Below are 60,921 nucleotides of genomic sequence, written 5' to 3' on the forward strand. Positions count from 1 at the left end.
GATCTCAGACTTCACACACAGTTCTACCCATGAGAGTTAACTTTCTATGTTTCTTTTAAGTCCTCCCCCAAGTTCAATTCTTCCTTTCCCTTTTCTTCTTTACCTTGTCCTTCCCTATCTTTCCCTTCTCTCCTCTTCCCTTCCTCTGCTTTCATCTCCTCCCTTTCCCTTCCCTTCCATTTCTTTTCCTTTCCTTCCCCTTTTTTCCCTCTCCTTCCCTTTCTTTACCATTCCTTTCTACACCTGCTTGTGTCCGTGTCTCTGCCATAGCACCTGAAGTTCTTCCACCTGGTCTACCTACCTCCTACTTATCTGTTGACCAGGGACCAGCTCAGGTCTTCACATCTTGATCCATCCAGTCTTTCACGGTGCCTTCAGGCCTGACCACATTACCTCCTTCTCCTTAGACTGCCCATGACTCTCCAGCATCTAGTCAGCCCCAGTGGTGTTACTAGGATTGTCATCACCCAAGGGGGTAACTCATGGTATCACCCCCCCATGCTAAGTACCACGCTATTTTAGCTAAAACACCAGAAAATTTGACAAAATCGGCAGCAATAAAAACACCGGCAGCAACGAAAACAGTGCATGCTTGTAGGACTTAGAGATGAAACCACGTGATTCAAAGTGTCATTTAATTGAGTGACGATTGATGGCTCTCACCAGAGGGCATTAGAAGGCTCAAAACGTGAATCAGCATAGAGTTTTAGCCTTGTACATATGTTGATACATGTAAGCTAGGCTTATAAAAAAAATTTTTGCTGTTATACCTAACTGCAGGGATATTTTTATTAAAAACAATAAATTTCTCCTGAAGCACCACACAAAAATTTTATAGACTGTCATTTTGGTGTCACTCCCTCTGACAGTGTCACCCGATGTGGTTCGTACCCACTGCATCCCCCTAGTGACACCACCGATCAGCCCCGCTAACTCAAGCCTTTGAATCATTCTCGACTAATTTGTATTCAGCTTCATTTAAAGATTTGTTGTGCACCTACCATGTGCAAGGCCTGCCTCCTCCTCTGCCTGGGGAACCCCTACTCATCCTTCAAAGCTCACCCAGACATTATCTCCTCCTGCCCTAACTCCCCTTTCCCACAGCTGGGCAGGTGCCCCCTCTGCTCCCACGCCTCCTATTCATCATATAGTAATGGTTAAGACATACCTCGTGGATCTGACCGTGCCCTGCCTGCTCTGCACTCACCATTCCCATAGACTCTGCAGGCTTCCAGGCCATAAGTGCTGGGGACCCTAGGGAAAAGCCAAAACCAGTTGCTGTTCAGTCAATTCCGACTCGTGGCAATCCCATGTGTGGGACTGGGTGCAAATGGTTAAGTGTGCAACTACTAACCAAAATGTTGCTGGCTCAAGCCCACCTAGAAGTGCCTCAGAAGAAAGGCCTGGCAATCTGCTTCCAAACGTTCACAGCATTGGAAACCCTGTGGAGCGCAGTTCTACTCTGCAACACCTGGAGTCACCATGAGATTGCCCCAGGGAGCAGCCCTCAATCAATGAGAGATGAAAATTTAGGATTAAATTCTTCAGCTTGGTGGATTACATTCAGGTGGAACAACTACGAAGCATGCTCCACACAGTCTCCCAGGGGGCTCCGGGGAACTGAGCATCCATTGCTCACTGCGGCCACCTTTCATTAACATTCCCTGTATCGGTTTCCTTTTCTTCCCTGTTTTATTTCCTGACTGGTGATTCTTGGAGTCACGTCCCAAACAAACAACTTATAGTTGATTAGACCAATCCAGGATCCTGTTTCAGGATCTGCTTCTGGGGAACTCAAAGAAGACAACCACACAGCACTTCCTCTGTGCCAGGTACTAAGTTCTTGGTATGCATGAACTCACTAATCCACACAGCCACCTTGGGAGGCAGATACCTTTGTGCCTTGTGAGGCAGAAACCGCTATTATTTCCATTTTGCGCATGAGAAAACTGAGGCACTAGACGGGTAAGTTGGGTGAACAATTCTCTTGGTTTTCCCAGGACTAAGAGAGGTCCTTGGATATGGGACTTTCCGTTTTAAAAGTGGGACCTGGGGAACCCGGAATGAATTGGTTGCCCTAAGGTGAAGTAACTTTCCACTGCGAGTGAGTGGAAAGACTAGGATTGAACCCAGACAGGCTGGCTCCAGGGACCACGCTCTGAACCGCTAGCTCCACACATACTAACCACATTGCTCTGTGGGCCTTTTCTACGAACCTGCTTTCCTACGAGAGTGCAGGGATCTTGTTTTGTACATTTTTGTATCTCTCTGTTTGGCACCTAGGAGATGTTTGTTTGTCATTGAGCTGGATGCAGGGGCGTAGTGAGGGAGGGTTAGAGGGGGCTTTTGCCAGGAGGGTGCCAGAGGAGGTTGGCTGGCGAATCACACTCCCTTGTTGACAAGGCGGCAGTGGTGGTGGGGCGTAAACGTAGAGACTGCTCCTGGGCGTTCACGCTCACTATGCCTCTGGCTGGATGTTGGGGATAATAAGAAAAAACTGAGTAAGACACAGTCCCTGCACTCAGGGAGCACCTAGTCAGATGGGGGAGGCATCATTTCTGACGTCATGGAGCTCTCAGTTTGAAGGAGTTCCATGTTGGGGACAAGGGCTGTTCTTTCCTCCTTGACTTCTCTGCAAGGCCTAGACCATGGTTTAGAGGAGTCTCTTTTTTCCTGTAAAGCTGCTGTTCCAAATCAGACATGGTGGGTGGGGTGAGGACGTCAGCCTGGCAACCAGGTCGAGGTCTCCACCCTTGCCATCATCCAGAGCAAGAGCTTGAGCCGCTCCTGGGCCAGGGTGGCTGGTTGATTCCTCCCTGGCTTTCTTTCAGTGCTTTGGGCCTCTGCATCCCAGCCAGCCTGCATGTCGGCTCAGGGAGGGGGTGGAAGATTGAAGAACTGGGCGCTTGCAGGGAGCAGCTGGCACTTTCCAAGGGTGAATTGAGGAGAATGTAATGAAGGGGCTATTCACAGAGCTTGGGCTAAGGGACGTTGCAGCCCAACGGGACAAGCAACAGTAGGAAGTCATTACCACCCCTAGGCCTGAAGAGGCAAGGGGAGGTGCCGTTTCTGGAACACAGCCACACTGCTACCATGGGGAAGGGACTGCCAGGAAGAGAGTTGTGCCCTTAGGCAAGGAACAAAGTTACTACAGAACCAGTGTCTGCAGTGCAGAGTGGGATCAATACCCTGATTCTCTCTCCTCCGGCCCCCTTAGCTCCTTCCATGTCCCCCATTAGCCTAATCAAACTGGAAGACAAAGATCAAGGGAGTCTGGGTGACAAAGTCCATGGGAGTCAGTCCCTTCCCACAGCCCCCCACCCCTGTCTTAGTTACCTAATGTTGCTGTAACGGGAATACCACAAGTAGGTGGCTTTAACAAATAGAAATTTATTTTCTCACAGTTCAGAAGGCTAGAAGCCCTGATTCAGTGTGCCAGCTCTAGGGGGAGGCTCTGTTTGTCTCCTCTTGGGGAAAATCCTCGTCTCAGCTTCTTCTTGGTGTTCCTTGGAGATCTCCACGTGGCACCTATCTTTTCCCATTTGTGCTTTCTTCTGTGCCTAATCTGCTGTTTTTACATCTCAAAAGTGGTTAGGGTTAGGACACACCCTACACTGCTATGACCTCATTAACATAACAAAGAAAACCCTATTCCCAAATGAGTATTAAAAAAAAAATAAGTAAACTTGTTAAGATTTACAACAATTTTCTTTGAACGCAATTCAATCTGTAACATCCCTTGGGGTTCAGGGATTCAGAGAAAGTCAGAGAACGGACAAGAGGAGGGAACCAAGAGAAAATAAAGACCAGAGTGCTCTTTCTGACCCCACTTCCCCCTCCTCCCGCCCCACCCCACAGTCCCCCAGGCAATGAACTGATCCTTGAGGCCCTGGCCAGCAGAGCTGGTGGGAGCTGCCCCTCTTCGACATGCACACTAGCCTTTTGATTTTACAGTCTGTCTCTTCACCTCAGGGAGCCCTGCTAGCACAATAGTTAAGAGCTTGGCTGCTAACTGAGAGGTCAGCTGTTCGAACACACCAGCAGCTCCTCTGGAGAAAAGACTTGGCGATCTACTCCTGTAAAGATTGTTGTTGTTGTTGGGTGACTTGGAGTCGGTTCCGACTCATAGCAACCCCATGAACAACGGACTGAAACGCTGCCTGGTCCTGCACCAGCCTCACAATCCTCGCTAGGTTTGGGCCCATTGTTGCAGCCACTTTGTCAATCTAGTTGAGGGCCCTCCTCTTTTTCGCTGGTCCTCTACTTTACCAAACATGATGTCTTTCTCCAGGAACTGACCCTTCCTCATACCATGTCCAAAGCCCATGGAAACAGCAGCCGAGAAAACAAATGATGCATTGCACTGGGAAAATCTACAGCAAAAGATCTCTTTGAAGTGTTAAAAAGCAAAGATATCACTTTAAGGACTAAGGTGTGCCTAACCTAATCCATGGTGTTTTCAATCGGCTCATATGCATGTGAAAACTGGACAATGATTTGGAAGACAGAAGAATTGATGCCTTTGAATTATGGTGTTGGTGAAGAATATTGACTATATACCACGGACTGCCGGAAGAATGAGCAAATCTGTCTTAGAAGCAGTATAGCCTGAATGCTCCTTAGAAGGGAGGATGGATGGTGAGACCAGTTACAGGTTTTGCTTTCCCACTTCTGGAGAATGCTCGGGGTTGAGGGGGGTGGGGGGGAGCAACCCTGCCCCCACAAGAGCTGTAACCGGGGTGGGGTCATCTGGCTCTGACTGCTGCTGTGGGCTCCTGAGGGGTTAGGAGAAGTTTTGTGATTGGGATAAAGGTGGGGGCTGAGAATGCTGGGCAAAGACACTAAGGATGGCCTGGGAAGGCCTGGGAAGGGGGGAGATTGTGTCCCTGCCCCCAAGAACAATTTTGGCTGCAGATTAGTCTGGTTGGCAGAGGACAAAGGAAGGGCAGGGGACTCAAGATCCAGCACTGTGTATTGGGGGTGTGTGGGGTGCGTAGGGTGTGGAATGGTCCGTGGGGCAGGAGGTCCAAGAAGCAGCGCTGTGTATGTGTGTGTAGGTAGGTGGGTAGGTGTGTGTGTGGAGGACAGTGAGGTGGGAGGTCCTGGGTCCAGCACTATGTGTGAGTAAGGGGGGAGGGAGTCAGTGGGGCCTGAGTTGGGTAGTGGATAGGGATCTCTGGGCCTGGAGCCCAGGGGTGGGGATTGGGTGAGGCAAGGGCTGAGGGGAACTGGGGATGGGGAAGACTCATCTTAGCTGCTGTTCCAGACTGAGTCCTCTTGCTTTCACAGCCAAGTCCTTCTCTGGCGCTGGCTCCTAAAATGAAGAGACACACTTCCCCCAGCCAGACCTTCAGATTGGAGGGGGCATGAGGGAAGGAGCTGAGGGTATGGGGAACTTTACGTAGATCACTTCTCTGTCTCCAGCTCCTGTGTGTGTGTGTGTGTGAGAGAGAGAAGGAAATAGAGAGAGATACCTCCTTGGACCCAAATGCTTAAGACAGCCCCAGAAAGACTGAGGTGGGTGGGGTCTGGAACTGCATTCTCAGAGGTGTTTAACTAGAACGACCTAGACAGACGCAGAGGGAGTAGGAGTGGTAAGGTTCCACGTCGTTGAAGCCAGTCCCCGCTTTTATAGTTGAGGAGATGGGGCACAGAAAAGGGAGTGGTTGGTCAAGATCACACAGGGCTTCAAGGAAGAGTCTCCTTGTTGCCCAGCCTAGGAGCACGGCAACCGGGGCGCCTACCATTAGTCCTAACATCAATCAAAAATCTCATTTTCCTCCTCTTAAGACAGCGTAAAAACAATAATTCCTTTCTCACAGAGTCGATAGGAGAATGAAATGACTTCGCACAAATAAAGAGCTTAGAACAGTGCCTGGCATATAGTAAACACCCAATAAATGTTCGGAAATAATAATAATCATAGAAGGTGTCCCTGTTTTAAAGGGCACTGCCCAGTGATGCTGGGCCTGATCTTGCCTTGATCATGCTAAAGTCTGCAGCAGGCCAGGGGGGAAGGCAGAGACGGTCACTGGTGTTGGAGGTTGGCCACCCCTTGGCATCCTGGGAGCAGCCATGGACTGCTCCCCGGCCCTGCCTTTGCACACTTGGCACGCACTTCCTCCTTTCTTTCCTCTGACTCATGGGTGTCCAGACTCTTCATCTGGGCCAACAACTTGATAGTATCAGCCTGGGAGCCCCCCGAGGGCAGGGCTCAGTCCTTCGTCACGCATGCTCAGTCCAGCCTTGAGAGGGGGTCAGCAGAGGCGCTCCCTGCCACGTGGCTGCCGGCCTGCAGAGCATCTCCCTCTCCTTCTTGCCCACTGGGTGGGCCTGGCTGGGCAACAGGAAATGCACATACTGGAGCTTCGTCCGTGCTGCCGCTCGCCATTCTCAGTATTGTACACACAGTCACTCATTTAATCCTGGGAGGTTTAAATGAGCTCTTAGCTCCATTTTACAGAGGAGGGAACTGAGGTACAGAGATGTTAAGTGATTTGCCCAGAGTCACATAGCTGGTCAATGGTGGAGCCAGGATTTGAACCCAGGCAGGCTGGTACTAAACTCTACACCCCTAACCACCATGCTACACTGCCCAGAGGGAGTCCCCTTTTCCCCTCTTTGGTGACCTGGCCTAGGCTGGTAAATGAACAAATGACTTGGTTTCTTGTCACATTCCTAGCCTGCCCCTGTCATATTATCATCACTCCTATTTCCCTCCCAAAGGGCTATCTTTCCTTCTTGTCTATGCGATAAAGACCTCACTGGCCATTCTATGTTATGATTTCTGTCCTCAGCTCTGATACTCTGTTCTTGTGCCCTTTCAGATCCAGATCTCTCCAGGGAGCTCCCAACACACACATTACTCTCCCCCCTTCACCTACCTCTGCACCCCTCTCTGCTTTTGCCACTTCCTGGGTTGAGACCTCAGAGATCCAGAAACTCTTCACATTGCCTGTGGAGCAGACCTTGTGGGGGACTGGTCAATCAGAATCTTTCCTCTGGCCCACACCCCCAAACAGCACCCCAGGTTGTTTTCCTCTGGGGCAAGCATTTCTGAACATGGGGTAGGGGTGGGCATGGGGGTGGAGGGCCCAATAGGAAAGAGAGAGACTGAGTCCAATGAGGCCAAGGATGAGGGGAAAGGGATCCCAGGCAAAACAGAGTTGGGACCACAGCCACCAACACGGAGCACTCTAGTCTCTCCGTCTTTCCCAGATTTGAACTGCGAGATCATCTTTCCGGAGCTTGTTAAGAAAGCCATCCCAGACCTCCAATAACCCCTTTCTCCCCTACATTCCCCCAGCTCTGTCCTGCGGACATCAGGAAGCAGGCACGGGCCTGTTGCTACTCTCTGGTGCTTGCTTCTGGGTCTGGCCTTGGTCCATGTAGGGCCTGGCCAGATTGCGTCAGGTGGATGGCGCAACAGCCCTCACTTCCTCCTTGGTCAAAGGCTTCCGCTGACACAGTTCCAGGAGGGTGCTGAGGGTGAGGGGTTTGTCCACAAGGAGGGGCCACATGGGCCTCTTTGGGTCCCTGTGATGCTGCCTGTAGGTCAGTGGAGGAGAGTGGAATCACAGGTGCCCACTGAGGCCAGGTGACCCTCGGGTTCTGGCTGGTATTGCCAGGGGCTCCTGACCAGGTATACAATGTGTGTATGATGGGGACCACACCCTTAGGTGCTGCCTTAGCAAGAACCTTGAGTGAAAGGCAGTAGTATGCTCAGGGTGAGAGGCTCTGCAAGCAGAAGTGACTCTGCAAATCCTACCTGGATCTGCAGACGGTGGTTGTAGCCTAAAATTGCACAAGAAGTCTGGGTGCTAAGCAGTGGGACAGGGAGAGGCAGAAAGCTGGGGCCCACTAGTCTGCAGCTGACTCTTCTGGGTGTGAGTAAGCAATAAAGCAAGGATTTGGCAGCTGAACTGGGACCAGCTACCCACTGGCTGTGTCAGCCCTGAGAGTTACCAACAACTCTTTAGTAAGTTTACCTGGAGGGTCCCTGGAGGTGCAGGAGAACAGCACTCCAGCCCTCAATCCATTTCCTCCACTAGTCCTGGTCAAACCCACTTGGGAGTGGAGTAGTTGCTCTCTGGATATGCTCCAGGCTCAGATGCTGCCTTTGTCTCTGGGTGTGTGTGTCAATCAGAATTACATTTGTTTGTGAGTGACAGAAAAACTCAATTAACAACGTATTAAACAAGATTGATGTTTATTTCTCTCTTGTGTAAATAAAGCTGGTGGTATCCAGTCGGGGTTTGTTATGGTGGCTCCATGATCAATCAGGGATCCAGGCTTTTTCTATCTTATTGTGCCACCAATTTCTAACATGGCCTCTACCTCATGGTGTAACATAGCTGCCAGAGCTCCAGCCATCACATCAGCATTGCAGCCAGAAGTCACACAGAACACTTCCTTGTATATCCTATTGGACAGAATTAAATGATATAGCTGCACCTAGCCTGAAGGGTGGATGGAAAATGTAGGCTTTAGTCTGGGTGGTCATGAGGATTATAACTAGCTGTCTTTGCTATAGCACACAGGGTTCTGGATGCTGGATGATTTCCTCAGGTTCCTTTGTGTGGTAGTCCAGAGGTGGGGAGTGGGGCTCTGGCCCCCCATCTGGGCCCTGCCTCCGGCTGGAGGGCTTGAGGTCCTCCTCAGAGCTATGGTGGTAGCAGGAACACACCTCCCCTGGGGTCTCCATCAGGGAGAGAATCAGTTTGATGATCAAGGCCAGCCATGCCATCCCAAAGAGGATCCACAGGGACACTGTGTTCTTGTACCACAGTGGGTACCTCTGGTCGGGGTCCATCCCTGGGAGAAAGGCAAGGCCAGAGGATGGAGGCCCGGACAAGTCGGGACCACATTCCCCAAACAGAAATGGGGCACGTGGCTCAATGTGTATAAGCAAGTCGACGGGTCAACGGGACAGACTATGGCAAGTCCAGAATGGTCTGAGGTTCCTGGCCTTGTGGTTACCTCTCTAGGATTCAGAAAGAATTCCTGGTTGGCATCTTGGGGTTGAAAGCTAAATTTCCTCATTGTCCTTCTGACAGACTCTGTTTATGCTCTATCCCAACTGTTCTCCAGGTGTGGTCCCTGACTGGCAGCATCAGCATCACCTGGAGCTTGTTAGAGATGCACTGCTGGGGTGGGCCCAGCAGTCCATTTTAACACACCCTCCTGGAGATTCTGATGAACACTCTATCGCTCTATTGTTCACTTCTCTCTGGGCTTGGTTTCCTCCTGTCTGAAGGGAGGCAGCTTGCTGGAGCCAGGGGTTTTAGGAACAACGAGAGAACTGCCGGAGTTTGAACCCTGCCTGTTTTTACTAGCTGTGACCCCCATCCGTCAGAACGTCACTCATCTGGGAAATACCCACCCACCCACCCACTGCCGTCAAGTCGATTCTGACTCATAGCGACCATATGGGACAGAGTAGAACTGCCCCATAGAGTTTCCAAGGAACTGCCGACCTCTTGGTTAGCAGCTGTAGCACTTAACTACTATGCCACTAGGGTTTCCATCTGGGAAATGGGGAAAATAATTACTCCACCTTGGCTGTTCGGATGAAGTCCTAAATCCTACCTGAAGGTCCTCTGTCTACTCCTCCAGCGTCAATTTGCTCTTAGGTCCTGTTTTAGCTCCCTGTACAACCCTTCTGTCCACCCTATCCTGTCCTGCCAGCCCCAAAACAGCCTCCCTGTTCTGTCCGCCAAGGTTGGGCCCACTCAGGCCCGTCTTTAGGACCTTAGCCCAAAGATGAGTGCACAGTCCTGGAGCCAACCTTGGCGGCCTGCAGGAACATGATTGGATTAGGCTGATTGGGTTATGAGGCCATGATTCCGCTGGCGGTCCCAAATGAAATCAGCGGTGAGCTAGCTCTCTGCCCCTGCTACACAGCAGCTTGACTTGCTCCAGGTAACGGAGGGGAGGCAGCGTTCTTCTCCAGTTTTATTTCATTTTTTGGCTGAAATCATAAGTGGCAGGAGACCAGGCAGCTGGCAAGGCGCTCAACTGAGCCACAAATGCAATTGGGGGAAGCAAGAGCTATGGGGCCAGGGAGGAGCAGGCGGCTGGGATCTGGGGGCTGCTCCTGCCACAGCCCTCATGTGAAGGACTGGTTGTGAAGATAATACTCCTGTAGCTAGTGACACAGGACAATGGATACCAAGTGTCCAGGTAGTGGACCTCAGCATTCCCATCTAAGAAAAGGGTTCAACCCTGTCCCTGGAGGACAAGAAAAGTTGAGAGACATGGGGAAGAGGTGGAAGTGGGATCAGTTCCCTTCTCAGCTTGCAGGGGATTGTAGAACAAGTATTGTATGAGGAACCTTGGTTTGGGAGTCTGTCCTAGACCTGCCCTTGACTTGCCTGCTCTAAGACCTTAGTCAACTTCCTTTCTGTCTCTGGGCCTCAGTTTCCCCATCTGTATAAGAAAGATCCCTAGCAGTTGAAGTAGTTGAGGGCTCTTCTGTGGTCACTTGCCATGAGGGAATGAAATGGCTGCAGAGTGAGCCAGATCAGGAAGAAAATCTCTGTAGGTATGAGCAAATCTCTGCTGCCCCTGGACTGGCTGGAATGGTCTGCCTTGGCAGCCTCTGAGCTTAAAGGGCTCTTGCTGGTTTTGGACCAGGCCTCCTCTGTCTGGGTGTTTTAGTAGAAGAGGGCTCTGGAAGGCCTGGGTCCCATGTATCAGCCTTCTCCTGTCTTGTTGGTCCCCCAGGGCTGACCAACACAATGGTAGGGACCCTGATCAGCCCTCCTTGTTTCTACAGAGAATGGCTGCGTGGGTCTCAGTGCCCCTTCCTCTGGACCTTTCCTCCCATTTCCAGGGTACACAAGCCTAGAGGGGTCTGCTCCCACCTGTACAGGGGACAGTGGGGCCTCAGGATATCCTCACAGAGAATCTTCCACCAACCGCATATGGGCTTCCCCAGGCCAGCTTCTGGGGGCAGGTTGGTATGTGTGAGCCTATTGTCAGCTATTCTCCACCCAGGACTAAACTTTTGGAGCCCTGGTGTTGGGTGGGTGCCAAGAGACCCTAGTCGGGGGTCCTGCTACCATTGCTCTTCCCTTCTCCTTGCACTGAGTGCCCTTGGAGAACCAGGCCTTTTGATGGTGACCCAGAGAAAATTATGAGTTTCAGCCTCAGGGTGCTGGGGTGGAGGGGGAGGAGAGAGCATTGCTGCAGGAGTGTTATATCACACAGCCTTGGAAAACCTATGGTGCAGTTCTACTCTGTCCTGTAGGGTCTCTATGAGTCGGAATCTCCTGGATGGTAATGGGTTTAGTTTTTTTTTTTTTTTTTTTTTGGTTTTGGGTCAAAGCCACTACAGCCAGTCTCAATGATATTTCATGGTGGCTAGAGTAGAGTCGAGGTGGTGCAGTGGTTAAGAGCTTGGATGTTAACCAAAAGGTCAGTGGCTTGAATCCACCAGCCCCTCCTTGGAAACCCTATGGGGCAGTTCTATTCTGTCCTGTAGGGTCACTATGAATCAGAATTGACTTGACAGCAATGAGTCTCATTTTGGGTTTTTAGAGTGTAGTATAAGGAACCCTGGTAGTGCAACAGTTAAGTGCTTGGCTGCCAACCAAAAGGTTGGTGGCTCAAACCCACTCAGTGGCTCTGCGGGAGAAAGACTTGGTGATCTGCTCCTCTAAAGCATAGGGAACCCAATGGGGCAGTTCTACTCTGTCACAGGGGGTCACCATGAATTGGAATGGACTTGTCAGCATCTATCAACAATAGCATGTAGCACAGGATGAGGAGACCCCAGAGTGGAGAGGGAAGTGGGGGCTAGGTCACAGAGAGGGCCCTTGCAGGCCTAGTTATGGATTTTGAAATCTACCCTGAAACTATGGGAAAACACTGAAGGTTTTCAGAGGGAGCGATCAAGTGGCGTGATGGAACTTGCAATTTTTAAAGGTCATAAGAGGCAAGGGGGGACAAGGGTAGAGTCTGCACTACTCCAGATGTCATCCTTGTTGTGGTCTGCCTGAATGGCACTCTCTAGAGTTGTGCAGTACCCAACCTGTGCAGCTGTATGCAAAGACCATGCCTGGACTAGGGAAAAGACAGTAGGCCTAGAGAGGAGAGGACAGATCAAGAATCAGCCTCTGACATAGAAAAGGATAGAATATTCCCAAACTCATTCTATGAAGCCAGCATATCCCCGATACCAAAACCAGGTAAAAAAAAGACACCACAAAAAAGAAAATTATAGACCTATATCCCTTATATTAGGTTGGCAGTTCAAATCCACCAGGAGCTCCTTGGAAACTCTATGGGGGCAGTTCTACTCTGTCCTATAGAGTCGCTGTGAGTCAGAATCGACTTGATGGCAACAAGTTTGTTTGTTTGTTTTTGTTATATCCTCATGAACTTAGATGCAGAAATTCTCAACAAAATTCTAGCCAATAGAATTCAAAAACATATCAAAAAAATAGTTCTCCATGACCAAGTGGGATTCATACCAGGTATGCAGGGATGGTTCAACATTAGAAAAACAATTAATGTAATCCATCATATGAATAAAACAAAAAATAAAACCACATGATCTTATCAATTTGTACAGAAAAGGCATTTGACAAAGTCCAACATCCATTCGTGATAAAAACTCTCAGAAAAATAGGGACAGAAGGAAAATTCCTCAACATAATAAAGGGCATTTATACAAAGCCAACAGCCAACATAATCCTAAAGGGAGAGAGTCTGAAAGCATTCTCCTTGAGAGTGGGAACAGACAAGGATGCCCTTTATCACCACTCTTATTCAACATTGTGCTGGAGGTCCTAGCCAGAGCAATTAGGCTGGATAAAGAAATAAAGGGCATCCAGACTGGCAAGGAAGAAGTAGAAGTAGCTCTATTTGCAGATGACATGGTCTTATACACAGAATGCCCTAAAGAATCCTCAAGAAAACTACTGAAACTAATAGAAGAGTTCAGCAGAGTATCAGGATACAAGATAAACATACAAAAATCAGTTGGAATACTCTACACCAACAAAGAAAACATTGAAAAGGAAATCACCAAATCAATACCATTTACAGTAGCCCCCAAGAAGATATAATACTTAGGAATAAATCTTACCAGAGTCTAAAAGACCTATACAAAGAAAACTACAAGACACTACTGCAAGAAACCAAAAGAGACCTACATAAGTGGAAAAACATACCTTGCTAATGGAGAGGAAGACTTAACATTGTAAAAATGTCTATTCTATCAAAATTGATCTATAGATACAATGCAATTCAGACCCAGATTCCAATGACATTTTTCAATGAGATGGAGAAACGAATTGCCAACTTCACATGGGAGGGAAAGAGGCCTTGGATAAGTAAAGCATTACTGAAAAAGAAGAACAAAGTGGGAGGCCTCACACTACCTGATTTTAAACCTATTTACTGCCACATTAGTCAAAACAGTCTGGTACTGGTACAACAACAGATACATAGACCAGTGGAACAGAATTAAGAATCCAGACATAAATCCATCCACATAGGAGCAGCTGATAATTCTCATAGGCCCAAAGTCAGTTAAATGGGGAAAAAACAGTCTCTTTGACAAACAGTGCTGGCATAATTGGGTATTCATCTGCAAAAAAATGAAACAAGACCCATAACTCACTCCATGTACAAAAACTAACTCAAAATGGATTAAAAACCTAAATATAAAATCTAAAACAGTAAAAATCATGGAAGAAAAAATAGGGACAATGCTAGGAACCCTAATACATGGCATAAACAGTATACAAAACATTACTAACAGTGTACAAACACCAGAAGAGAAACTAGATAACTGGGAGCTCCTAAAAATCAAATACTTATGCTCATCCAAAGGCTTCACCAAAAGAGTAAAAAGGTTACCTACAGACTGGGAAAAAGTTTTTAGCTATGACAGTTCTGATCAGTGTCTGATCTCTAAAATCTACATGATACTGCAAAAACTCAACTACAAAAAGACAAATAACCCAATCAAAAAATGGCCAAAGGATATGAACAGGTAGTTCACTAAAGATGATATTCAGGCAGCTAATAGATAGATGAGGAAATGTTCATGATCATTAGCCATTAGAGAAATGCAAATCAAAACTACAACGAGATTCCATGTCACTCCAACAAGGCTGGAATTAATCCAAAAAACACAAAATAATAAATATTGGAGAGGTTGTGGAGAGACTGGAACACTTATACACTGCTGGTGGGAATGTAAAATGGTACAACCACTTTGGAAATCCATTTGGCACTTCCTTAAAAAGTTAGAAATAGAACTACCAGATGATCCAGGAATCCCACTCCTTGGAATATATCCTAGAAAAAATAAGAGCCTTTACACTAACAGATATATGCACACCCATGTTCATTGCAGCACTGTTTACAATAGCAAAAAGATGGAAGCAACAAGGTGCCCATTGACAGATGAATGGATAAATAAATTATGGTTATATTCACACAATGGAATACTACACATGGATAAAGAACAATGATGAATCCATGAAACATTGCATAACATGGAGGAATCTGGAAGGCATTATGCTGAGTGAAATTAGTCAGTTGCAAAAGGACAAATATTGTATGAGACCACTATTATAAGAACTCAAGAAATAGTTCAAACAGAGAAGAAAATATTCTTTGATGGTTACAAGAGTGGGGAAGGAGGGAGAGAGGGGGTATTCACTAATTAGATAGTAGACAAGAACTATTTTAGGTGAAGGGAAAGACAACACACAATACAGGGGAGGTCAGCACAACTGGACTAAACCAAAAGGAAAGAAGTTTCCTGAATAAACTGAATGCTTCAAAGGCCAGCATAGCAGGGGTTGGGGTTTGGGGACCATGGTTTCAGGGGACATCTAGGTCAGTTAGCATAATAAAACCTATTAAGAAAACATCCTGCATCCCACTTTGCAGAGTGGCGTCTGGGGTCTTAAACACCAGCAAGCAGCCATCAAAGATGCATCAACTGGTCTCAGCCCACCTGGAGCAAAGGAGAATGAAAAACACTAAAGATACAAGGTAATTATGAGCCCAAGAGACAGAAAGGGCCACATAAATCAGAGAGTAGTACATCAGCCTGAGACCAGAAGAACTAGATGGTACCTGGCTACAACTGGTGACTGCCTTGACAGGGAACACAACAGAGAACTTGCGGGAAAGCAGTGGGATGCAGACCTCAAATTCTCATAAAAAGACCAGAAGGACCCCGGAGGTCATGGTCCCCGGGCCTTCTGTTAGCCCAAGGCAGGAACTGTTCCCAAAGCCAACTCTTTAGACAGGCATTAGACTGGACTATAGGATATAAAATGATACTGGTGAGGAGTGAGCTTCTTGGATCAAGTAGACACGTGAGACTATGTGGGCAGCTCCTGTTTGGAGGGGAGATGAGAAGGCAGAGGGGGACAGAAGTTGGCTGAACAGACACGGAAATACAGGGTGGAGAGAAGGAGTGTGCTGTTTCATTGGGGGAGAGCAACTAGGACTATATAGCAAGGTATATATAAATTTTTGTATGAGAGACTGATTTGATTTGTAAACTTTCATTTAAAGCACAATAAAAATTAAAAAAAAAAAAAGTATCAGTCTCTGAGCTGTGAGGGGGTGGATATGGCCCCTGGGACTAGCAGGCTCTGCTTTCCTGAGACACCTCTTCACTCTGAGGGTAGAAATGGGAACATGACTCATCCCTTCCAGAACAACAGAATGGGGGAGATAGGAAGGGGCAGCATGAGGCCCCCACATGGGACCCCTTTTCTGGGGGAAGAGAGGCCTGCACATGGAGGAGGCACCGAGGGGCTTCTTAGCGATCACTTAGCATCTCCACATTTTACTAACAGGGGCGCTGGGAGTGGGGTGGAGTGGGAGGTGGTTTGAAAATAATGTGAGTTTTGGAGCCGAACAGATAGGAATTCCTGTCTCACTAGCTGTGCAATCTTGGGCAAATGGCTTGGCCTCTTTGAGCTTCAGCTTCCTCCTCAGTAAAATGAGGTGAGGATTAGTCATTTGCCTGGTGAGTCAGTCATTCATTGCTCTCTGATGTTCCTCCCCTCCTATTTTCACTGATCCTTTGGTAAAACCTTCTTTCAATATTCCAGGCTAGGTTCTGTCACTGAAGGCGTGAAGGGCAGGGTTCCTTCCCCATTTTAGGGCACAGAGCCCTTCGAGGCCAGTGTGGTGCTGGTGCCGGTGGCCACTGCCGATATGGTAATAGTAGATGAACCTTCAGGGATGAGGAGGGGAGGGGATGACTGCAGACTGGTTGTCAGTCATTCCAGCAGCCACATCAAGTGTCTCTACCTGCTGGGCATCTGGCCTCAGCTTCTTTATGGGGGAGGGTGAGGGTTGGAGCTAGCAGTTTGCAATTGGCTGCTAAAGTAAAGGCTGGTGGTTTGAACCTACTTAGTGGCTCCACGGAAGAAAAGCCTGGTGGTCTGCTTCCATAAAGATTCCAAAAAACCAAACCTATTGCTGTCAAGTTGATTCTAACTCATAGCAACCCTATAGGACAGAGTAGAACTGCCCCATAGGGTTTTCAAGGCTGTAATCTTTACAAGAGCAGACTGCCAAATCTTCCTGCCTCGGATCGGCTGGTGTGTTCTAACTGCCAACCTTTCGGTTAGTAGCCAAGCACTTAACAACTGTGCCACCAGGGCTCCCATAATACCCCCGGAGATAAGAAAACACTTATTCACAACATTCACAGAAGTAACATTCACAGAATAAGAAATAGCTCTTAGAAATCAAAAGTATGATAGCAATCTATGTAGAGTCCTTGCCAAAAACATTTAATCCGAATCTCCTGATGCCTATAGATCTAACTTGTAGTCTCCAGTAAACGCAGGGGGAAGAGGAACCCATGAAATGGCATCAGGAGGAAACATCTAGATAAACCCAGAATGTCGGATATTCTACCGGACAACTTGCCTAATTAAAATTCAATGTTGTAGGGAAACAAGAAGATACAAAGACCATTGCAGATTTAAAAAAAAAAGACTAAGAAGCCAAGCCGTTAACCACTGCACCACCAGGGCCTCCTTAAAACCCTGTGGAGCAGCTCTACTCTGTCACACGTGGGGTCACCATGAGTTGGAATTGACTCTATGGCAAATTGTTATTTTTTTTGGAGGGGTGAGGGGATAGGGAGTGGGGGTTTCCTTTTGCAAAGCCAGTGGCTCCTGGGGCCCTGTTCTTTTCCACGTTGGGTGGTGACCACTGATGCAACCCCACTTTGTGCCCCCTGGACCGTGCAGCCCTTTCTTTCTGGCACTCAGAATTTGGCTGCCAGTTGTTTACCAACATGGGGGCTGGGGCTGCACGAGTCACCCGTAATCCCCAAGGCCTGTGAAGTGAATACATGGCCCCCAGCCTGGGAGCAGTGGGAAGGCCTGGTGTCTCATTGGGACAGGGTGAGAAGGGTGGGGGTGATGCTGGGACAAGGACAAGGATGGGGCCGAGATTATCCCCTTATCTGCTGAGTCCTAAGAATGACAGTCAGGTCTGTGGGGATGTGAGGACCTCACAGTGCCTGTCAGGGAAGGCAGAAGTCCCACCTCGCAGCCCAAAGTGCTGGGTTCAAATTCCATGGTCACTTTTTACCTGGGTGACCTTAGGCCCTTCACACTCTAAAAAGCAGGTCAGACTTTGGGTTTTAGGCCCTCCCTCCACGCCTGGCACACAGCAGGTGCCCAGCAGATACCCGCCCAGCCTGCCCACCTGCCCAGGGACTCCTCACCAATCATGTAGTCTCCGAAGCCCACGGTGCTGAGGGTGATGAAGGCGAAGTAGAAGCCCTCCATGTAGTTCCAACCCTCCATGTAGGAGAAGAGCAGAGGGGGCAGCAGCAGGAACAGCAGGAGGCCTGAGAAGAGGGCGCCGCAGCCTGCCAGCCAGCGGGCCTTATCCAGGTCCTGTGGGTACACGCAAATCATGCCACCAGCCCCTGTGTGTGCGTGCTGGTGTGGGGGCGGCAGATAGTCTGGGGGGTCCTTAGCTGGCAGCATTTTCCCCCAGTAAGAAAGAGGCAGCCTCCAGGGCCTCCTTCAGCTATTTTGTGTTTTCCAGGTTCTAGGCAGTTATGGATTGAATTGTGTCCCCCCAAAATATGTGTTGGAGACCTGGTGGAGCAGTGGTTAAGAGATCGGCACTAACCAAAAGGTCAGCAGTTCAAATCCCACCAGCTGCTCCTTGGAAACCCTATGGGACAGTGTTCCTCTGTCCCGTAGGGTTGTTGTGAGTGGGAATCGACTTGAGGCAATGGGTTTCGTTTTGCTATACCTGTGGTTATAATCCTGTGGGAGGACAGGGTTTCTTTGTTATGTTAATGAGGCCATATCAGTGTAGGGGGTGTGTCCTAAGCCTAATCACTTCTGAGTTACAAAGAAAGCAGAGTAGACACAGGAGAAACGGCAAATGGGAGGAAGGGGAATGCTGTCTGAGGATCTATCACCAAGGTACCTCAGAATGCCGGGGCTACAGAGGCTGACAGGGACCTTCCCCCAGAGCCCACAGAGGGAAAGCCTTCCTCTAGAGCAGTTGCCCTGAACTCAGGCTTCTAGCCTCCTAAACTCTGAGAAAATGCATTTTTGTCCTTTAAAGCCAGCCTCTTGTGATTACTTCTGTTACAGCAGCGCTAGGAAACTAAGGCACAGGCCAAGGCTCTGTCTTTGCCGCCTGCTGCCCCTCCGGTCTGCCCAGTCCCACCCTTCACCACTGACACCAACTTAAAGGGAAAGCCCTCCATTCTGGGCAGTGACCCCACCCCACTACATCCTCACCAGTGACCTCGATTCCCAGAAGTAACCCCTGCTTACACCAGTAACCCCTCCCCACAAGGACCCCCACCCTTCCACATCAGCTGATTCTAGAAGTAACCCCCTTCTCCCTCGCCAGCACCCCCTCACCTGCAAGGCGCCCCCCAGCCTGAGGGCACAGTGGTGCATGCCCTGTAGCATGTGATGGCCCAGGCGGTTCAGCACCACGAGGTTGAGAGGTATCCCCACCAGAGCGAAGAAGATGCAGAAGACACGGCCAGCCAGCGTCTGGGGGCTCAGGTTGCCGTAGCCTGAGGACAGACGGGGCACTTCAGGAGCTCTTTCCAGACCAGCTCTGCCCACTCCCACCCTACAGTCCCACTCCCATCCCATAGCTCCATTCCTATTCCACAGCGCCAAGACCCTCATTCCTGGTCCACTCAGGGCCTTCCTTTCACGTGCCAGGCATGTTCATTCCCTCATTCCATCCTCACAGCCACCCTTTCTATAGGGGGGAATTCCTATAGGAGATGCCTTCCTACTGGAAGGAATTCTTTGCTGGCACCCTGGGAGAGGTGAGCTTCCTCTTGGTTGCTGACCCATCTTTCTGTCTGCCTCCTCACTAACCTCTTTTCCTTTAGTGTGGGACCTCCTATTATGGGTTGAAGTTGTGTCTTCTATGTTGAAGTCCTAACCTCTGGTACCTGTGAATGTGACCTTATTTGGGAACAGGGTCTTGGCAGATGTAATCAAGCTAAGATGAAGTCATTAGGGTGGACCCTAATCCAATATGACTCTTATAAGAACAGGAGAAGAAACACAGACACAGGAGGAGAATGCCATGGGATGATGGAGGCAGAGACTGAAGTCTACAAGTCAAGGAACACCAAGGATTGCCTGGAAAGTCAGAAGCTAGGAGAAAGGCATGGGACAGATTCTCCCCTGAAGCCTTCAGAGAGAGCATGGCCATGCTCACACCTTGACTACGGGCTTCTAGACTCCAGAACTGTGAGAGAATAAATTTCAGGTGCTTTAAGCCATGGAGTTTGTGGTAATTTGTTACAGCAGCCCTAGAAAATGAATATACTCACCAAGTCCCATTCTCTGTCTTTGGGGTTCTTCTTTCCATTCAGTGTTCCCTGGTGGGATGGTGGTTCTTAGGTTCCAGCCCTGGGAGGATCCCCATGAGGGTCTTCACCTCCCATTGTTCTTGATCCGTCTTCAGGTCAGCAAAATCAGTGCATATCAGTGAAGCCCTCATTTACCTTTTGACTGCCGGGGGGTCAGGACCCCATCCAAGCCACCTCTCACTTTAGAATGTCTTCCATCTGTCACCTCCTTCAGTCCTAGGGCACCCTGTGAGGGTCCTACAAGGCCCTCTGTGATTAGGGTCCCCTGAACCTCTCTGACTTTACCCTTTTTTTCCAACCTTCTCTGGCCACCTGGATCTTCTCACTATTCCCAAACACAGCAATCACACTCCTACCTCAGGGCCTTTGCACTTGCTAGTGAAAATTCTTTCCCTAGATATCTGCGTGGCTTTCTCCCTTATTTTGTCCATATCTCTGCTTCAATGTCATTAGCAAGGCCTTCCTTTTCCATCGCATGTAAAATAGCCTCCCCATCACTATCCAGGAAACCCTGGTGGTGGGTGTAGTGGTTAAGAGCTACAGCTGCTAACCAAAAGATTGGCAGTTCGAATTCATCAGACACTCATTGGAACTCTATGGGGTGGTTTTGCTCTGTTCTATAGGGTCTCTGTGAGTTGGAATTGACTCGACGGCAATGGGTTTGGTTTGGTTTTTATCACTATCGAATCCTACCGCCACCTGAATATTGTCTATGCACTTGTTTTTTTTTATTGTGTGTTCTCTTGCACTAGAATGTCAGCTCCCCAAGGGCAGGGACTTGGTCAGTTTTGCTCACCGTGGTACCCCCAGCACCTAGAACAGAGTCTGGTCCACAGTAGGCATGCAATTTGTTTGTCGAATGTTGGATAGAGGGGTCGATGGGTGAACAAGTGAGCAAACCTGCGATGGAGTTAATAGATAATGAATGATTTCTGAGCTCAAGCCTGGCCCACTGCCCCAGAAGTAGCCATATGCTGCCAAACCCTGTGGTTCATTTTCAGGCTTGGAAAGCCAGTCCTTACAGGGTGCCGATCCCAAGGTAATGGGTGTACCAGGGAGGCAACCTCCCTGTGCTTCTTGGAACACCTCTCCTTTCCCCCATGGAGTGTCCCACACACAACTCACCTCTCCTCCTCCTCTCTCTCTGAGTTCACCCCCTCCCTGTGTGTGTGTGGCCAGAATCACAGAATCACGACCTTCCCTATTGTTCACCCGAGAGTGGCTATTTCCTCCTGTTGCTTAGAATTCCCACCCTATCTTGTAAACTCTCCAAGGGTAACAACTATTGGAAAAAGCAATGCAATTCCCAAGCCCTCAAATCCCAACTCTACCCTTTACTAGCTGTGTGATTTTGGGCAAGTCATACAACCTCTCTGTGCCTCAGTTTCCTCATCTGTGTGAAGATGAGATCTCATGTAAAAGTGCCCAGCACGGTGCCTGGTATGAGGGGACCCTGAGTGTATTCTACGGCAGTGTGCGTGTGAGGTGGGCAGGGTCCCCTTTCCTTTGCCCTCCTCACCATCAGACCTGGCTCAGACAGCTTTAGTGCAGAATTGAGGGCAGAGGAAGAGACAAGGAGATAGTCCAGGCCAAGAAAGGTAGGGCTGGGAAGAGATTGATAGAAAAACTCTGAATTTGATGGGTCAAGGTCACGGGCGCGGGGTAGAGGGTAGGAGAGGTGTGGGGTTCAGAGACCAAAGACCCCCACATATCTGCGAGGCCTGGCCCAACGTGACTCTGCTTCAATTCCCTCTTCCCCCACCTGCCTCCCCCACCCCGCATGCCCTGGAACTCAGTAAATTCTGATTGAATATATAGTTACTGAGTTCTTTAATGTCGTAGCGGTTGTTAAGAGCCCATTGTATGCTGAGCCTTGTACTGGACCCCAGGGATGTAAAGATCAGTTGGCACAGTCTTGGCCAGTTCTTCTAGCAGCCCAGGGTCATGGAGTCTGAGAGTTCTCCAAGCATGCTAGTCTGAAGGCAGAGGACTGCCCAGGCTTCCTTGTGACAGCAAGAGCTGTTTACAAGAAGTATTGGCTGCTGTTAAGAAAACATTCTGCATCCCACTTTGGAGAGTGGCATCTGGGGTCTTAGACGCTAGCAAGCAGCTATCTAAGATGCATCAATTGGTCTCAACCCACTTGGAGCAAAGGAGAATGAAGAACACCAAAGACACAAGGTAATTATGAGCCCAAGAGACAGAAAGGGCCACATAAATCAGAGACTACATTAGCCTGAGACCAGAAGAACTAGACGGTGCCTGGGTACAACCGATGACTGCCGTGACAGGGAACACAACAGAGAATCCCTGATGGAGCAGGAGAGCAGTGGGATGCAGACCTCAAATTCTTGTAAAAAGACCAGATCTAATGGTCTGACTGAGACTAAAAGGACCCTGGAGGTCATGGTCCCCAGACCTTCTGTTAGCCCAAGACAGGAACCATTCCCAAAGCCAACTCTTCAGACACGGATTGGACTGGACTGTAGGGTAGAAAATGATGATGGTGAGAAGTGAGCTTCTTAGATCAAGTAGATACATGAGACGATGTGGGCAGCTCCTGTCTAGAGGGGAAATGAGAAGGCAGAGGGGGTCAAAAGCTGGCTGAATAGGCACAGAAATACACGGCGGAGAGAAGGAGTGTGCTATCTCATTAGGGGGAGAGCAACTAGGAGTATATAAAAAAAAAAAAGGTGTATATAAATTTTTGTATGAGAGGCTGACTTGGTTTGTAAACTTGTACTTACAGCACACACACACACAAAATTTAAACAAAACAAAACTAAAAAAAGAAGTATTGGTTGACTTAAAAACAGATGGAGAGTTCTCTGGGTGCTCTTGCTTCATCAGGCTCTGGGGACGATAAAGGCCACGACACTGGTTTTATCTGAAGGAAATTAGGCCAGGCCAAGAGCTGAGAGGCGGTAGCCCCGAATTACTAGTGGTGCTAGCCTGCCATCTAGTGGTAAGTCCGGTATCATGCAGGGGCTGGCTGAAGCTGGCAGTGAGGCCAGGCACCCAGGGCAGTGGAAACGGCCCCACTGGCACTGTTTTATGGGTTTCAGAGCTGGAGGGATTTAGGTCCCTCCCTTCACAAACCGTCTCATGTGCTCTCCCAGGATAAGTTCCACCTCAGCTGTCCTGCAGGGCAGGCCAGAGAGAAACCAGAGATGCATTTGGTCCAGGTGCCCCCCTACCCGACCCTGTTTGAAGAGGGAAGGGTGTCTGGGGAGGATGGTGTGGGGATGATCAGGAATGTTAGTGAGCTGAGGAGAGGTCCCTGGGAATGGAGCACTCTCATCTGGAGTCCGGGAGACCGGTAGAATGGTGATCACCTCTCCCAAAGGCTGAGAAGAGGAAGTCACTCTTCCTGCCTCCTCCACACCTACCAAGTATTGAGTGGGCTTGGCTGAGAAGACCTAAACACTTCCAGAGCCCAGAGGCATCTTTACTGTTCCTTGGGAGACCTTCTGCCTCTTGAAAGGCTGTGGGAGGTAGAAGCCCCCTAGAGCAGCACTTCTCAAACTTGGAGGTTGCTCAGGAATCCCCTGGCAATCTTGGTAAAACTCAGAGACTGATTCAGTAGGTCTGTGTGAGGCCTGAGATTCTGCTCCTTAGCGTAGCAAGCCCCTAGGTATCCCCTCCAAAAGACAACCAGCCCTACTGCTCCTCAGGTAGAGCCGCCCTCCCCAGTCCTACCCACTCCAGTCAGGCCCGACGCTTACCAATGGTGGTGATGGTGGACACGGAAAAGAAGAAGGAGCCCACCAGCTCCCAGCGCTCCATGCTGGTGGTATTGCCGAGGACGAGGGTCCCGCTTTTGTATGTTTGGACGATGCCCTGGGGGAGAGGCTGCAGTGATCACCGGGCTCTGTGGGGTGACCTCACACCCAACACACACACACACACACACACACACACATACACGTGTGCACACATATGCTCACGGACAGGCCTCTCAACCACTCTTCAATCCCAGCCTAAACTAGGGCAAGGCTGCTCTCCTCCAACCGGGGGCTTCCCAAGGCCAGAGACCATGGGAACAGCTCCTTCCTCTCTCTCTCCCAGAATCCAGGTCAGGATGGGGCCTGTGAGCTTTCTTTGACTGGTAGGCCAACCATTCACTTTTTCCCCTGCTCACTCACTCACCCATTCATTTATTTGTCCTTGCATTCTTGCAACAAGCACTTGGGCCAGGTATGACATGTGGTGTTTCTAGGGGCCCCTAAGATGGAAGAGACGTGACCTCAGCTCTCTTGGGGACAGAGATCAACTTAGTGAACTCTCCAACAGTGTGGTCAATGTTAATCTAGGCAGTGCAGCTGCGTGATCCTGGGCAAGCTACTCAACTTCTCTGCGCCTCAGTTTCCCTATCTGTAAGATGAGACTATTGATAGTACCTTTTTATTCCATAGAGTTGTTGTGAGGTTGCATGAGGTGTTATGTGCAAAGGCTTAGATCAGTACCTAGTACATAGTAAATGCTGACGGTTGCTATCAGCAGCACCATCATTACTATATAGGAGTACAGAGGAGAAAGATGTTCATTTTGATGAGGGTAGGACAGAGGGCTTCATGGAGGAGGTGATGTTTCAGCCGTGCCTTCCTTGAGGGTTGGATAGGATTCCTCCTGGTGGGAGGCATTTAGGTAGATGGGACAGCAGGAGCAAAAGCTGGGAGGTAGAACCGTGCCTGGAATCTAGAATAGGCAGACTGAAAGGTCAGTGTGGACCAGGCCTTATTTGGCTCTGCCACACTAGGTATGGGGTGGTAGGTATCATTCAAGATCACTGACCAAAGGGGAGGAGGGATCATGGGGTGCTGTGTGGCAGCTGGCAGAATAGAAGACGATGGTAGATTGGAAGGGGTGAGTGATGGAGAAGGCCTGACCTGCATCTGGCATGGAGTGGAACAGGAGGAGCAGAGAGGAACTATTTAGAAGTCCAGGCCTCTGGCCTTGTTTGATATGGGCAGTGAGGGAAGTATTTGAAAGGATGCGTGGATAGTGGGGTCAACGGCAGAGGTTTAGAACAGTTGGAAGTGCACGGCTGGGAGAAGGAGGATGGTGTGCTCTTGGTCTTGGGGAATTTGAGGGTCCCTAGGAAGTTGCAGATAGGTCCCTGGGTGGTGCAAATGGTTTGAATTTGGCTACTAACTGAAAGGTCGGTGGTTCAAAACCATCCAGCAGTACCATGGAGGAAAGGCTTGGTGATCTGCTTCCGTAAAGATTACAGCCAAGAAAATCCTATGGAGTCCAATTCTACTCTGTAACACATGGGGTCACCACAAGTCAGAGTTGACTGGACTGCAATGGGGTTTAGGAAGTTGCAGTGCACTGGCGTTGGAGGGCTGGGATTCTGAGCCAGGGACGCAGCTATCTGGGCCCAGGGCCTCGGCTTCCTGGGATTAACCAGTAAGCAAGGTATGTACGGGCTTACATTAGGCAAGGTATGCACAGACTTACTTGTGCTTACTTACTAATCTGTAGTGCACAATTTCACATGGGTTTCACCACATCTTTGATTATTTGGTCTAACTCTGGGGGTAGATCTGGGCTGGGGCTCTCACATCGTTATTCATGGGGATGGTTGAAACCACAGGTGGGTTGAGAAAGCCCAGGGGGAAGGGCTGTATAAGAGAGAAGACCCTAGCTTGGAAGCTTGGGAAACACCCAGGTTACCTAGCCCACACTGAGGCAATAAATTATGGTGGTGAACAGCCCCAGCTCTGTGGTTGTGTAGCTATGTGTTTGTATTTAACTTTCTGAGCCTCAGTTTCTTCATCTCTAAGATGGGGATGATAATAACAGTTTCTACCTCTTATATCCCCCACGTGTCGGTCAGTTTGTCGTACTGTGGGGGCTTGCATGTTGCTGTGATGCTGGAAGCTGTGTGACTCGTGTTCAAATACTAGTAGGGTCACCCATGGTGGACAGGTTTCAGCTGAGCTTCCAGACCAAGACAGACTAGGAAGAATGACCTGGCTGTCTACTTCTGAAAAAAATTAGCCAGTGAAAACCTTATGAATAGTAGTGGAACATTGTCTGATACAGTGCCAGAAGATGACACCCTCAGGTTGGAAGGCACTCAAAATATGACTGGGGAGGAGCTGCCTCCTCAAAGTAGAGTAGACCCTAACGACGTGAATGGAGTCAAGCTTTCGAGACCTTCATTTGCTGATGTGGCACGCCTCAAAATGAAAAGAAACAGCTGCAAACATCCATTAATAATAGGAATGTGGGATGTATAAATCTTGGAAAATTGGATATTGTCAAAAATTAAATGGAATGCATAAATATTGATATCATAGGCATTAGTGAGCTGAAATGAACAGGTATTAGTCATTTTGAATCAGACAATCCTATGGCCTATTATGCTGGGAATGACAACTTGAAGAGGAATGGTGTTGCATCCATCGTCAAAAAGAATATTTCAAGATCTATCCTGAAGTACAACGCTGTCAGTGATAGGATAATATCCATACGCCTACCAGGAAGACCAGTTAATACGACTGTTATTCAAATTTATGCACCATCCACTAAGACCAAAAATGCAACTGAAGATTTTTACCAACTTCTGTGGTTGAAATTGATCAAACGTGCAGTCAAGATGCATTGATAATTACTGGTGTTTGGAATGCAAAAGTTGGAAACAAAAAAGAATTGGTAGTTGGAAAATACGACCTTGGTGATAGAAATGATGCTGGAGATCGCATGATAGAATTTTGCAAAACCAGTGACTTATCCACTGCAAACACCTTTTTTGACAGCGTAAACATCAGCTATTCACATGGACATTCACAGATGGAATACACAGGAATCAAGTTGACTACATCTATGGAAAGAGACAATGCAAAAAGCTCAATATCATCGGTCAGAGCAAGACTCATTAACAACCTGGGGTATGCAGATGACACAACCCTGCTTGCAGAAAGTGAAGAAGACTGGAAGCACTTACTGACGAAGATCAAAGACAACAGCCTTCAGTATGGATTGTACCTCAACATAAAACAACATCATGAAAAGTGGAGAAAATATTCAATTTGTAAAGGGTTTCATTTCACTTGGATCCATAATCAATGCCCACGGAAGCAGCAGTCAAGATCTGCTGCAAAAGGTTTCTTTAAAGTGTTTAAAAGCAAAGGTGTCGCTTTAAGGACTAAGGTAAGCTTGACTCAAACCATGGTATTTTCAATCACCTCATATGCACATGAAAGCTGGACAATGAATAAGGAAAGACAGAGGAACAATCAACACCTTTGAATTATGGTGTTGGAGAAGAATATTGAATATACCATGGACTGCCAGAAGAACAAACAAATCTGTCTTGGAAGAAGTACAGCCAGAATGCTCGTTAGTAGCGAGAATGGCGAAACTTCATCTCACTTTGGACATGTTATCAAGAGGAACCAGTCCCTGGAGAAGGACTTGTCATGGATTGAATTGTGTCCCCCCAAAATACCTCAACTTAGCTGGGCCATGATTCCCAGTATTGTGTGATTGTCCACCATTTTGTTATCTGATGTGATTTTCCTATGTGTTGTAAATCCTATCTCTATGATGTTGATGAGATGAGATTAGTGGCAGTTATGTTAATGAGGCAGGACTCAATCTACAAGATTGGGTTGTGTCTTGAGCCAATCTCTTTTGAGATATAAAAGAAAGAATCGAGCAGAGAGATGGGGGTCCTCACACCACCGAGAAACAAGAGCCAGGAAAATAGCGTGTCCTTTGGACCCGGGGTCCCTGCACTGAGAACCTCCTCAACCAGGGAAGATTGAGGACAAAGACCTTCCTCCAGAGTCAATAGAGAGAGAGAAAGTCTTGCACTCTGAGTACCGATTTCTAGCCTTCTAGACTGTGAGAGAATACATTTGTCTTTGTTAAAGCCGTTCACTTGTGGTATTTCTGTTATAGTAGCACTAGATGACTAAGACAGACATCATGCTTGGTAGGGTAGAGGGTCATTGAAAAAGAGGAAGACCCTCAATGAAATGATTGACACAGTGGCTCAAGCATAACAAAGATTGTGAGGATGGTGCCAAACCTGGCAGTGCTTCGTTCTGTTGTACGTAGGGTCGCTATGAGTCAGAACAAATGCCAAGGCACTTAACAACAACAACGTCTTATATAAGGTTGAAAGGAGTTAATACATGTAAAGTACGAGGAGCAGTGCTTGGCATATAGTCAGTGCTACACAGGAACATTTGCTACTATTATCACTACATTGTCACCTTCCTGGGCCCAGGCTGTTGCTGCTAAAGTTCACCCCCTTTGCGAGATGAACTCAGCACCAGGGCCAGGCAGTTGGGCTGCTTTTTTGCAAACTTGGAGGGGGATAGAGAAGGAGGAGAACCCACATTAGGTCCTTAGAAAAGGTAGTCCTTGCCCTGCCCAGCTCCAGACACTGAAGAATTAGCCCAGCCCAAGGGCTCAGGACTCCACCTCCACTCCCCAGGTCCCTTCCCACTCTGACTCATTTCCCTGCCACCTTCAGGGCACTGCCTTTGCACGGTAGTCTCTGAGGTGCAGGCCCTGCCCTCCTCGGGGTATTACAGGACTGGGATTCTGGGCCAGGGGCACAGCTATCTGGGCCTGGGGCCTAGGATCCCAGGGGATGGGGTGTGGGGACTAGGCCAGGCCCTGGACATAAACTCCTCTGTCAAATCCGAGCTGCTCTGGGGCCAGCGGTGCTTGGTCAGAGGAGACCTTCATCCATCCCCTACATCCATCTGGGATAGCCACCCCGAAGAACCGCACTGCCACCCTTCCCACAGCCTGGCCTCTGCTACGGCTCTACCTTCTGAGAAGACTCTGCACTCAGTGACTACTGCGTCCCCTCACCCCCTCCCTTCAGTCCTTCCGGCATCTACCCCTGGAGCGGCATGTGCAGCCCCGTGTGCCTGCGGACTGCTAGGACCACGGCTCAGCTGCAGAGCGACCCCGCTCCGTGCCCTCCTTCCCTCGGACCTGGATCTACGCTCCCCGAGCCTGCTCCCTCGGTTGCCTCTGGCCCAGGCAAGTGTGCCCCATTACCAGCTGGGAAAACCGCATCCTGAGCCCCCTTGCCCCAAACTCAATGGCCGAGCCCTGGTTCTTGCTCATCCTCAGATCCCGGACAGTACCCCCGGCCGCCATCACCTTCAATTCGTATATTTGCACGAATTTAGAGACCATCTGAAGAATAGATTTGAGGCATTGAACACTAGTGACCAAGACCAGACGAGTTGTGGAATGACATCAAGGACTTCATACATGAAGAAAGGAAGAGGTCATTGAAAAGACAGGAAAGAAAGAAAAGACCAAGATGGATGTCAGAGGAGACTCTGAAACTTGCTCTCGGAGGTAGAGCAGCTAAAGCAAAGGGAAGAATTGATGAAGTAAAAGAACTGATCAGAAGATTTCAAAGGGCTTTTCGAGAAGACAAAGTAAAGTATTATAATGACATGTGCAAAGAGCTGGAGATGGAAAACCAAAAGGGAAGAACACGCTTGGCGTTTCTCAAGCTGAAAGAACTGAAGAAAAAATTCAAGGCTCGAGTTGCAATGGTGAAGGATTCCATGGGGAAAATATTAAAGGACGCAGGAAGCATCAAAAGAAGATGGAAGGAATACACAGAGTCATTATACCAAAAAGAATTGGTTGATGTTCAACCATTCCAAGAGATGGCATATGATCAGGAACCGATGGTACTGAAGGAAGAAGTCCAAGCTGCTCTGAAGGCATTGGCGAAATAAGGCTCCAGGAATTGACGGAATATCAATTGAGATATTTCAACAAACAGATGCAGCGCTGGAGGTGCTCACTCGTCTATGCCAAGAAATATGGAGGACAGCTTGCTGGCCAACTGACTGGAGGAAATCCATATTTATGCCTATTCCCAAGAAAGGTGATCCAACCGAATGTGGAAATTATAGAACAATATCATTAATATCAGACGCAAGTAAAATTTTGCTGAAGATCATTCAAAAGCGGCTACAGCAGTACATCGACAGGGAACTGCCAGAAATTCAGGTCGGTTTCAGAAGAGGACGTGGAACCAGGGATATCATTGGTGATGTCAGATGGATCCTGGCTAAAAGCAGAGAATACCAGAAGGATCCTCTGTTTTATTGACTATGCAAAGGCATTGGACTCTGTGGATCATAACAAATTATGGATAACATTGTGAAAAATGGGAATTCCAGAACACTTAATTGTGCTCATGAGGAACCTTTACATAGATCAAGAGGCAGTTGTTTGGACAGAGACAGAACAAGGGGATACTGACTGGTTTAAAGTCAGGAAAGGTGTGCGTCAGGGTTGTATTCTTTCACCATACCTATTCAGTCGCTATGCTGAGCAAATAATCTGAGAAGCTGGACTCATATGAAGGAGAACAGGGCATCAGGATTGGAGGAAGACTCATTAACAACCTGCAATATGCAGGTGACACAACCTTGCTTGCTGAAAGTGAAGAGGACTTGAAGCACTTACTAATGAAGATCAAAGAACACAGCCTTCAGTACGGATTGCACCTCAACATAAGGAAAACAAAAATCTCACAACTGGACCAATGAGCAACATCATGATAAACAGAGAAAAGATTGAAGTTGTCAAGGATTTCATTTTACTTGGATCTACAATCAACAGCCATGGAAGCAGCAGCCAAGAAATCAAAAGACAGACTGCTTTGGGTAAATCTGCTGCAAAGGACCGCTTTAAAGGGTTGAAGAGCAAAGATGTCACCCTGAAGATTAAGGTGTGCCTGACCCAAGCCATGGTATTTTCAATCACATCATATGCATGTGAAAGCTGGACAATGAATGAGGAAGACCGAAGAAGAATTGACGCCTCTGAATTGTGGTGTTGGCGAAGAATATTGAATATACCATGGACTGCCAAAAGAATGAACAAATCTGTCTTAGAAGAAGTACAACCAGAATGCTCCTTAGAAGCAAGGATGGCGAGACTGCGTCTTACATACTTTGGACATGTTGTCAGGAGGGATCAGTCCCTGGAGAAGGACATCATGCTTGGCAGAGTACAGGGTCAGTGGAAAAGATGAAGACCCTCAGTGAGGTGGATTGACACAGTGGCTGCAACAATGAGCTCAAGCATGACAACCATTGTGAGGATGGCGCAGGACCGGGCAGTGTTTCGTTCTGTTGTGCATAGGGTCGCTATGAGTCAGAATCGGCCGGACCGCACCTAACAACAACAGGAAAGGGCCAGGCCTGCCATTCTGCCCTTCGCACGCGGTCAGACCCCAACTCACTGCCGCACTTCCAAGTCCCCCTCGCGCCCCGCCACTTCCCAAGCCGGCCAAAGGCACCCTGCCCCTTTTCCGGTCTAGCCCGGTCGGGTATCCTAGCTCCTGACCCTGGTAAGCGCGCCCCCTGTGGTCCTCGTCCTCAAATTCGGATGTTTGCTCCAAGCATCTCTCCCCGACATGGCCAGCCATGCCTCCTCGCCCTCTAAAGGAGGACTCCGGTCACCGCGCCGCGCCCTCCTTTCCCTAGAGCTAGGACCTTTCCTGCTACAGTCCAGCCCAATCTTCTTGTCCTGTGAGGGGATACGGGCCCCCCAATCGTTCAAGCGTCTATCCACCCTCCCCACGCCCCCACTTCCATTTTGGATAAGAGCTCTGGGATTTCCCTTTGTCCGGAGACCAGGGTATGACCTCTCGCTCGCTGCCCGCGCACCCGCGCTCCACTGCCCCTTCCCGCAGCGCCCAGGCTAGCCCTGCCAGCCCCTGACCCGGATCAGCGAGTCCAGCGCCGGGCCATCCAGGCACGTGAAGTTCCGCAGCAGCGCCCACTTGTCGCTCTGGAAGTTGCGGCTGGAGTTCCACTCCAGACGGCCCTCCAGCGCCCAGAACACGCCGGTGCCCAGCGCCAGGTAAGCCAGGTAGACGAGCAGCAGGAGCACGGTGCCCTGCTCTGCGCAGCCGCGAGCGCTGCCCTCACACGCTGCCCAGGCTCGCGGTCCGCACATTGCGGAGGAGGCCAGGAGCTGATGCCGGAAGCCAAGGACAAGGTGGGAAGAAGGTCCAGTAGCCCGTCTGGTCCCTTCTCTGACAAACACCTGCCTGTGTTCAGTTTTCCGCGGGTGAAGAGGGGAGCTGGGGAATGGGACAGCCCTGCCCCACCCTGTACAGGGATCCAATCCCAGGGACAAAAGAGGCCTTGAGCTGTCAGCATCTGGCTCCGCCTCAAATGTGTGTGGAGTGTTCCCACCCCCGTCCCTCCTCCCCGCCAGCCCTCGACCTAGATCAGGGAAAAGGGGAGGGCTGCTGGGTGACCGCAGGCCTGAGAGGGAAGGGGCCCAGAGCCCCTAGCATTTCCTTCTGTCGACAGTGGGAGAGACTCCTGGAAACAGCACTCAGAGGGAAGAGAAAGTAGAAGTCAAATTTATTGTCTTAGGTCCTCTGACTACATCCTTAGACCCTGGAACTATCTCGAAGGACTGCCTGTTAAGTCCTCCAGGGTCTCTCACAAGGTGTTTGACTTTGTCTACTCAAAAAAGAAGGGTCCCAGCTGTCCCTCACTTGGAGGCAAGAGGAGCCCTGACTACTGTTTGTCCATTCCCTTCTTGCTGAGGAGTGCCCTAACTCCCTCCTCCACCCAGAGTTGGGGAGAGTCCAGTGCTGTGTAGAGCCCACAGGCTCTCTCAGTCTGCAGGCCACTCTTTGAGGTCAGGAAGTCATGGGGATAACCTTGATCCCTTTTGCTGCTGTAGATTGTTCATCTGAACCTCCCTCCTGGAGGCTCCTCTGCTCCACGGCCTTGCCTCAGTCCTATTCAGAGGTCCCCTGGCCACTTATGGTGAGGACCTACCTTGCTGCTGGGGGTAGGGAGAGAGGGTAGGGGCTGAGGTTTCCAGTCCTTGAAGAGATTGGGCCTTGGGATGGTCTAACTCTCTCTTGTCCTTCTGGCCAGAGATGTTGCAATCTGGTGGGAGAAAGGCCGAGGCTGGAGGTAGCATTCCCAAGCGAGGCCAGGATGCCATGTGGCTCATTTCCTGGGAGGTTCCTGGGATCTGCTGGTTTTCTGGCTTCCCAGGGGTTATTTGGAAAGGGTTTTAAGAAGACAGGAGTCCAGAGGAGGTGTTGAGGTCAAGGGGTACCTTGTAGAGTGGGGGAGCACGTCCAGGAAAGCAGATGGCACACCTGAGATGTCCTAAGCCTTGTTGCTGCACAGTTCTTGCCTCCAGGCAAGGGAGTTGGTGAGCTTCAAGAGGTAGCTTGCCTACCCCTCAGGCTGAGAGCTTCTGAGGGTGGCTAGCCTACTTGCACTAAGATTGTTCCAAAGTCCCTGCCCAGCCCCCTCCTCTCCTGGATCCTCCCGGATAGTCACTCTCATAGGCTCCCACGGTACCCTGGATCTGCCCGCATCATAGAATTTTGGGTACTGTGTTGGGGTTGCCTCTCTGCTTGTCCAGCCCTTCCCCTCTACTAAAGGCACATTGAAGGCAGGAGCTTTCAGTGTGGTATCCCCAGAGCCTGGTACAAGTAGCTGGGCTTGACACATGCATGCTGTGCATGTATTAAGTGAGACAAAAATGAAGTCACCCTTGGTTTTCTGTCCTGTATAAAGTGTGATGGGCTGGCGTTGGAGATTTGGCCACAATGACCCATGTCTGGATTCAATATTCCTAGGTCACTTTTGAGGCAAAATGGGCAGGGCCTCCAGGACAAGGGTGCATTTTTCGTTCCACACACAGCTGTCTTTGATCCTGTCTCTACATTGCCTATCCGTTATTACCTTGGACATGCCCATCTCCAGAGAACCCCCAGGAAGTGAGTAGGTTGGGAGAGGAGAAGGTAGAGCAGGAATTCCAGAGGGCAGATGGGGTGGGCTTGGGGAAGCTGGGAGAGGCTGTGGGGCCAGTTGGGGTGTCTCAGGCAGAGATGGGGATCTTCTGAAGTCTGGGGAGCCCATCAGTCCCAGGGGCACCCCCTTCCTTGAGGTTGAGGCCCCTGCTGAACAGCCAGAGCTGGGAGCACCTGTGCAGAAGCAGGGGGCCTAGAGAGAGGATCAGGGCAAGCCAGGAGAGGCCCAGGAGTATCCAGATGGCCGCTAGGCTCCGGTACACTGCGATGTAGTGCTTGCTGGGGTCCGTGCCTGGCAGTGAAGGGAGATGAGATAAATGCCAGGGGTCTGAGGGCACAGCTACCCCCAGGCTCCATATGGGCCCCCACCAGCCAGGATGGACTCTCCTTCCTCCCTGCAGGTACTGGGGAACAACGGGAGAAATGACTATGGGTCCCAGACCAGCGACCTCTGAGGATGTTGCTGAGGATCTAAGCAGCCTCAGAAATGAGTTGTCTCCTCTGTATAACTAGGTCTGGTGATTCACTTCTGAAAAACCAGCTGTTGGAAATCCCAGGGAGCACAATTCTACGCCAACACACATGGGGTTGCCATGAGCTGGAGTTGACAGCAACGGGCTTATCTGATCCTCATCAGTTATTCCAAGCTGAGACCACATCTCTCCATCTACCAAATCCTAGCGGGCCCCCCAACCTGAGACATGTGACTGCCTCGTTCTCACCAACGACATAGTCCCCGAAGCCGATGGTGCTGAGAGTGATGAAGGCAAAATAAAAGCCCTCTCCAAAGCTCCAGCCTTCCACGTGGCTGAAGGCCATGGGCGGGAAGATGAGAATGACCAGCGTTCCCAGGGTCAGGAACAGAGCCAGGCCCAGGAGCTGCAGGATCTGGGAGGGAAGACGTACTTTCTGAATTCACATGGAAGCCTCCAGAATTGGGTCGGGGGGCCTGGGGCAAACTTGGGAGTGAGGCTGGGCTATAGCTAGGTCCCTTTTCTGCTTTGCAGACCTTTGGGGTGGGATGTTGTATCTACATTTGTGTGATCTTCTTTTGGCCAGGGAAAGATTTCGGCAGAGAGATTATGTCATGAAGATCATGCTTGTACAGGCCCCCTGGGGGCTCAGTTTGGGATGGAGGACTGTCACTGAACTGTCCCAGACTCCTTTGCACCTTGCCCCTCCTGGCACACCTCTGGCCTAGCAAAGGGTTGGCCAAGGGAGGTTACACTGGAGGCATCCTGGGTGGTCTGGAGCTTGTTTACAACCACAGGAAAGGCTGTTGGCACGTTGGCCAGCTGTCTGCCCCTCCAAGGCTTCAGCTGCAGAGAACCCCCTCACCCAAGGGCATGCCCTTCCTCGGAGGCCTACAGTAGGTGTCTGACTGAGGCAGAGGATAAAGCCTTGGCAATTTCAGCCCACCGTGGGACAACTCTGATGGTGTGCACATGCTGCAGAGCTCCTTGTGGGACTGGCCAAGTCTTTGTCCGGCCAGCATAGCAGTTCAGCTTTTTCCTCCGCCCAATCCCACGTCTGCCCCTACTTTTCCATAGGTGCTTATCCATAATAACCTGTCCTAGTGTCTGCTTCAGGAGAACTGAACCTGCAGATTCTGTCACAGCAGGGCTGTAGGGCGGGAGGAGCCCTACCTGGGAGCGCCTGGGCTGATCCTCCCACCGCTCAAGGGTGGCCAGGTGGGCGCGTAGTCCTGTGCCCAGGTGGTTGAGGAAGACCACGTTGAGCGGGATGCCCACCAGGGCATAGAAGACACAGAAGATCTGGCCTGCCTCTGTGCTGGGTGCCAGGTTCCCATATCCTATAGGGGGAGGAGGAATGTGCAAATGTGGGAAGGGAGAGTTCAGAGCTATCCCCCAACCCAAACGCTTGCAGAAGCTGGTCTTCCATCACCTCTGGGAAGATGAGGGAGCACTTCCCTATTCCCATGAACACTCTTCCCACACTCTGCTAGAATGAGCTCTAGTTATAAGACTCCCATGCACCTTTGAAGGCCCATCTCAATAACACTTCCTCCATGAAGCCCTTCCTGGCTGCTACCCTCCTCCTCCCCACTGGGTGTGGTTCTTCATAGTGCTTTGTGTCTTTCCTATTTAACTATCTACTTTGCCATACCTTATTGTTTTTGGTATGCTTATCTTGTCCTCATTAGATTACAGGCTCCTTGAAGTCTGAGCCTGGGTCTGTTCAAAGTTTGTATCCCCACTTCCACCTCATCCCTTTGCCTGGCAGGTCAACTGAGCTCAAGGAAGGTGCGAGGACTTGGGTTTAATTGAATGGTTTGGGGGAGATCTGCTTTGGTGGGGTCTGAGAGTTTTCTTGGAGCTGAGGGGTGTAGCAGATGCCTTCAGTGCCCTGACACCTGGGATAGCACCTGCAGCTTCGGTGGACAGTTCCTGAGCACTCAGACCATGTCCCACCCAAGTCACTGCATCTCTCTACCTGAGAGATTTTTCTGGCCACAGGAGGGCGTGCTTGGTCTGTGGGGGCAGCTCCCAAATGCTGGAGATTTCATACACCCGGGATCACCCCCCAGCCGACGAGGGCAGGAGTTGGTAGATAAATACCCCCGCTCTCTTGCCCCTCAGTGGGACGGTTCTGAGGATGGGCTCTGCTAGCCTCTCAGAGAGGCCCCAGCAGTGAGCCCAGTTGCCCAAACCAGTAACCTGCTCATTAATGCAAACTTTATTGGCTTTCCTGTCCCACACCCTTACCTGTGATTCCTGGAATCTCCTTCCAGATAAACCAACTCTTTGCCTCAGCATCTGTTTTTGGGGAACCGAAACTAAGACAGTGGCTTTAGGGAAGTCCTTCTCTACCCTAGCCCTTTACCTATGGTCGTGACAACCGTGCCTGCGAAGAAGAAACTGCTGCCGAAGTCCCAGTTACTGGGGTTGGTGGAGTTGCCTTTGGGGTTCACGCCCTTCACCCAGGCTTCCATGATGACCTGTGTGTGGGGGGATGCCACGGGATGGGGAGGAAAAGAGAGCTGACAGTTACCGAGAACCAACTGTTGGCCAAGCCCTGGGAGCAGTGCTTTCATGTCATCTCATTTAGTAATACTCTTAGATAGGATCATTCTAATTCCTCACAGAAGGAGACTAAGGCTCAGAGAGGCTAAAGGCTTGCCCCAGGTCCTTGGACTCCAAGCCCACGTCTGTTCTGCTGGCCGGGGCTGATGGAGACGTGGGTTGTAAGTGTGGGCTGGTGGAAGGGAAGTGGGCCTGAGGGGGTGAGTAGGAGGAAGATAAAGGAGTGCTCCAGGGCAGAGGCTGCAGATGGTCATGAGGGCGAGATGCACATGGGTTGTTAGAAAATGGGGAGACTTTAGGTTGAATGTTCCCGGGGCTTGGGGACTACAGAGAAGCCTCCCACTCGCTTGATGGTGGGAGACAGAGAACCCAGGGTTCCCTGAGCTTCCAGGTGAGCTGGCAGCCTGCTCTTTGCTGCCCTCTAGTGAGCCCTGGCCTGACTGCCAACAGGAGAAATTCCATCAGAGAGGCCAGGACCAACCTCCCGTGTGTGGGGAGGGTGGGATGGGGGAGTGTATGTGTGGGTGTGTTGTATGCATGTGCTGTGTGTATGGGTCCTGTATGTTGCATGTGTGTTCATGTTGTGTGCGCTTGTGTGTGTGTTCCATCTGTGCTGGGTGTGTGCGTCCCAGGGTCCAGCCTTCTTTGAGAATGGGTAGAGTCCACACCCTGCCTGCCCCTCCTTATAAACCCCTCCCCTTTAGCTGTGAATTATCCTAGAGCAGCAGCACAATCTTGCCACCTGGTGGGGCCCCAAAGCCAGCTGGGAGGCACTGGGGGAGGGGAAGCCCCCTCCTCTAGTTCCTGTGGGAACCATTTCCCCACTGGCTGGGGCTTGTACTCGCCCAGGGTGAGGGTGGCCGTGTGTGCCAGGCTTGGCTCCCTGACACAGACTGTCTGCTTCTCCTCACTTTGGCAGCAGCTGACCTCTTAAGATGTGGACTTTGGCCTCCCTGTCTTTCCCACACCCTCCTAGAGGTGACAGCCAAACATTTCCCAGCATGCCTGCTCTCTGGAGACCCTGGCCCTTTGGGAGAAGCACTTGTCCTAATCCTGGGATACCCTCCAAGGCAAACCTGAGATCTCCACCCCTCAGATCCTTGATGGGGCCTTGATGTCTGTGAGGAGACTGAGGGTGTAGGTGGGTGAGTAGGGGCAGCTGGGTGCTGCTTTCTTTAAGAACCCACAGCCAGCGAAAAAAAAGTCATACTTACTAGTTCTGTGAGACTGGCCAAAGTCAATTTTTAATGTTGATAGCCTTTTTTTTTTTTTTAACTCGTGATCTTAACAGTAATGTGTGTTCTCATAATCTTATGCCAGCATTCTTCTGCTCTTGGCTAGATTTTCTCTGGCAAATAAGGGTCTCTCTGAGGCTGAAGACTCTCAGGGAAAGGACATCCTGGCTTCACCAGAAGGGGTGGGGTGTGTGGTGTTCGTCAGTGGACCACCATGCTCCGTGCTGCAGTCAAGCCTGCTGCCTCCCTCCCTCCTCAGATTAGAGTCAGTCAGATCCCACACCCTCCGGCTCTTGGGTTTCACCTCTAACTGGGGGCTGCAGGAGCTGGAGGTTTCAGGGCCTCCACCACTTCTCTCTTCTGGCTGGGGCTTTCTGAGGCTCGTGTACTTTTCTTAGTTCTTATCTGGGTGCTGAGGCCTAACCTAACTATCATGGTCAGCTGGAGAGCAAGGAAGTGAAGCTTGAGGCCACAGCCCTCGTTTCATGGAAGAAAAGAGCTTGGGCACATCTCTTACAGCTCCAGAATGTTCTCTCTGACCACCCAGCTCACTTCACCTTCTAGGCCAGCTGTTCACCGTCTTGAGGGGCATCAGCATCCCTTGGAGGGTTTGGGTTTGTTAAAACGATGGGTGCTGGACCTCACCTAGAGGTTCTGATTCAGTAGGTCAGGGTGCAGCTGTAGAATTTGCATTTCTAGTAAGCTCTCAGGTGGTGCTTATGCTGTTGGCCTGGGGCTGCATTTTAAGACCATTGCTCTAGGCTGTATCCTTCCCCTGGCACTTATGCTAAATTTACCTGGCAAAGGGCAACACTCGAGTCTTGCCTTGTTTCTGATAGAATGGGTACTGAGCCAAGAAGGCCTCAGAGCTGGGGACCCAGGGTCTGTGCAGGGAAGCAGAAGCAGCCGGGCAGGGTGTGACTTGCTCTGTCACCAGAGAGAGCACCCCATCGGTGTGGTACTGGCAGAACTCTGGCACTGTGGTCTGTGCCCAGCAAGCCCAACTCCAATGGATGTGCCAGGGAAGGTCAGAGTGGTGGCTGCTCCTGACATGTATCTGTGTCTCCCAACCACAGCCCTCACAGCGCTCAGCACATGGACTAGGGCTGGGGAGAGAGGGCAGAAGGAGCTGCTGCTCTGGAGTTGGGGTAGGGGAGCGTGGAAGTGAGGGAGAAGGACATTTGACAGGGTTGATAACACTGACACACAATGCATGTTTATGCAGCAAGTGACAGTTCAGGGAGTGCTTTTATATCTGCGTCGCGTGTCTGCAGTACAGATAGGATTGTTCTTTTCACCTTATAGATGATGAAATTTGAGTCCAGAGAGGTTAAGTGACTTGTCCAAGGTCACACAGCAGTCCTGGGGCCAGAATCCAGGACTAAGTCCCACCTGATTCTCTGTTTCCTTTCTGCCTCCAACAGGGCACCGGCCCCCTTGTACCTCTGGGCCACCACAAGAACCCCCATTCTGCCCGCTCCCCACATGTCTCCATCCCATGCCCACATTGCTCCCCTTCACCTGCACAAACTGCTCCAGGGCCCACTGGTCCAGGCAGGTATAGTTCTCCAGGAAGCGCAGCTTCTCAATCTGAAACTTGTCCCTGGACTGAGCCTCTGCCTGCCTCTCTAGCAGCTGGAAGACGGTGGCGCCGAGCAGCAGATAGCAGACATAGGCCAGGAGCAGGGGCAGCACCCGGCCACCCCAGCAGCTGCAGAGCCCAGAGCCAGGCATGGTGTGGCTGGGACTGGGCCAGGGCCCTGGGGCTGGCTGTGGGAGGAGAGTAGGGCAGCAGGCAGGAGTAAGCGGCCAGGGACCCAGCCTAGGTCCACTCTCCTCGCCCTCCTCGGACAGGTGTCTGGAGGCTGGGAGTCTGTTTGAACAGTGCGGCTCAGCTGGCCTGCACTAAGTGTCACGAGAGCAAACAGGCCTGCCACCCCCCACCACAGCCTTTTTTTTTTTTTTTCCCATGGATAACAGCAAGCCAGTAGCAGCGACCCTCAAAGAGACCTACCGGGTGCTCCTGAGATCATCGTGGCTCACTCACTGCCTCCACATTGGTTGAGTGTTTCCGGGCCAAATCTGATATGCCTGTCCCCTCTGCCCAGGCCTCAGTGGGCTCCCTCAGCAGCCTCCAGCTTCTCACCCCTGAAGGAGTCAAGCCCCCAAGCTTAGGAGCTGAGGAGAAATCTGAATGGGTGTGAATAAACCTGTACTCAGTTGCCTGGGATACACAATGGGGCTGGGAGAATGGATCTGCCTACTGGGGGAACCTGAGGATGAGTACACGGGGTAACAAATCAGGGGAAGGCAAATAGACAAATGACTGTCTCACACAGGAACAGCTTCAGAGCTGATGCTCCCAAAAAATTGGGTGCATTTGCTTCACAACTTTTGCTGATAATGTACTCTGCTTGAAATCCTTCCCTTCAGAGGAGAATATGTTGGTGAGATACATATGTGAATAAAAACAGAAGCTAAAAGTATATCCTGGCCCCAGGGTGTTAACAGTGGCTCTTTCTGGGTGGGTGGAATTGAGAGTGCTTTCCTTGTTTTCTGTTCTTTGTTTCTCTGTGTTTGTGTGTGACAGCTTTATTGAGATATAATTCACATACCATAAAACTCACCCGTTGAAAGCATTCAATTCATTGGTTTTTAGTATTTTCATAGAGCTGTGCAACCATCAATCACCACAATCAATTTTAGGACACTTTCCTCACCTCTAAAAGAAACACCACACCCTTTAGTTATCACCTTCCAATCTCCCCAGCGCCCCTCCTATTCTCAAGCCCTGGCAACCACTAAGCTTCTTTCTGTCTCTATGGATTTATCTGTTCTGGACAGTTCGTATACACGGAATCATGCAATGTGTGCCTCTTATGCCTGGCTTCTTTCACTCGGCATAATGTTTTCAAGGTTCATCCATGTTGTAGCATGTCTCCGTACTTCATTCCTTTTTATGACTGAATGGTGTTCTGTCGTATTGATAGACCACATCTTGTTCATCCATTCATTAGCTGATAGACATTTGGGTTGTTTCCACTGTTATGAATCATGCTGTAACAAACATTCAGGTACAAGTTTTTGTGTGGATGTCTGTTTTCCCTTCTCTTGAGTATACACCTAGGAGTGGAATTGCTGGGCCGTATGGTAACTCTCTGTTTAACTTTTTGAGGAACAGCCAGACTGTTTTCTAAAGTGACTGCACCATTCCCCGTTCCCACCAGCAGTGTGTGAGGGTTCCGATTTCTCAGCTTGTGTTTTCTGATTTTTCTTGTAATGAGCTGTAACTCCCTTTTACCCCCTTCCTCAAGACAAGCTGTCTAGGGAAAACCTGGGACCATGTGAGGTGGGATTTGTCTGGGATGTTTTCACCCTTTGTTCCCTCTCAGGAGAGAAGGACTCCTAGGAGGGCCGATTGCTGTGCTTTGGGCACCTGGGAGAGGCTCCTGGGGTCCAGAGACCAGAACCAAGATCCCAGCAACCTCTGGAAGGACCTCAAGATACAGCAAAGGCTATGTTTGTAGACTGAGATTTCTCCACTTTGGTTTTTTGTCCTGAGAGAATGAGGATGGGGCATGGGGGGAGGCTGATCTTCTGATCCAACCCAAAGACCATTAATCTTCTTTTGTCTTGATGGGTTTGCCTATTCTAGATATTTCATATAAGTGGGATCATGCAATATTTGTCCTTCTATGTCTGACTTGTTTCACTGAACATAATGTTTTCAAGGTTCATCTGTGTCATAAACCAAACCAAATCAAACCAAACCCCCTGCCACTGAGTCGATTGCAACTCATAGCGACCCTATAGGACAGTGTAGAACTGCCCCACAGGGTTTCTAAGGATCCATGTCATAGCATGTATCAAAACTTCATTTCTCTTTATGGCCGAATAATGTCCATTGTGTCATGTGCCACATTTTGTTTATCCATTCATCTGTTGGTGGACACTCGGGCTGTTTCCACTTTTTCGATATTATGACTAGTGCTGCAATGAACACTGGTGTACACGTGGGCAGATCTTCCTAGGTGACTTCCCAATATCCTTTCCCTCTTTCCTAACAGATCCCCAATTTTGTACCTGTCAGCCCCAGGCAATGGAGCGGGACTGGTATAAATCTGTCACGATATTCCTGCTCCCTTCTGTCTTGGGCCAGGTTCCCCAGAAGCAGCCCATAAGAGGGGGGTTTGTGTATAAGCAATAGAGTAAGTGACAGCCAATAAAGTAGTGGGGCAAGCAGGACAGGTATGGGAAGTGGCCAAAGAAGGTGCCACCGCCCCACCCACAGCCTGGTTCCTGGGGAGCTCTGGAAGATAAAGTACACCCAGTTAGTCCCCACTGGAGGTAAGGGGGGCTGGGCTTTCCTGTCCCACGCTAGACAGTATGCAGGCATTTCTAGCTCTCTGTACCTGCAGGAAAAGTGGCTCCAGTAGGCTGAGGACAGTTCACTGAGGAGCACAGGTGCTGGCCGGGCCATTGGAAACAAAAGCACACCAAAGCCTGGGGAGAGGGGCAGAGGACTGGTAAGGGGATCAGGGGATTGACGGTGGTCCCTACGCCCACTTTCCCAGGCTCCCTTGCAGTTGGTGATGGTCACGTGACCTAGTTCAGCCAATTAGACCTAGGCCAAAGTCAGCCACAGGGTTTTGGGGAGAGCTGCTCTACCCTGATAAAGAGTTCAGATGCGGTTGGCCCCACCTCTTCCTCTTTTTCTGCCTGAATGCATAGCATGACTGGACCTCCACAGCCATCTTGTGTCCATAACCGAAAGATGAGGGGATGGTCAAGAGAATCGCCAACAAGCCCAACAAATTCCTGCACAGACCTATCTCTTAGAATTTTTTAAAAATGCTAGAAACAGCTCTATTTTTTAAAGTCACTGTTTGGTGTTCTGTTACTTCCCAATGATTACATGACTGGTTTTCTTTTTCTTTTTCCTTTTTTTAAAATAGTTTGAGGTTTATTCGAATTGGAAGGAATGAGAACACACTCTGGTTATCTCAAGTAACTGAGATAATTTGTTGTAGGAACCTAGTAAAAGCCAGGGTTCCGGAACAACCAAGCCCGGTGCTTCACTCCTAACTCTCATCATTAATGTGGCCTGGCCACTCTCCTCAGCTGTGGCTCCCTCTCCACTTGCCCCAGCTGGCCACTCCCTCCCTCTGCTGTGTTCTCCGTTTCTCTACCTCAGATGACACCCTCCTGGCATCTGGTCAGCTTCAGCTCACATTGCCCTGTGCTTCTTTCTCTTTGCAATTCTCAGTTCAAATACTCTATGAAAAGGCTGAGTGTCCGAGTGTATCTTTTCACATTGGCCACTTCACAGGTGTCTGGTGGATTGAGGACAGGCTATACTTAGGTGAAGTGCCACTCTGAGCTGCTCTGCCAACACCAAGGGGGTAGAGATATCACATGCACAGATATCAGTTGGAAGAGGTTATGGCATGGCAGATACTGTAGCTGGCATGTCCAGGACAAGCAATGATTGTTCCTATAATAAGAAAAGGAGAGAGAGAAACGCTGCAGAGACTAAAAGCAAGGGGGAGAATTTTACTATTTTCAAGTATGTGAATGAGACGGTGGTAGTGACATAGTGTTTTTCATCTGCTCTAAGACCAAAATTAAAACAAATACAATCAACAACAACAAAACACCAAAACACTGAGTTGAGGTGAAGGGAGGGATGTGTAGACTGTAAGTTAAGAAGGACCTCCTGACACGTACCCGGTGCTGAGGGAAGGCTGAGGTGCCTCCTCTGCAGCATCTCATCTGTTAGGTGGGTTAGACATGACCCTGCCTGGGGGCGGGAGGATGGCAGCACAACTGCTCTGGAATTCTGGTTCTGGGCTCTTCTGAGGCCAACGCAGGGAATCTGCTGAAACCATCCCATACAAGCCCCACCTCACATGATCCCAGAGTTTCCCTAGACAACAGCTTACTGGGAGGTAGATTTGTCTTGAGGGAAAAGAGAGAGCCTGATGTCACAAAACATCCCCTAGACTACAAAAGCCAAAGAAAATTAACACCGTGGCAGAACTTGGGGGGTGGTCTACTCAAGGGTCTGAAAGCACTCTGCACCATAGAGGAAGGCCCTTTCTCCCTCCCTCCCTTCCTTCCTTCCTTTACTCATTCAATGCACACTCATTGAATGCCCTCTGTGTGCTGAGAATTGTTCCAGATATTCTTTCTAGTTGACTGTGTTCTCCTGAGGTCGGCACTTGGTCAAGTTTAGGCGACAACCTGCAGGACTGCAGGGACTGCCCCCACGGCCCATCAAACGTTCCATCTGCCTTCCTGACACCTCCCCACATGGGCACCGCCCTTCTGTGAGGGATAGACAGACACCAGGCATGATTTATAATCTCTTTCAGGGAATTATTGCTGTTAATGGGCAGAGCCAGTTCGTGCTTCCCAAGAAGGGAAGGAAAAATCAATTAATGGAGACTCTAACATGGCCAGGCCTGATGGCAGAGCTGGCCTGACATCCGGGGGTGATAAGGAACTTTCTGAGGCTGAACTAATCAGGAGATTGGAGGAAAAAGAAGAAAAACAAAACCCCCCAGATCAATCTCATGTACAATGGGCAGAGAATGTAGAGTAAACACAGCAGCTGAGCACGGGCCTCTTTCCATCTGAATGACCCTCAGATAAGGAAAGTACAGGTCGCCCACTCCACCATCCAACATAGGTATTCACCAATGGATTCACTCAATAGACACATATCCGCACAAATGAAAAAGGGCACTTCCCAAACTGGAGCCAAGGGAAGAAGATAAGGCCCACCTGCCCCAGGTGTATCCCCTATAGGGGAAAGGGCAAGTGGAGAGGAGTCCTGGTTTCAGGTCTGGCCATCCTAAGTGAGCTCACCTAATACACGGCACCAAGGGCTTGAGTGACAAATTCTGGATGTGGTTCCTTGGGCTCCTGGAGATCTCTCCACAGTGGAAAGTGTAAGAGAGCATCCTGTGTGGAGGCAGGGGTTGGTGCAGGTTTGTACGGGTCTTTGTCTGCCCTTGTGGCCAGAGCGTAGGACCTCAGAGGAGGTCCAGCTGGACTCTGTCACCAGCAGAAAGGATGGAAAAAGCTTTCAAGGGAAAGGCTCAAAACACACACACACACACACACACACACACACACACACACACTAACAAACACATTGGTTATTGATCTTGTGCAGAATTAATTTTTTTAGCCAGCAGAATTCCTTTTTCATATAAAATCTTTCCCTGAGCCCCAATATGTAATACTGTTGAGACAGGGGCAGCTCTGGTTGAAGGTGGGGAGGTAGCTCTTATTTTTTACCAGCCCAGAGAGCTTGATTACAAGAGCCCCACACCCATGCTTTTGGAATGGATGGTCTTGCCTACATTTGACTTCCTTCAGAGCAGACCCTGAGAGAAAATTTGGGTGTGAGTACTTTTTCTGGGAAGTGACCCCAAGAGGCAATGGTAGGAGAGTAGAGAAGGCAGATAGGGAAGGGAAGGCAACCAATATAGGGTGCATTGTTGAGTAGGTGACTGCTAGGGGCAACTGAGACTCAATCCTGCTGGGAACCTCCTGGAGACTATGCGGAACATGCCTTAGTGTTGTCCTACGAGGGGCTGGGATGCTGGGGTATTTATCTACCAACTCCTGTCCCTCATAAGTTGAGGACTGCTCCAGGGAAAGTTAACTCCTGCACGGCTGGCCTGTTCTGCACATGGGCTGAGAGTGCTCCTGTGATCAAAGAGAACCTTCTGACAGAGAGATGCAGGTGCTTGAGATAGGCAGCTGTTGGCATGTATGGAGACTGTCCACCAAAGCTACACATGACCTCCAGGGTGGACTGGGGATAGGGGCAGGGAACTGACAGTATCTAAGAGATTCCTAGTTGACCCGTTTTCTGGGTCATTGCAGTTTGTAACTCTTGTAGGGAAATAGCTCATCTGTGACCCTTAGTGGAGGGGTTGGGCCACATGTTCTGGCACATCAGGCAAATGCCCTAGGAAGCATGACAGAAGTGGGGTGACCACGGCCCTCTTTCTTTCTGGCCACTAACATTGAAAAAGGTGAAGGGACTGTTATGGGATCTTCTGGACACCACATATTACAGAGGCCCCCCTTCATCTCTGTACCTCTTCAGATTACATAAAAAACCCAGAGCTGCTACAGGTATTGGAGCTAAAGCACCAAGAGGCCTGGAGAAATACTTGCTAGGATGTAGATGAGGTTGTGGACCAAGGAGCCTTCATCTTGGCCTCAGGGAGGAGCAGAGCCTCCCCAGGACCTGGGATAGAAAATGAACCAAAGAACTAAGATTAGAGAAAAGGCCACACTTGCTCCTGGGTGTGTGGTACCTTGGGAAAAATATGTTTTGCATACCCCTATCTACATGGTTGTGAAACAAAAGATGGGCAGTTTGAATCTACCAGCTGCTCCTTGGAAACACTTTGGGGCAGTTCTACTCTGTCCTGCAGGGTCGCTATAAGTCGGACTCAACTTGATGGCAATGGGTTTGTTTTTTTTTTCCTTTGGTACCTATATAAATAACTTGATTAAAGAATATAGTACTAGATTTATGAGCCCATGTGAGGTATAGTGATTTACAGATGGAGATTTACTAATGGAGGAGTGGAGAAGTACTTACATATGTGGTCATTGTTCGATCAGTGCATGCGAAGATTCTTCGTCTTATGTCCAACAAAAAGAGTCATTTTAAATCAGTATGTTTGTACCATCCTGGGGGCCTAATATCGAGCAAGACCATGAAAGAAATGCTGCATCAGCCACTGGGAATGATCTGCTCATCAGGCTGCCCTTCTAGAACCAGGGACTGAACAAGAGGCCCCAGAACAATAGACATGAGTCCTGGAGCACCTTGGGACATCTAGCTAACACCATGCATGAGTAGGAGAATGCTTTGAAGGGGAAAAAGGAAACCAAAGCTCATATGGGGCCTGGTCTAGGCTAGAGGTGCCCAGTATGGATGGCACTGTTGACCATGTCTGTCCCAGCACTGAGAGGACCTTTGATAACTGCCAGCAAGCTTCCTCAAAGTGCAGGCCCCCCTGAGGCTTGGAGCCTAGGGCAGAGGACTTGCTTGCCCTGTCGAAGGACAGTGATGGAAAAGGCAAACCCAAAAGATATTTAAGAGCAGAGAGAGTGCCAACGGTATCTCACACGTGGGGCCAGACGGGGAATAGGGCAGGCCTGGGGAAGGACTGCCTTCTTGAGACAAGGAAGTGAGGAATACCGGCTTTCTGCTTGCTCTTTGCTCTGAGTTCCTGCTCAGTGTGTGTAAAACCTGCATAGCCCTGCTGGCTGGCACTGTGCCATGGGAGCCCAAAATAAAGCAGTTAACCCTGAAAAGGGTGGCTGCCTTATCCCTTGCCTTGAGAGAAGCATCCATATCTGAGAGAACTTACGTTCAACTTTCAGCATTCACAGCCAATCTTTCTACACCTTCTCTGCCTAAAACCTTGGCAGCTATTGGACACATGCCATGGAACATTCTCTCCCCTCCATGTTCTCACATGGCCCAAATCCCCTATTTGCCATGTGCCATGTTTCTGTTCAACCACCCAGTCTCATTCCTCCTCACATCAGTGAACACAAAACCTGGCATCTTAGTCCTAAACCTTCCTCTCTCCACCCCGCCTGTACTCTTATACTCTTACTCACCTTGATAGTGAGCCCAGGCCTGTACTATCCCAGCCTCTAATTCCTTCTTAGCTCAGATTATCTTGTTTATTGTCTGTCTCTCTGTCTCCCTAATTAGAACATAAGTTTCAAGAGGGCTTGCATCTTGTCTGTCTCAGTCCTTTGACTCCTCAGAACTTAGCACAGTGGATGGCTTATCCTAGTAAAAGAATGACCAGATGGACAAGTCATGTTTACATCTGAGGCAGCACAATGGACATCTTTCTGCCTACATTTTGAACACACACCCAATGTAGTTTTAAAAATGTCTTTGTCTACTAATTTGATCATTTGTGTTATTCTTGGGTCTGTTTTTATTTAACATTGATTGATTTTTCTCCTCATTATGAGCCCTATTTTCCTGCTTCTTTGCATGCCTGATAATTTTTTATTGGATGCCAGACATTATAAATTCTACATTGCTGGGTGCTGGATTTTACTCTTTTTGTATTCCTTTAAATATTTTTTTTTGACTTTGTTCTGGGACTCAGTGAAGTTACTTGGAAACTTTTTGATTAGTTTGAGGCTTCTTTGTAAGTTTTGTTAGGTGGGTCCAGAGATAATGTGATCACTTCTGAGTCAATGCCCTTCTGAATTCTCTATCCAATGCCATTTGTGTCAGGAAGCTTAGCCACTTTGGCTTTTGAGAACATGAACTATTCCCAGCACCGTGTTATCTCTGGAAATTGTTCTATCTGCTTTCTGGTGATTTGTTCCCCAGACTTGGGTAATTTCCTCATACATGCATTAATCAGTAGTTAGCCAAGACTCAACGGGTAACCGTCTTTAGACCTCCAGAGTTCTCTCTCTGCAGCTCTCTCCTCTCAGGTACACTGCCCTGCAAATTTTAGCCACCTTGGCCTCCCTGGACCCCCAGCTCTATCTCCTCAGCTCAGGAAGATCACTAGGCTCCATCTGGGTCCATCTCTCGCCTGGCGCCAGAACCTGAAAATTCTGCAGGCAGTAAACGGGAGGCAATCATAAGGCTCATTTTGTTTGTTTCTCTTCTCTTGGGGATCAATGTCCTTCACTGACTGTTATCCAATGTCTGAAAACCATTGGTTTAGACATTTTGTCTGGTTTTCAGTTGTTTAAAGCAGGAAGCTAAGTCTAGTCCCCATCACTCCATCATGGCTGCAAGTGGCAGTCCCATTTGCATTTTTCTTACACAGCGTACTTTCAAATGCCTTTCAACAGGCAGCATGGAGAGACAGAATGAACTCTGGACTAAGACATTCTAGATCTAGTCATGTACCCTCTCTGGATTTCAGTTTTGGCATCAGTCATCTATTGCAGCAATTAATGGTGTGTAACAAACAAAAAAAGAAAAAAAAATTTTTTTTTTTTTTTTTTAACAAACAGCTCCAAATTTATGTCAGTGGTTTATGATGATAAGCATTTATTCTCATGACAGTGGATCTTTGGATCAGCCAGGGTTCAGCTGATCTGGGCTGGGATTGGCTGGAAAGCTCTGTTCTGGGCTTCCAGTCTGTGGGCTTGGCTCCAGTCTGCAGGTTGGGTTTAAGTCTGCTCTCTGTGTATTCTGGTACGTAGGCTGAAGGGGCAGCAGCTACCCAGGGTTTATGTTCTTCTCAAGGCGGATCACTGGAGTGCAAGAGACAGGCCCAGCTACACAAACATGGTTCAAGCCTCCGCTAACATCCCATTGGCCAAAGCAAGTCACAGGGCCAATCCCAAATTTAAGGGGTAAGGAAGTCTAGTCTGTCCCCATGAGGCCATAGCAAGTCTTTGGATGTATAATTCTATTACAGGCTGTATGAGTTTCCTATGGATGTTGTAACAAGTTACCACAAAATGAGTGGCTTAAAAAATTGAAATTTAGTCTCTCAGAGTTCTGAAGACTTGAAATAAGAAATAAAGGTGTTGACAGGGCCACATTCCCTCTGAAAGCTCTAGGAGAGAACCCTTCATTTCCTCCTCCTGGCTTCTGATGGTTGGTTGCCAGCAAACCTTGGCATCCTTTGACTTGTAGCTGCATCACTCCAATTTCTGCCTTTGTCTTCATATGGCTGTCTTACCTTTGTGTGTGTCTACGTGTCCACTTCTCTTTTTATAAGGACACCAGTCATACTGGATGTAGGTCCCATCCAAATTCAGTACGACCTCATCTTAGTGAATTACGTCTGCGAAGACCCTATTTTCAATAAGATCACATTCTGAGTTTCCTGATGGACGTGAATTTTGGGGGCCCTGGTGGCACAATGGTTAAGAGTTCAGGCTGCCAACCAAAAGTTTGGCAGTTCGAATCCATCAGCTGCTCCTTGGCAACCCTATGGGGCAGTTCTACTATGTTCTATAGGGTAGCTATGAGTTGGAATTGACTTGACAGCAACAGGTTATTTATTTATTTATTGGTTTATTCAACCCAAGTACACGGCGGTGAAGAATTAAGACTAGTTATTCAATCTTTGGCAGTTTATCTGCTTTCTAAAAATTCCTTTTTGTAAGATCTGAGCAAGCCACATTCCACCCTCCCCTCCCTCATACTTCCTGTCAAGGGACTGGTAGAGCCAGTTGAATTCCAGTAATGACTGGGCTGGAGTCACTGGCCAGGCTGCTTCCCAAAGAACATTTTGGAAAATTCCACATTTTGGCCTGGTGTGAACTCAGGTACCTTTATGGCTACACTAAATCCAGGTGGATTGCTGGAAAGTCTTTTCAAAACATTTCACCCATTTCTCTCATTTGTAGAGGTCAATGAACTTTGGGGCAGATGCCCTGTAGCCAAGCAAGTGTCCATACTAAAGGCCCAGCTTCCACTGGGAGAGGATGCTTGGAGCGGAAGGCTCCCTTGCCAGTTGCTGCAGGCACTTTGCATATGACCTGCTTAGCCAAACACCAGTGGCCCAAGATTCTCCAGCTGTCTGTTTTTCTCTCTTCTTCATTTCCTCTTCTCCCTTAGTATTGCTCTAGGAGGCTGATTCACACCCTGCTTGGGTCCACATCACACAACTCTGTCAATAAGGCCTTTGGATCCAGGAGATAACTTCTCTGCAGGAGGTCTAAAGTCAATAGACTCTAACTGGCATGAGAAAGCCCAGGGCACTAAGGTGTTCCAGGAACCCTGATGCTGATGTATGTGTGCGTGCGTATTTATACATGTGCCCCATGGACTCTTGGGGAGGCTTCCGGAATCAGGCTGCAAGTGCTCTGTTTGGTCTTCCCCCAGTTCTAGATTTTGCTGGGGACTTAGTATGTGCCATATAGAACTGGGAGGTCCTGATGCTGGGGCTATAGGAGCAAACCAGACAGACTGAACCTGCCTAAATAGGCCACAGTCACAGAGCCAGAGTGAAGTAGTAGGAATAACACCAGTCTAAGAAGCAAGAGGTCTGGGTCCTGGCTCTGCCACTTATTAATTGAAGAAATACTTATTGAGCCCGGACTCTGTGCTGGGGACACAGTGATGAACAAGACAGACAGGTCCTGGTTGCCTTGGAGCTTATAGTCTTATGTGTGGGGGCGTTATAGATCATAACAAAAGGCAAGTAAAGAAAGAAGATGTGCTAGGTAGTGATGATGAAAACGCAACAGGGTAACGGGACACAGGTTCCCCGGGTGGTGCAAACATTTAATGTGCTCAGCTGCTAACCAAGAGGTTGGAGGTTCCAGTCCACCCAAGTGCCTCAGAAGAAAGGCCTGGTGATCTGCTTTTGAAATATCAGCCACTGAAAACCCAGTGGAGCACAGTTCTTTTCTGACACCCATGGGGTCACCATGAGTCGGGATCGACTCAATGACAACTGTTTTAAAGGGCTACAGAATAACTAGGGGCTTACTCTAGATGGAGCAGTCAGGGAAAGCCTGTCTAAGGAGGGTACATTTGTCACTAGCTGTTTAACAGCAAGCCAGGTCCTCCCCTTTGCTCCAGTTTTCTAATTATATAAACCAGCGGTGTGGAGTAGAGGAGCTCTATGGGCCTGTCTAGCTCTGAAATGTAACGATTTTATCTTCCACATGATCCTTTTACCCAGTCCTGAAAGCGGGGCGGGGGTGGGGGGGCGCGGAGTAAGCCGATTATGCTGTATCATCTCTCTGCTCCCTCTCCAGAATCACGAGGTCCTGTATTTGTAGAGCAGAGAGATAAGAGAAGCCGTGGACAAGCACTTTTATTCAGTTAGCTTTGTTTTCAGGTCCAGCCTGCTCCTGCCCTGCGCTCCCCACCCTAGCTGGCTGCAGATGGGCTGGAGCCCTGCTGCTCCCCCCACCCCAAGCTGGGTGGCAGTTCTCTGAGGGCCTCCCCATGGGTTAGCCCACCCTCCACTGGATATATATATCTGCACCCAGAGTGTTGAGAGGGCTCCCGAAGCCAGCCCCCTGAAATAGCTGTGTATTCTCTGTGAGAGCTGGGAATTTCAGCCCAAATCCCACAGAATCCCAAGTGGCTGAGGGGAGGTTATGAGACACTAGGAGCCCATGCTGCCCACTCTTGAGCTTTGTTTAGAGATGACACTCCACGGGAGCCATCTACTCTTCCCTGGTGCAGTGATGCTCCTTGGCCCTGCAGGGTGGGTAGCGCCCGGGAGACTCGGCTGATTTAGAGCTGCCTATGGGTCATCAGGCCACGAGGGTAATGGTGGAGGGTTTGGTCTGGGAGATTGTGACTAGCCATCAAGATGCTCCACCAAGATTTCACTTTCTTGTCTTTGGCTTGGACTTCCTGCCTGGCCTACCTTAGCCATTCCTGGGCTTCTAAACCAGGGGGTGGGGTGTGGAAAAGGGCTGGTAAATAGCTAAAGATAACCGATTATTACCCGCCCCCCCATTCCAGCAGTGTGAATGCCCCCTACCACTACGTTATGATGTAACCATTTCACACTGCACCCAATTTTTTTTCACTTAGTTGAGGACAGTGGTGAGCCGAACCCCTTTTCTTATCCCTAGCACCCTGGTATCGCCCAGCCCTGCCAGCGGCTCCAGCAACCACAGCAAGAATGTCACCATCAGCCCTGGTCCACTCACTGATGGCCTCCAGGACACCATGCTTAAAGAACACAGCCCCCTTCCCCATCCGAACAGAAGTCACTAGTTGCTCCCAGGTGCCCAGGTTTCTCTTCTGAAGCAGGACAAGCAAGCGAAGAGCCTTCATCTGTACTCTGTTCTGGCTGCCACAATGCATGGCTGGGCTCTCAATGGAGATTCATTTGTTTCCCAGACCTGAAAGGAGACAAGGATAGTCTACTCAGGCTGTGCACAGGGGCACTGCCTTCTCAAAGGATTCAAGGGCTGGGGGACAAGGCCACGGACCACCCTCCACTGGGTCTCAGGTAGTGCCTCTCTCAGGGCCCTACCTCCTGGGCATTTGCTCCCCAGGCTCAGAAAGAAAATACCTTCTTTGCTCTTTGCAAAACTTTCATTTCCCTGAGGCTGGACCAAGGCTGTTTTTCAAGCCCCACGGTTTTCACTGACACTCCTACTTAGCCCTCTGAGGGACTCTCTCCTGGCTTTTGCCCCAGATATTAATTCTATTCCAGGATGGCTCCTCCTGACCACACGGCCCCCACTCTGTCACCTGCCATGGCTGGGCATGGAAAAGGATTCTCTGAATTAAAAACCAGGGCCCCTAAGTTCTAACTAGAACTTCTCCTGACTTGTGATGTGATTTTGGGCAAATCATGTCAGCTCTCTGGACCTCACACTCCTTATTTCCAACTAGCTGGAATGGATGAATACTTGGAATAGGCAAGGTAGCATAGCTCCTTGCTTCTCAAAGTGCAGTGCATGGACCAACAGCATTGGTATCCCCTGGGAGCTTGTTAAGAAATGCAGAGTCCTGGGCCCCACTCCAGACTTCTGGATCAGAATCTGCATTTTCATAAAACCCTGGATGACCTGTGTACACATTAAAGTGTGAGAGAGAATTGGTATGAATGACATGCAAGATAGTTTGCTTGAAGTTTGGCCCGTATAATAAAAGCAAAAGGGAATTTCTGAAGCTTCTTGGGTAGAGTAATGAGCACAATATTTAAAATTAATTACAGCAGTCAGAGACATTGAAGGGTGAGGACGGTCAGGGAACTGGTGAGGAGGCCACTGCGGCCATCTGAGTGTGGCCACAGGACCTGGCAGTGGGGGGAGAGCGTGGGCCTGGTCTAGACTGACACTGCCGAGGAGGAATTGGCAATTCTCAGTGATAAATTTGAGGTAGCAAGGAGGAAGAGGAGGAAGAGGTCTTAAACAATTCAAGGCTATGAGACTTTGGTCCTTCAGACAAGACCTTCAGACAGGACCTGCGGACTGTACGCACGACCCCAGGCTGGCCGGGCTGTTTAATTAAAGAGATGGCCCTTATTTATCAGACATTCTGGCATGTCCTAACTGCATCCCAGACAGGAAGGAAGGACACAAAGCACAGCGGAGCTTATGAAGGTGATGTGTTCCAGTCACTCTGGACCAGTTGGAAACCCCTGGGGAGACTTTAGAAATCCTGATGCCCTCCAGGTTGGTAACGAAGATCTAAAAGTATCTCTATTTCCAGAGGACATGACCTTATACACAAAAAACCCTAAAGAATGCTCAAGAAAACTACTGAAACTAATAGAAAAATTCAGCAGAGTATTAGGATATAAGATAAACATACAAAAATCAGTTGGATTCCTCTACACCAACAAAAAGAACATCGAAGAGGAAATCACCAAATCAATACCATTTACAGTGGCCCCCAAGAAGATAAAATACTTTGGAATAAATCTTACCAGAGACATAAAAGACCTATACAAAGAAAATTACAGGACACTACTGCAAGAAACCAAAAGAGATGTACATAAGTGGAAAAACATACCTTGCTCATGGATAGGAAGACTTAACATTGTAAAAATGTCTATTGTACCAAAAGCGATCTATAGATACAATGCAATTCCGATCCAAATTCCAACGACATTTTTTAATGAGATGGAGAAACAAATCAGCAACTTCATATGGGAGGGAAAGAGGCCCCGGATAAATAAGGAATTACTGAAAAAGAAGAACAAAGTGGGAGGCCTCACACTACCTGATTTTAGAACCTATTGTACCACCACAGTAGTCAAAACAGCCTGGTACTGGTACAACAACAGACACATAGACCAATGGAACAGAATTGAGAATCCAGACATAAATCCATCCACATAGGAGCAGCTGATATTTGACAAAGGCCCAAAGTCAGCTAAATGGGGAAAAGACAGTCTTTTTAACAAATGGTGCTGGCCTAACTGGATATCCATCTGGAAAAAAATGAAATGAGACCAATACCTCACACCACGCACAAAAACTAACTCAAAATGGATCAAAGACCTAAATATAAAATCTAAAATGATAAAGCTTATGGAAGAAAAAATAGGGACAATGCTAGGAGCCCTAATACATGGCATAAACAATATACAAAACATTACTAACAATGCAGAAGAGAAACTAGATAACTGGGAGCTCCTAAAAATCAAACACCTGTGCTCATCCAAAGGCTTCACCAAAAGAGTAAAAAGTCTACCTACAGACTGGGAAAAAGTTTTTAGATATGACATTTCCGATCAGTGTCTGATCTCTAAAATCTACATGATACTGCAAAAACTCAACTACAAATAACCTTATTAAAAAATGGGCAAAGGATACAAACAGGCACTTCACTAAGGAAGACTTTCAGGTAGCTAACAGATACATGAGGAAATGCTCACGATCATTAGTCATTAGAGCCATGCAGATCAAAACTATAATGAGATTCCATCTCACTCCAACAAGGCTGGCATTAATCCAAAGAACACAAAACAATAAATGTTGGCGAGGTTGTGGAGAGACTGGAACACTTATACACTGCTGGTGGGAATGTAAAATGGTACAATGCAACCACTTTGGAAATCGATTTAGTGCTGCCTTAAAAAGCTAGAAATAGAACTACCATATGACCCAGCAATCCCACTCCTTGGAATATATCCTAGAGAAATAGAACCTTTACACGAATAGATATATGCACACCCATGTTCAATGCAGCACTGTTTACAATAGCAAAAAGATGGAAGCAACCAAAGTGCCCATCAATGGATGAATGGATAAATAAATTAGGGTATTTTTTTATATTCACACAGTGGAATACTATGCATCAATAGAGAACAATGATGAATCTATGAAACATTTCATAACATGGAGGAATCTGGAAGGCATTATGCTGAGTGAAATCAGTTAGTTGCAAAAGGACAAATATTGTATGAGACCACTATTATAAGAACTTGAGAAAGTTTAAACAGAGAAAAAAAAATTCTTTGATGTTTACGAGAGTGGTGGGGGGAAGGGAGAGGGGTATTCACTAATTAGATAGTAGACAAGAACTATTTTAGGTGAAGGGAAAGACAACACACAATACAGAGGAGGTCAGCACAACTGGACTAAACCAAAAGCAAAGAAGTTTCCTGAATAAACTGAACACTTTGAAGGCCAGTGTAGCAGAGGCAGAGGCTTGGGGACCATGGTTTCAGGACACATCTAAGTCAATTGGCATAATAAAATCTATTAAGAAAACATTATGCATCCCACTTAGGAGAGTGGCATCTGGTGTCTTAAGCACCAGCAAGTGGCCATCTAAGATACATCAATTGGTCTCAACCCACCTGGAGCAAAGGAGAATGAAGAACACCAAAGACACAAAGTAATTATGAGCCCAAGAGACAGAAAGGGCCACATAAACCAGAGACTGCATCAGCCTGAGACCAGAAGAACTAGATGGTGCCCAGCTACAACTGATGACTGCCCTGACAGAGAACCCCTGATGGAGCAGGAAAGCAGTGGGATGCAGACCTCAAATTCTCATAAAAAGACCAGGCTTAGTGTCTGACTGAGACTAGAAGGACCTGTAGGTCATGGTCCCCAGACCTTTTGTTAGCCCAAGAGAGGAACCATTCCCAAAACCTACTATTCAGACAGGGATTGGACTAGACTATGGGGTAGAGAATGATACCGATGAGTAGTGAGCTTCTTGGATCAAGTTGGCACATGAGACTATGTGGGCAGCTCCTGTCTGGAGGGGAGATGAGAAGGCAGGGGGTCAGAAGCTGACTGAATGGACATAAAAATAGAGAGTGGAGGGAAGGAGTGTGCTGTCTCATTAGGGGGAAAGCAACTAGGAGTATATAAAACCAAAAAAACCAAACCCTTTGCCATCGAGTCGATTCCCACCCATAGCAACCCCACAGGACAGAGTAGAACTGCCCCACAGTTTCCAAGAAGCGCCTGGTGGATTTGAATTGCCGACCTTTTGGTTAGCAGCTGTAGCACTTAACCACTACACCACCAGGGTTTCCAGGAGTACATAGCAAGGTGTATAAAAATTTTTGTATGAGAGACTGACTTGATTTGTAAACTTTCACTTAAAGCACAATTAAAACAAAAAAAATCCTGATGCCCAAGCCACACCCCAGAGCACTTAAACCTCCGGGGCGGGGCCCAGTGGATTCTGCTGCACAGCCAGGGATGAAATGCACTGGTTTGGCCTGTTCCACCATTGTACCTTTGGAAGTAGATAACTTGTACTCTAGAATTCACGGATGGAGAGGAAATTTTGGATTTTGGACTTGGAGTTAAGACTTTTGCTATGATATGATGGGGTGAATATGTTTTACATGTTACAAGGATGTGATTTTTTTAGGGGCCAGGGGGTGGAATGTCATGGATTCAATTATGTCTCCCCGCCAAAATGTGTTTATTAACTTGATTAGGCCATGTGTGGTTGTTCTCCACTGTGTGATTTTCCTATGTATTATAAATCATAATCTCTGCCTGTGGTTAAAAAGGATCAGGATGGGATGTAACACCCTTGCTCAGGCCACGTTCCTGATCCAATGTAGAGGGCGTTTCCCTGGGGTGTGGCCTGTACCACCTTTTGTCTCTCAAGAGAGAAAAGGAAAGGGAAGCAAGTAGAGAGTTGGGAACTTCACACCACCAAGAAAGCAGCGCTGGGAGCAGAACGAGTCCTTTGGACCTGAGGTTCCTGCGCTGAGATGCTCCCAGACCAAGGGAAGACTGATGATAAGGACCTCCCTCCAGAGCTGACCAAGAAAGAAAGCCTTACCCTGGAGCTGGTGCCTGAATCTGGACTTTTAGCCTAATGGACTGTGAGAGAATAAACTTCTCTTTGTTAAAGTCATCCCTTGTGGTATTTCTGTTACAGCAGCACTAGATGACTAAGACACCAACCTACAGACTGGTGAAAGGAGGTCCTTGGGACCACCAGGTGTGTGGCTGCTGATCAAGTCACGGGTCTGTTGTTTTCCCTGCACCGTTTACAAGCAGCCTGGGCCAGGGGTAGTGCATGCCGCCTGTGGGAAGGGGCCTGGAGTCTGAGCCAGCTCCCACAGTCGTATTGTCACTAATCCCCCAGACACTTGCATTCGGTGATGACTAGGGGAGGGGGGCTGGGAAGAAATGCTGCAGAACGAGGCTCAGAGCACGCAGTTCCAAGATACAGTTCCTCACGTGCACAGACTTCAACACAAAAGTCAAAGGCCCCATTTTTGGAGCATTCTTTTCTATATGAGTCCCATTTAAGTGATGGAGCCGCTAGTCTGTGTTGGGATTTTGGTTACTGTAGGCTCCCATCAGGGAGGGCACTGCTGCAGATACTCCTTACATCTCATGGGGTTGGACCACTTCTCACCAAGGAGGCCAGCTTCCCTGCTGATGACACACTGGTGTTGGCAGTTTACAGGTACTTGGGAGTCTTACAGCCCAGGGCAAGGGGTGGGATCTGCACTTGACCGACTCTGAGAGGGAGGTGGCTTGCCCGGGGCTGAGGAGGCGGCAGAGATGGCTTTTGAATTTATGTCTCTTCCCTCCCTGTTGGGTGCTCTTTCCATTCCGCTGGAAGGTTCCTAAACAAAGGCGAGAGCTGAAGGGTTTCTAGGAATGAAGATGGTAGGGCTGGGGAGGGTGGAGGCTTCGAAGCATTTTTTATTGGTACCAACTAAAGAAGATGGACACAAGGGTCACCTTAAGGCTCCTTTCCAGATGGAAATGCTTTCAAAGTCAGGGACTAAGGAAGATCGAAAAACAAAACAACAACAACAAAAACACCGGAGAAAGGGGTTAACCTCATTTTATCAGATTTAAAAAACGTCCTTGGCTGTTGGAAGCAGCAAATTTGACACCATGAATGACTAACGCCCCTTAAGGGGGATATATACCTGTCCACATGTGCCCCTGGCAGGGATTTAAACATTCGAAGGCTTTTTCACAAATCCTAAATCAAGTAGATTCGTCCCAGCCCTTGGTGAAGTCTAAAAGCCGGGCGAGGCTTCTGTTAAATCACCCTCTTTGGGCTCTTGCTCCCAGGCTGATAGTCACAAATCCACGCTAATGAGCACTCCTGAAGAAACCCACGACAGCACCGCTAAATTAGGAGCAAAGGGAGCCCAGGGCAGGGGAGAGGGACTGTTTGCTTTGGTTGGGAAGGTGGCTGGGCCCCAGCCTGTGTGTTTGCCTGACAAGGAGGCCTGATAAGTGGGCTGCGTACAAAGTGTTGCCTGGTGGGGCTGTGCCATCTGCTGCGTGCGGACAGACTGGGTCCACTGGCCCTGCTCCCCGACCTGTGGGAGAGGGTCCCCTGCCACTATGTCTTTAGCTTCCTTTGTGGCCCATGGTCACTAAGAAACCAGGATCATTTTTCTTTCTTCAGGCATAAAATCGAACTCTTGAACTTTCGTTTGATGAATTACTTTCAGGCTGCTGTTTGTTTGCAGACCAAAGCTCCCTACTGTAAGAGGGTGGGGGTCATGGTCACTCTCCTTCTTTTGCTGCTGGTCCCTTTTTTTTAAAAAAGAAAAAAATTAATTTATTGTGCTTTAAGTGAAAGTTTACAAATCAAGTCAGTCTCTCATACAAAAAGTTAATATACACCTTGCTATGTACTCCTAGTTGCTCTCCCCCTAATGAGACAGCACACTTCTCCTCGCCACCCTGTATTCCCCATGACCATTCAACCAGCTTCTGTCCCCCTCTTCCTTCTCATCTTGCCTCCAGGCAGGAGTTGCCCACATAGTCTCATGCGTCTACTTGAGCCAAGAAGCTCACTCTTCACCAGTATCATTATCTTATAGTCCAATCCAATCCCTGTCTGAAGAAATGGCTTTGGGAATGGTTCCAGTCTTGGGCTAACAAAGAGTCTGAGGACCATGATCTCCAGGGTTCCTCTGGTCTCAGTCAGACCATTAAGTCTGGTCTTTTTACGAGAATTTGAGATCTGCATCCCACTGTTCTGCTCCATCAGGGATTCTCTGCTATGTTCCCTGTGAGGGCAGTCATTGGTGGTAACCGGGCACCACCTGGTTCTTCCGGTCTTAGGCTGATGTAGTCTCTGGTTTATGTGGCTTTCTGTTTCTTGGGCTCATCTTTACCGTATGCCTTTGGTGTTCTTCTCCTTTGCTCCAGGTGGGTTGAGACCAATTGATGCACCTTAGATGGCTGCTTGCTAGTGTTTAAGGCTGCTGGTCTCTTTTCCCCAGGCCAAAAGGCAAACACTGGACTGCCTACTGAACCATCTTGGCAGTTGTAGCTCTTCAAGACAGTGTGGCCCAGTGGAGAGAATGCAGAAGATCTGGGTTATCTTGGCTCTGCCATTTATTAGCTATGTGACTTTGGGGCAAGTTATTCAACTTCTGTGTGCCTCAGTTTCCTCACCTGTTAAAGGGATTCATAATCTTGGCTCTGTCTACCTTATAGGTGTGTTGAGAGCATAAGATGAAATAATACAAATGAAAAAAATGTGTATAAATGGCAACATGCCATACACATTTTAATAACCATGACCCACCCTTCAGCCCAGCTGTCTGCGCTGTCTGGGGACAGTGTTAGCAGGAAGATACGGTCGTGACACAGACTTTGGGTTCATATCTCTTCTGTTCTGAAAAGGCTGGACTATAACATCTCTATGATGTATACAAAAGCTGAGTAAACATAACATTAAAATACAACTTACTTGCAGGCTTCTTGAGGGGAGGAAGGAAGGCTTATTTCTATGAATGTGTCATGGGGAAGGAGTCACCCAGCTTCTAAGGGCAACCTATCCTCTTATGTCTTAGAAACCATCACCTCTCACTTTTTCCAAGGAATTTTCTCCTGCAGTCTGATCCTGTCTCCCACATCATCAATTTCCTTCTTTCTACTGGACCTGTCCCTTCAGTATATAAACGTGTCTTAATAGCACCCATTTAAAACAAACAAAAACCTTCCCCTTGGCCCCCTATTTCCCTTTAGCTCCAGCCCCATTTCTCTGCTCCTTTTCACAACTAAGCT

At 48.9% G+C, this 60,921-nt stretch overlaps 2 protein-coding genes across 3 annotated transcripts; both read right to left on the reverse strand.

Moving 5' to 3' along the window:
• Positions 1–8,182: 8,182 nt before the first annotated feature.
• Positions 8,183–31,852, reverse strand: KCNK17 (potassium two pore domain channel subfamily K member 17). Of its 2 annotated transcripts, XM_003404204.3 has the most exons (5): positions 31,616–31,852; positions 23,605–23,719; positions 18,900–19,060; positions 17,732–17,906; positions 8,183–8,814 (listed from the first exon to the last, which is right to left on the reverse strand). In XM_003404204.3, the coding sequence occupies exons 1-5, from the start codon at positions 31,850–31,852 to the stop codon at positions 8,528–8,530; spliced, it is 975 nt and encodes a 324-aa protein (XP_003404252.2). In that variant the 3' UTR covers positions 8,183–8,527. The 2 variants fall into 2 exon arrangements, 1 of the variants encoding a protein (XP_003404252.2); XR_002785288.2 differs by lacking the exons at positions 8,183–8,814; positions 17,732–17,906; positions 23,605–23,719; positions 31,616–31,852 and adding an exon at positions 19,841–21,674 and having other exon boundaries at positions 18,296–19,060.
• Positions 31,853–33,600: 1,748 nt separating this feature from the next.
• On the reverse strand, positions 33,601–39,702 carry KCNK16 (potassium two pore domain channel subfamily K member 16). The gene is made up of 5 exons (XM_003403933.3): positions 39,490–39,702; positions 36,534–36,648; positions 35,336–35,502; positions 34,412–34,577; positions 33,601–33,981 (listed from the first exon to the last, which is right to left on the reverse strand). The coding sequence occupies exons 1-5, from the start codon at positions 39,700–39,702 to the stop codon at positions 33,758–33,760; spliced, it is 885 nt and encodes a 294-aa protein (XP_003403981.1). The 3' UTR covers positions 33,601–33,757.
• Positions 39,703–60,921: the final 21,219 nt, after the last annotated feature.

The sequence above is a fragment of the Loxodonta africana genome, chromosome 1, assembly GCF_030014295.1.
Source record: "Loxodonta africana isolate mLoxAfr1 chromosome 1, mLoxAfr1.hap2, whole genome shotgun sequence".
NCBI lineage: Eukaryota > Metazoa > Chordata > Mammalia > Proboscidea > Elephantidae > Loxodonta > Loxodonta africana.

Excerpts from the sequence above, each read along its gene's own strand:
- KCNK16 (XM_003403933.3), bottom strand. The coding sequence starts at position 39,702 with ATGCCTGGCTCTGGGCTCTGCAGCTGCTGGGGTGGCCGGGTGCTGCCC. Across the intron at positions 36,649-39,489 it reads CCCTGGAGCAGTTTGTGCAG|GTCATCATGGAAGCCTGGGT; the intron begins GTGAAGGGGAGC and ends CCCCACACACAG. Across the intron at positions 33,982-34,411 it reads CTTCGGGGACTATGTCGTTG|GCACGGACCCCAGCAAGCAC; the intron begins GTGAGAACGAGG and ends CTTCACTGCCAG.
- KCNK17 (XM_003404204.3), bottom strand. The coding sequence starts at position 31,852 with ATGTGCGGACCGCGAGCCTGGGCAGCGTGTGAGGGCAGCGCTCGCGGC. Across the intron at positions 17,907-18,899 it reads GGCTGGGGGGCGCCTTGCAG|GACCTGGATAAGGCCCGCTG; the intron begins GTGAGGGGGTGC and ends GTGTACCCACAG. Across the intron at positions 8,815-17,731 it reads CTTCGGAGACTACATGATTG|GGATGGACCCCGACCAGAGG; the intron begins GTGAGGAGTCCC and ends CCTTTCTCCCAG.